The sequence below is a fragment of the Bubalus kerabau genome, chromosome 21, assembly GCF_029407905.1.
Source record: "Bubalus kerabau isolate K-KA32 ecotype Philippines breed swamp buffalo chromosome 21, PCC_UOA_SB_1v2, whole genome shotgun sequence".
NCBI classification, from domain to species: domain Eukaryota; kingdom Metazoa; phylum Chordata; class Mammalia; order Artiodactyla; family Bovidae; genus Bubalus; species Bubalus kerabau.
In genome coordinates this window covers 58,209,087-58,281,175 of record NC_073644.1, presented here as the reverse complement: position 1 = coordinate 58,281,175, position 72,089 = coordinate 58,209,087, and positions in this window count along the sequence as shown.

Below are 72,089 nucleotides of genomic sequence, written 5' to 3'. Positions count from 1 at the left end.
AAATGAGTTTAAAAAGTGATCCAGTAAACAAAGATTAACCAGACTACATCTTCTGCCACTAGATAAAATGGTGATTCAAGGTAAAAATTTTAGTTTAGTAGAGAAATAGATGGTAACCCACTCCAGCATTCTTGCCTGGAGAATCCCATGGACTGTAGCCTGCAAGGTGCCTCTGTCCATGGGGTCACTAGAGTCGGACACGACTTAGCGACTAAAGCACCACCACCAGAGAAATAGACATTTGACCCTTCTTACCATCCTGGTTGTGACAGAGATGCTAGGACAGGCCCTGGGCACGGGCATTTTTGTGGAGTGTAAACCTTCCTGTGTTTCATAGCGTGTCTCTAGGACTAGACTCCTGCCATGCCCTGAGCAGGAAACCTGCTCTTGCCAGAGACTGAACCCTTTCCCAATGCTTATTCCAAAAATAGCATGTCAACTACAGTCACAGAGCAGTCACTTGCCTCTCTCTAATCATCCCCTTGAAAGTCTGAATGCCCCCTTCTCCAGACCAGATTCCTTTGGAGTTAAACGCTGGCCTTGATTCAACTTGAGTGTACCATTCTTCCTTCAACACCGTGGTTCAGGCTTCTAGCTACTTTCACTCTCAAGAGAGAAAGCTGCCAAGAAGGGGGTTAGAACCCTAATGTTAAAAATTGTTTTCAGGCATCCCCAGCAACGGTGGATTTGTGTTGATATACAATATAATCAGCCCCTGGTGCCTTTCTGGATGACTGGGCCCAGTAATTTGTACCAGCTTCCGACCCCTTTTAACCACCTCATGCCTCTTGTGCAAACATACCGTATCATCTCTACAGAATACAGTGTGACGTCTGTAGTCCCACAGACGTAGACTGTGGAAGGACTGCTATTTTGCTCTGTTCCACACAATGTAATATTGCATTTTATCCTTAAGCAGCTTTAGCATCTTGTTGCCTTTGAGCTTGTGGTTCACTATGAACCCCAGGTCTTTCTCACAAGGATAATTGTAAAGTTTTATTTCCTGGACCTTGTACTTCTGTAAACTTTTCAATATTTACTCAATTATTTAAAAAAACTATTATTTTGTTTCTGATCATAAGGCAATATATGCTTACTATAGAAAAACTAGCAACAGAAAAACATAAAGAGACAAATAAAAATAAGTCATTATCCATCTGCCCAGAGATACCTTGTTCACATTTTGATGTACTGTATTTCCTTTCAGCATCTTCACTTGCATAAATCTTTTTAACATTTGCAAATATACTGCATATACTACAGGGTAGTCTACTTCTTTACTTAACAATATATCACATTAGTACATATTCTCCTAAAGAATTACCATATTTGTTTAGAATTTTAGGCCAAAAATTCCCTTTCTAGGAAATTACCTAATAAATTACTATTGTATAGCAAAGATTTAGCAACAAAGAAATTTACCGCAGTGTCATTTATAATAAGGAAAAATTGGAATAATACAAAAATATTAAAAAATACTGAGTAAATATCTATACCACAGAGCTGTTGGTATAAAACAGCTATAAAATTCTATAAAATAGAAGAGTTTTCTTAAGGATTTCTAAGAGGAAAAGCAAACTATATGGCTGTATGTATAGCATGATTTAATTTTTAAACAATATGAAATTCTATTTAAAAAGATTAGATGACACAGCAGATACTACAACAGAAGTTATAATGGTTGCATCTGGCTGATGGAATTATGGGTGATTTTAGTTTTGTTTAATTTTGAGGCTATTTTTCAAATGTCAAATGATGTGTATGTATCATACATATAATATTAAAGATAAATTTAACATAATATTTCACCAGTAAGGTATCATAATTTATTTAATTCCCTCAAGCTTGTTCACATAGGAAGTTTATAATTGCATAATGCCATATTGAATTGTAAATACCACCTTCACCTCTGGAGATGAAGGAGGGCAAAGGCATGAGGAGAAGGATATAGAGAGAGTTTCACCTCTTTTTTTTTTTAACTTCTTATTTTGCACTGGAGTATCGTCACTTCTAAATGAAATCAACCCTGAATAGTCACAGGAAGGACTGATGCTAAAGCTGAAATACTTTGACCACCTGATGCAAAGAGTCGACTCACTGGAAAAGACCCTGATGCTGGGAAAGACTGAGGGCAGGAGGAGAAGGGGGCAATAAGGGATGAGATGACTGGATGGCATCACCGACTCGGTGGACATGACTTTGAGCAAGCTCTGGGAGACAGTGAAGCCTGGGGTGCTGCAGTCCATGGGGTCGCAAACAGTCGGGCACAACTTGGCCACTGAACAACAACATAGCCAGTTAACAATGTTGTGATGGTTTCAGATGAACAGCAAAGGGACTCAGCCATAGAACCCTATTGATAGTGATTTATTTCTTCATCAGCAGATAAAGAATGGATGGTGGGTACATGGGGGTTCGCTGCAGTAATCTTTATGCTTTCTGCATCTTTTAAATGCTCCACAATAAATTTAAAAAATAATACTACAGTAAGCAATTCATACATTCATATATATTTGATTCTTTCTTTGGAATGATTTGCTAAAAATAGAACTCCTAGGTATAAATGAGAAAACATATTTAAGTTTTTTGATATATACTGCTTTACTGTCCTCCAGGAAGTCTGAAACAATTTATTTTCCCACTAGAAGCGTACAAGTAATAGTTTCACCTTGCCCTTGCCAACAATGCCATCAGCATTTTTAAAATCTTTGCAAAATTAGGTAAAAACAGGTTATATCTCCCTATTGTATTAGCTTGAATTCTTTTGACTGGCAGAGAGAAAAGCATTTTCACCTTAATTGGTCATTTGTCTTTCTTTTTCCTATATTGTCTTGCCCATTTTAATTTTGGCTAGGCACCTGATTATTAACCTTAATATAGTAAGAATATTTTTCTGAGCTGGTAATCTGCTTTTTATTTGTGCTTATGGTATTTTGATGTTTGGAATTTTTACTTTTTATAAAATATAAATTATATAAAATTTTATTTTATGATTTTTTTTCCTTTATCTAAATATTTAGACTGGCTCTATCTTCTATGAAGTCAAATACACTTATCTACAATTTTTTCTAGTTTATTGTTTTCTTATGTTTTACTCTTATTTAACTCTCTGTGCTATCCATGAGTGTGGTGCAAAGCTCTAACCAAATTTTTATCAAAATAACTGGATCAAAATATTCCAATCTCTCATCCCGTTTTTAAAATAATGTATATTTTCCTCATTGGTGTGAAATGCCCTTTTATCAGTTACTAACCACTAGAGACTATTTCTTGGCTTTTTGTTCCATACACTTTTCTGTCTCTCTTTGAAGACCTCACCCTGCTACTTTATTTATTCTACCTTTATAATGTATTTTGACATCTTATAGGCCAAGTCTATAATCCTCTATAATCCAAGTCTTCGTAATCCTCCTTTTTCCAATTTTCCTTGGTTAAATTTCACATTTCGGATCTTTCACATGAAATTTCAAATCATTTTGTAAATTTCCAAAATAGTCTATTGACTTTTGTTTGAAGTGCATTAATTATATATATATGGGCTTCCCAGGTCAAGCAGTGGTAAATGCAGGAGACACAGAGATGCAGGTTCAATCCTTGGGCCAGGAAGATCCCTTAGAGAAGAAAATAGCAACCCACTCCCATATTCTTGCCTGGGAAATTGCGTGGACAGAGGAGCCTGGTGGGCTAAACACACGGAGCACACTGGCATGCAATTCTATATATGAACTTGGAAATCAGGGGAATCTATATAGTAATTTACCCTTCCAGTTTAGAGATATAACTCTCCATTTACTCCAGGCTCATGAATTGCTTTTCAGTTGTTTTATAATTTTCTTCATATATGTCCTGTAAGTTTATAATAAAATTTACTTCTGGGTATATGAAACTTTAACATATTATAAAACTCTCATTTCTATAAGTATCAGAAAAATGCCTAAACACTGAGGTAGGGAAAAACATGTATTCATCTCATACTACTCATGAATGCAAAACTCAGATGGATTTAGCAATAAATGAAAAAAAAATGAAGAAGGAAAGGGTACTACAAGAAAATATCTGAAGAGGTATTTTAATCTGATTATAGGGAAGACTTTTTTTATAACATGACACAAAGATTACAAATCACAGAGTAGAAAAACTGGAATAAATTTTAAACCTACAAAGTTTTTAAACTAAGAGAAAATACACTAAAAACAATAGTAACAGGTAAATAGCAAACAGAAAATTATCTTTCATGTGTAAAGTATTTCTCCAAATCAGCAAGATAGGACAAAACAGGACAAGAAAATGCAACAGGGGAAAAAAATAGCCAAAAGGCATTTGAAAGATAATTTTACTTATAAAGAAATACTGTTAAAACTACAATTAAAAACTACTTTTCTTCTATCATCTCATTATTAAAGGCTTTGTTTTTTAAATCATAATCACCAGGATCAGGCAAACTTATGAAAAAAACGGGCATTTCCACACTCTGCCAGGAGTTGTGAATTGACCCTGCCTTCCGGTTGGACAAATGGTCAGATTCAACCAAATGGAATACAGCGTGTGACTGCATGTGGATCTACCAATCCCATTTTCAAGAATTATAAGTAGGAATTGTTCTCAGAGATGTACAAAGATATTTACTGCACTACTCTCTGTAAATTTACTGCAGCACTGCTTTTCATTTTGAAGAATGAAAACCAAGAAAAAAAAAGCCTGAATCAAGAGAGAAGACAAACTGGACTACAATATTAAATCATCTTTGCATTTTTAATAATTCCTATTCTGGTAAATATTCCTTTACTAAACTACTGGGTTAAATGTGTTGGTATTTTATTTAGTAAACTTTCTCACCTGTACTTAAAACTGAGATTGGTTATCGTTTTTAGACTCATTTTAATAAAAAATCAAGATGACTTTCATTTTGGTGATTTCACTTTGCTAGTTTTTGTCCTATTTTGGCCTGTTAAGATGGCAAAGTTTATTGGTTCGGTGGGTGGGTGGGTGGTTGCTTGGTTGGTTTTGGAGGTAAGACAGCACTGAGCTTAGCCAGCTTCTCTTTCAGCTAAGTGACTAAGTTCAAGCCCATGAGTTAAAAGTCAAAGTGTGTAGAAGCTTCTAGAATGACTTTTTCAAGGAAACTAAAGCAGCTGGGAGGTATACACGTTTTCCCTTTATTCGTCTTTCTTCCTCTTGCCTAAAACATAGATGTTGCGGTTGACGCTCCAGCTGTCATCTTGGACCATGAAGCAACCTCGAGCATGGAAAGCAAAATGGTCCGTGCATGCATGCAAAGTTGCTTCAGCCATGTCCAACTCTGTGTGACCGACCCTATGGACACAGAGAAATAGCAGCGAGCCCAAGTCCTTGATGACTGTGGAGACACATGTCTTAGTACTTCTTTCACGGGTGCAAAGCTTCCGCACTTTTGCTTGGCTTTCTATAACGTTAACTCTCTCTCACAGTTTTATGTTGTCTGGAAATTTGATAGGCATATCTTCTGTGGCCCAATTTAATTTTTATTTCTCCAGGTTAATCCATTATATAATATCCTTTGGATATAATTATTTATTAATTCCACTGATTATATCATTACCCATCCAACATTCCTATATATTTTCCACCAAGATGGAAAGATAGTCTGCCAACTGTCTTGCTAAAAAAGTAAAGGTAGCTTCTTGTTGTTTAGTCACTAAGTCAAATCCGACTCTTGACAACTCCATGGACTGTAGGCCACCAGTCTCCTCTCTCCGTGGGATTCCCCAGACGAATACTGGAGTGGGTTGCCATTTCCTTCTCCAGAGGATCTTCCAGACCCAGGGAGTGAACCTGAGTCTCCCTGCTTGGCAGGTGGATTTTTTTACCCTTGAATCTCCTGGGAAGCCCATTAGTTAAATTCTCCCTGTCTACCCACAGTATATAAGGAATTTGTCTGGTCATTGTCCTTGGTGCCTGGCAGAGAGCTTCAAAAGCCCTTGGAATTTTCTGAGCAACAGGAGTGTCCTTGTTATGCTAATGAGGTGAACTCAGCAGACCTCCAGATAGCTTCAGGATGAGGGCGGGTCACCAGAAAGACTGACCACACACTGGCCTTTTTCGAGCTTTCAGGTTTAAGAGGGAGACTCTTCTAACACATGTTATCCTCACTTAATTTAAGAAGATAGCATTATGTTTAAAAGAATAGGGATGATTTTATGGGCAGCAGAGTACGTTGTTAGGTCATACACATATATTTTTAGGAAGGACCAAGATACCACTTAAAGTACAGCCTGTGGAGGAAAGGGTGGAGCACCCCACCTTCGCCCAAGGGTTCCTGGCCGCTGTGCAAGGGGAAGAGCTATTTCAGAACTCGTTGATGGTCTTGTCCTTTTGTTCCCCCAGTCCCACCAAGGACTTCTGTCAGACTGCCAAGGAAGAAAGACAGTAACCACAAATCTAAACGAGCTTTCTAGAAAGCTGGTGTTGGCGGAGGAGGTAACCGTTAGTTCTCAGTGGAAGCGCTGAGACTGACATGGGAAGAGCAGAGAGCATCCCAGAGGTTAAGACCTTGTAGCTGACCCACGTCCCCTGACCACAACCACCAGATCCGTCCACTGCTGAGCAGTCTGCTGAAGACAGAAAACAACCAGGCCAGTCCCTGGGGTCACGGAAAAGGAAAAAGCAAGTCCACATGGAAGCCTGTGTGGCTCAAATGGTCAAGAGTGAGTGAGTGGGTGAAGTCGATCAGTCGTGTCTGACTCCCTGCAACCCCATGGACTGTAGCCCACCAGATGGATTCTCCAGGCAAGAATACTGGAGTGGGTTGCCATTTCCTTCTCCAGGGGATCTTCCCAACCCAGGGATCGAACCCAGGTCTCCCGCACTGCAGGCAGATGCTTTAACCTCTGAGCCACCAAGAAAGCCTGCAGGAGGATCCTGTCAGGAGGATCCCCTGGAGAAGGGCGTGGCAGCCCACTCTAGTCTTCTTGCCTGGAGAATCCCAGACAGAGGAGCCTGGGAGGCTACAGTCCGTCGGGTTGCAGAGAGTCAGACACCACTGAGTGACTAACACTTTTGCTTTCAGGGTTGTATTTGTTAGCACAGTGAACTATCCTAAGAGGGGGGAGTTTGGTATTTTTGAAGGATCTCCGGAATTCCTCCAGTCACGCAGGATGATGAGCTAGGGAAACAGTGAGACCCAGAGAAACAGGCTGCAGTTGTTAAGAGTATCTAAAACAGCTGGGCTTCTCTCCGTCTGAGCTACTGTACAAAAGAATCCAGTCAATTCCATCTCAATCAGTCAATGGTGCCTATCGCAGCTCAAAGGAAATACTCTTTTTTTTGAACATATAAAGGATCACAATTATTCCAAAGTTAATTCAAGGATTCATACACTTACCAATAACTGATTAACTAGATGAATTTCCCCCTTTTTTTTCCTTTGCAAAGTCTGAAATTTTCACACAAGATTGTAAGTTACTAAGTCAAACCTCTGTTGACATCCAGGAATTAATTTCAGGGCCCCCAAGTGAAACATACTACCTAACAATGTGAACTTGAAGTCAAGCTGCAGTTTAACCTACAGACAGGAAATGGTTACAAATCAAAGCATTGATTGCTGGCAGCTATTAAGTAATCTCTCTCTCCTGAGAATTTCCTTAGACTATATCCTCCTAGCCCTGTCTAGGTGGTATTAGAATTATAATTCATTTTTTGTAAATTAGAGGATAATTGTTTTACAATATTGTGTTGGTTTCTGCTATGAAAGTGAAAGTCGCTCAGTCAAGTCCGACTCTTTTGACCCCATAGACTATAAAGTCCATGGAATTCTCCAGGCCAGAATAGTGGAGTGGGTAGCCGTTCCCTTCTCCAGGGAATCTTCCCAACTCAGGGATCAAACCCGGGTCTCTGGCATTACATCAACATGAATCAGCCACAGATATACATGTGTCTCCTCCCTTTAGAACCTCTCTCCCACCTCCAACTCCATCCTACCCCTTGTTCTCATCTCCTCAGTTCAGTTCAGTTCAGTCGCTCAGTCATGTCCGACTCTTTGCGACCCCATGAATTGCAGCACACCAGGCCTCCCTGTCCATCACCAACTCCCAGAGTTCACCCAGACTCACGTCCATCGAGTCAGTGATGCCATCCAGCCATCTCATCCTCTGTCGTCCCCTTCTCCTCTTGCCCTCAGTGAGTCAACTCTTTGCATGAGGTGGCCAAAGTACTGGAGTTTCAGCTTCAGCATCATTCCCTCCAAAGAAATCCCAGGGCTGATCTCCTTCAGAATGGACTGGTTGGATCTCCTTGCAGTCCAAGGGACTCTCAAGAGTCTTCTCCAACACCACAGTTCAAAAGCATCAATTCTTCGGTGCTCAGCTTTCTTCACAGTCCAACTCTCACATACATGACAAAGGAAAAACCATAGCCTTGACTAGACGGACCTTTGTTGGCCAAGTTATGTCTCTGCTTTTCAATATGCTATCTAGGTTGGTCATAACTTTTCTTCCAAGGAGTAAGCGTCTTTTAATTTCATGGCTGCACTCACCATCCGCAGTGATTTTGGAGCCCAAAAAAATAAAGTCTGACACTGTTTCCACATCTATTTCTCATCTCCTCACTCATGCCTTATTAAGGGAGCACATTAAGGGCAGATTCTTAAACTGAATGTCCTTGTATCCCTTTTCAGGTGAGGAGTCCAAATTGTTTACAACCAACAGAATATAGCATATTTTGGTTTACTGGCCATATATCAGTGTTGGCTATGTTTATATGAGATCAATACATCTCTCAACACAGCAAAAAAATTAGTCAAATCATTTTATATGGGCCACATATCCAACTCAAATGATGTCCTTTCTTTCACTTATCCACTATTTCTATTGTGACTAGGCTTTTATTAAATTGGATTTTAAAAAAGGCACATCAGACTTTTTCAGTGATAGTAAATCAGTTTGAGAGCTTTTATTGATAGCAATCAGTATTCTATGCTTTTTTTGATAGTGGTCATTATTCTATTTTCATAGAAGGGGAAAGATCACTGCAGAACAGTGGCTTTATTGGGCTATTCACAAAATCACTTTAATTTTATTTCTATATCATCCATCCAGTTAGACTTAGCCATTCAAGGTCTCCCAAGCTACTTTTGTTTTTTGTTTGTTTTATAAGATATTTTTTTAATGTGGACCATTTTTAAAGTCTTTACTGAATTTGTTACTATATTGGTTCTGTTTTATGTTTTGGTTTTTTGGGGACCACAAGCCATGTGGGGTCTTAATTCCCCAACCAGGGATCAAACCTGCACCCCCTGCACTGGAAGGCAGAGTCTCTACCACCGGACCACCAGGGAAGTCCCTGCCAAGCTCTTTTTGACCTGGGCATTGTGGTCACCGGGATTTCACAGCTTGGTGTGTCTTCCCACCCTCCAAGACCTATTTCAAGTTCAACCTACCTGAAATCCGTCTCCCCTACTCCAGGCTATGCTAAGTTGTCCCTTCCCTGAATTCTTGATCAGTTCTCTAATTGTTCCATGCTATGGCTGATGCTGGAGTAGCAAATGGCAACCCACTCCAGTATTCTAGCCTGGAAAATCCCACGGACAGAGGAGTCTGATGGGCCACAGTCCATAGGGTTGCCAAGAGTCGGACACAACTGAGCAATTGAGCATGAGCATGGCTGATGCTGTCTCCCCAGATGGATCATAAAATGTTCTGGTACCGATCTGCTACACATCCTAGCAAAACACCGGACGTCCTTTGGTGGTGGTGGTGGTTTAGTCGCTAAGCCATGTCCCTCTTGCGACCCCATGGACTTGTAGCCAGACGGGCTTCCCTGTCCGTGGGATTTTCCAGGCAAGAATACTGGAGTGGGTTGCCGGACTTCCTTTAGTGACCCCCAAATATCTGTCCATTGACTGGTTAGTTCACAAGCCACCAGTATACAGGAGAAGCCCCAAAAGCAGCAGGCAGACCTCAGAGACAGTCAAATGCAAATCCGATCTAAACCTTTATGTTTCTTTAAAACTGAGCACCCCAGGGGCTCTTCCTTGGTGGTCCAGTGGTTAAGAGAGGGACTCCAGTTCAATCCCTGATTAGGAAACTAAAGATCCCACATGCCTTGGAGCAACTAAGCCTGCGTACCGTGACTGAGCCTGTGCGCCATGACTAGGCAGTCCGCGAGCCGCAGTGAAGATACCGTGTGCCAACACGAAGACCCAACGCAGCCAAATACATTTTCTCTTTTTTCAAATGAGCACCCCAGTGTCTGGCCCTGGAGCTAGGAGATGGTTCTGCCGAGCCTCAGAATTCAGGATGTGAGTGTTTTTTTGGCTTTCCTGGGATGTAACTGGGAAGATGGATGACAGTGTGCCCTTAATACACTCCACAGCCTATTGATTTTATATGTCATCAATGTATATTGTATGTCTACACCATTACCGGGAGAAGCAGGAGGTGCGTGTAGTTATACCACTGCTGCAGCCCGTCATCCCATGCTGTGCCCTATGGGAAGCCACTGATTCCTACACTTGGAGCTGGGACAATGCAACTTAATCAGACTGACAGGAAACAGGCAGCAATTACAGTGTGCGGCTACATCTGCTGGGTTCCACTTCACTGAAGGAAGAGTTATCTCAATTTTAATGTACATCCCTTTTTCATGTTTCATTTAACCTCTGCTGTATTATTAAACACATCAAAATATAATGACACTCGTTAAAGAAGAAAAAGAGGACGGTTGGGATATTTGGGCCTGGATCTCCTATATTTGTAAGTTAATTGTATCATTTTTGCTTCTCTTCAGCATCTCCCCCTGGTGAATAACTAATTCAGGATATAGGTATTTAAATAGCGAGCTGGGAACTGGCTGTTTAAACACCTACATCAACACGGAGTTGAGCTACAATGAAATGTCCCTCAATCATTTGTCTGTTTTTACTACTGAGTGTTTCTCTTTTCAAAAACATTCTTTCACAATGTGTCAAAATAGCTAGTTTACCCATTACTGCGGCGCACATAAACTGCTTTTAAGGCAGCGCAATGAAATTCCCCAGGAATGTATTTGGAATATGACTCAGGAGACCTTTAGAACTTAAACTAGCAGGTTGCTCGCGAGCTGGCCTACCCTCAAAACAGCCAGAGCCCCATCAACCGGCCAAGCTTGCTGACCTGAGATGTAGGACCCATTAAACCATTCATTTCTGCAAGACAAATGTGATAACATAACAGGCTGAGCTTCTTATCTCCAAGGTTGTTGTTTTTTCCTTTCCACTTTGATTCTTTGATTCTTTCAGCTCCAATTTTATAACTGCATCTGAACTAGTGAATGTTTAGTAAATCTTCCTGAGAATTAAGTGTCCATCAGAGACTAATTGTGACCTCCTAATGGAGGCCTGGCGTGCTGCAATTCATGGGGTCGCAAAGAGTCAGACACGACTGAGCAACTGATCTGATCTGATCTAATGCAGACTTTTCCCTTGCACAAGTTTCCAGAGAAGTAACAGAGACAGGATATTGGACTTTCACTTAAGCTCTTAAAATATTATTTGACCAGGAAGAAATTACAGATGTTTGAAGGTGGAGGTTGTTGGGGAAATGGAGAAAAATGGCAACAGTTAATGATATGTTTCTATATAAACAGATCAGATCAGATCAGTCGCTCAGTCGTGTCCGTTCGTGTATGTTCTGTTATATAAACAGAAGTTTAGCCCAAACCTCTAGTGCCTTTTTTTTTTCTTAGTTCTTTTTTCTTTAAAGAATGAAAGAAACTGAAAGTGTTAGTCGTTCAGAGGTGTCCAGCTCTTTGCGACCCAGTGGACTGTAGAGGCCAGGCTCCTCTTGTCCGTGGAATTCTCCAGATAAGAACACTGGAGTGGGTTGGCATTCCCTTTTCCAGGGAATCTTCCCAACCCAGGTGTCAAACCCAGGTATCCCTCATTGCAGGCAGATTCTTTACCATGTGAGCCATAAAGAATAATCTAATGGAAATGTTACAGGCATGTCCATTCTCAATAACAAACAGGCTGCTGTGAACTAAGATGACCCGTGACATAAAGTGATACAAGAAAGAATCTGTTTTCAATGAGCTAACAATGTGACTGTAGAATTAAAAACAAATACAGAAAAAGATAAGCCAGAGATCCAACAGGTTCCTATCAGTGTTGTTCGTGGAACTAACTGCAGGACAACACTCATAAGGCTTAGGTCCACAGCTGTATGAGAACCAGAGAGGGCTGTGGCCACTGGGATCTGCTTTGAGATAAAAGTAACCTGCTGTCCAACCGGGCACACCTAAATAGGTCTCCTGAGCTTGTATCACCAGTATGCACGCCTGTGTGCTCAGCTGCTTCAGTTGTGTCCATGTCTCTGCAACACCATAGCCTGTAGCCCACCAGGCGACGCTGTCCATGGGAGTTCCCAGGCAAGAATACTGGAGTGGGTTGCCATGCCCTCCTCCAGGGGAATCTTCCTGACCCAGGGATCAAACTCCGAGTCTCTTACGTCTCCTGCCTTGGCAGGTGGGTTCTTTATCACCAGAGCCACCTGGAAAGTTCCTATCACCAGCATCCATTCTAATTATTGTTCATTTTCCTGCCACATGCTTGCAAATAGGTTAACTAATACTCCTGGATAAAGAGTTTAGTAAAAGCAACACTATTTAACTCCTGCTTTACTTCTGTGCTCATTACAGGACCATGGTCATCATTAAAAAGACAGAATTGATCTCATTAAGAGAGAGGAGCACCCAAGCTTGGAGCAATGATTGCAAGCAGCCATGCTGACTGTACTCAGATCTCCAGGCCCAGGTGAACTCTCTCCCGGATGCCCACAGTACTTGCAAGTGTTATTGCGAAGCCAATGTCAAAAGGCTTTGAAAAATAGCCAAGAGGAGGAGGACAGATACCAAATCAATATAAGAAAATATGGTCCTGTCTTTCAGGAAAAAAAGGGGGGCACAGGAGAGGGAGAAGAAAAAGGCAAATTTCAGGAACTGTTAGACTGCTGAGTTTAATGTTTATTGTCATTAATATTTTCTAATGGGCTTGCCTGATGGCTCAGGGGTAAAGAATCTGCCTGGCAACACAAGGGATGTGTGTTCGATCCCTGGCTCGGGAAGATCCGCTGGAGAAGGAAATGGCAACCCAACACTCCAGTATTCTTGCCTGGGAAATCCCATGGACAGAGGAGGCTGGAAGGCTACAGACCATGGGGCCGCAAAAGAGTCAGACAGCACTTAGCAACTAAACAACAACCATACATTTATTAAAAGTTGATTTGAAGAGAATAATTTTAAAGAGCAGTAATTACTTGCGGCTAAGCTGGTTTCACTCGGAGAAGGCAATGGCACCCGACTCCAGTACTCTTGCCTGGAAGAGTACTCTCCTCCCTGGGCAGAGGAGCGTGGTAGGCTGCAGTCCATGGGGTCGCGAAGGGTCGTACACGACTGAGCGACTTCACTTTCACTTTTCACTTTCATGCATTGGAGAAGGAAATGGCAACCCACTCCAGTGTTCTTGCCTGGAGAATCCCAGGGACAGGGGAGCCTGGTGGGCTGCTGTCTATGGGGTCGCACAGAGTCAGACATGACTGAAGTGATACAGCGGCAGCAAGCTGGGTTCACTAAGAACATGTAAATCCAAGGATGAGATACTAACTTCACACCTGTTAGAATGGCCAAAATATGGAACACTAAAAATAGCAAATTCTGGCAAAGGTACAGACTGACAGGAACTCTCACTCAGTTAAGTGGGAGCGCAAAATAGTACAGCCAACCTGGAAGACAGTCTGGCAGTTTCTCATAGAACTCCACATACACATTCTTTATGATCTAGTAACTGTGCTCCTTGGTATTGATCCACAGAAGCTGACAACTTCTGTCCACATAAAAACCTGCCCATGGATGTTGACAGCAGCTTTAGTCATCATTGCCAAAACTAGGAAGCCACCAAGATCTCCCAGAGTAGGTGAATGGGTAAATAATCTCTGGAACATCCAGACAGGGGAATATTATTCAGCACTAAAAAGAAACAAGCTAACAAGCCATGAAAAGCCACAGAGGAACTTTAAGTGTGAAATAAGCCTATCTGAAAACGCCACACACAGTTTGCTTCTAACTCCATGGCATTCTGGAAAAGGCAAAACTATGGAGACGATAAAAAGATGAGTGGTTTCCAGGGATGCAGGAAGGGGAGGGAGAAAAATAAGTAGACGTGAAGTGAAAGTCGCTCAGTCCTGTCCGACTCTTTGAGACCCCCATGGACTGTATAGGCCATGCCAGAATTCTCCAGGCCAGAATACTGGAGTGGGTAGCCTTTTCCTTCTTCAGGGGAATCTTCCCGATCCAGGGATCAAACCCAGGTCTCCCACATTGCAGGCAGATTCTTTACCAGCTAAGCCACAAGGGAAGCCCAAGAATACTGGAGTGGGTAGCCTATCCCTTCTTCAGAGGATCTTCCCAACCCAGGGATGGAACCCAGGTCTCCTGCATTGCAGGTGGAGACTTTACCAGCTGAGCTATCAGGGAAGCCCAAAATAAAGTAGAACACAGGTGATTTTTTCAAACAGTGAATCCACCCTGTATGATACGATAAAGGTGGAGACAGGTCATTACATCTTTTTCCAAACCCATAGGATGTACAACAAGAGTGGATTCTCATGTAAATAGACGATGGACGTGGGGGAATTCTGATGTAACAATGTGGGTTCACTGTCACAGATGTACCACTAGTAGGGGGGTGGATGATGGGGGAGTCTGTCTGTGTAGGTTGGGGGGGCAGGGCAGGAGTTCCCATAACTCTGTACTTTCCTCTCAATTTTGCTGTGAACCTAAAACTGCTCTAAAAAAGAAAGGAAAGTAAAAGAAGGAAGGGGTGTATAATGAACATAGGGAAAGAGGAGAGGAAAAGAGTTAAAGGAGAGAGAGAGAAAGAAGGGCAAGAAGAAGGACTCTTCCCTCGGCCTTTCTTTGCGCTCTGATTTTTTGTTTTCTTCTGCTTAATTCTTATGTTTAATTTGTAGATTTTCTGTGCTGTGTGCATATGACGTGCCTGCACGTTAGACCTCTCTTCTCTGTAAGTTCCCTCCCTCTTTATCCGCATGCACCCTAACACCAGATGCCCTCCTGATGTGACGTTCCAGGTTCGTGCGTTTTCTCTTCTCTTAGCTATGCTGCATAAACACACCCTCGTGTTTATGTAAAGACTTGTCATCTGTGTTCTCCTTACCTCGATCATCCATGGTTGGCAGAAGTCTGGCTTGAGAACCAGAGCTTTCCTGCAACAATATGCATTCTCTCTGACTTGTGCTTATTTCTCTTCCACACGCTCTCTACTCTGTGATTTCTGCCACATCTCTTACGTTTCGGCTTTCTTTTTAAAAAACAATAATTTTTCCTTCCCTCATTTATCCCGACCCTGCCAAAAGTAATCTAAAAAATGTTATTTCCTGGCACATGTTACTTCTTTTTTTCCCCCATGGTATAAAGAGGTTTATTTTTAAATAATTCATAGAGAAAACAATGCCCAGTTAAAATTCAGCTTAAATTTTTTCAGGGGGTAATGCATTCATATTGCTCAGAAATCTAAAGTTAAGAAAAGGTATAGGGACTTCGGGCTTCCCAGGTGGCGCAGTGGTGAAGAGTCTGGCTGCCAATGCAGGAGACAAGAGACACAGGTTCAATTCCTGGGTGGGGAAGATCCACTGCAATAGGAAATGACAACCCATGCCAGTAATCTTACTTGGAAAAATCCCATGGACAGAGGAGCCTGGTAGGCTATAGTCTATGGAGTCACAAGAGTTGGACACAACTTAGCAACTAAACCGCCAATACCACCCCATGTGTTTATTCAGTCCCCAATCAGAGGATATTCAACTGTCTACATATTACTTCTTTGCATTTAACCTTTCTCCCACTTCCTCTTGCTCACATTCCTGATTCTGATCCAAATTTTGGCTTTTTATGTCACAGTTCCAAAACAGGTCATTAAAGGCAAAAAGCCAATACAATTGCTATCCACACCACCAAGCCTGATTTTTCTGTTTTTCCCTCTCTTCTTGGCCCCCTAGCTACCAATCTGTGGGACGAGTAGTCCTGTTCTCATTCCTATCACCCTCTCCTCTTGGACCCTGCAATAACAGGCAATCCACCCCGTGCCCAGATACCCTCCATCCTGTGCTTGTTACAAATGGGAGGCAAAGTTAATTTAGTTTGTCACAACCAGCATCTCTTCAAATTTTAAAAAGGAGCATACAATATAAAGGAACAGAAATGAAAAAGAAAGCATCAGAGCACGTCACAAGAGGCAAACACCGTCCCATGGAAGACTGTTTTAGTTACTTACATGCAGGTTGTGGGCTGTGCCTTAATTGTGCAAAAATATATTTCCTAATATAGATCACAGGCAGAACTGAAAACATTATCCAATGCTATACTCTTATCTTCAGAAAGTGAAGAAGGACTAAAGAGCCTCTTGATGAAAGTGAAAGAGGAGAGTGAAAAAGTTGGCTTAAAACTCAACATTCAGAAAACTAAGATCATGCATTTGATCCCATCACTTCATGGCAATAGATGGGGAAACAGTAGAAACAGTGGCAGACTTTATTTTGAGGGGCTCCAAAATTACAGCAGGTGGTAACTGCAGCCATGAGATTAAAAGACACTTGCTCCTTGGAAGGAAAATTATGACCAACCTAGACAGCATATTAAAAAGCAGAGACGTTACTTTGCCAACAAAGGTCCGTCTAGTCAAGGCTATGGTTTTTCCAGTAGTCATGTATGGATGTGAAAATTGGACTATAAAGAAAGCTGAGTGCCAAAGAATTGATGCTTTTCAACTGTGGTGTTGGAGACTTTTGAGAGTCCCTTGGACTGCAAGGAGATCCAACCAGTCCATCCTAAAGGAGATCAGTCCTGAATATTCATGGGAAGGACTGATGCTGAAGCTGAAACTCCAATACTTTGGCCACCTGATGCAAAGAACTGACTCACTGGGAAAGACCCTGATGCTGGGAAAGATTGAGGGCAGGAGGAGAAGGGGACGACAGAGGATGAGATGGTTGGATGGCATCACTGACTCAATGCACATGAGTTTGGCTAGACTCTGGGAGTTGGTGATGGACAGGGAGGCCTGGTGTGCTGCAGTCCATGGGATCACAAAGAGTGGGACACAACTGAACAACTGAACTGAACCAAACTGATACTTTTATCTGATCTAAGCCCATTCTTGTTGTTTTCCTTTTCCTTCCCCCTTTTAAATCCCAGATGTCTCCATTTTGTTGCAGTCTGCCCACTGAGTTCACTGTCAATGGCCTTGAACCATCTTTCTCATTCCCACATTCCTTACTGCTGAGAAGGCTCAAGGGTTCTGCAGCAACAGCACAGCCAGGCATGGAGTAGATGCCCAGTAAGTGCTTGTGGACAGAGTGAAAGTGAAAAGTGAAAGTGAAGAAGCTCAGTCATGTCCGACTCTTTGCGACCCCGTGGAGAAGCCTACCAGGCTTCTCTGTCTGTGGGATTCTCCAGGCAAGAATACTGGAGTGGGTCAGTGGGTTACCATTTCCTTCTCCAGGGGATCTTCCCGACCCAGGGATCGAACCCAGGTCTCCCATATTGGAGGCAGACACTTAGTGAAGGAAAATACATGAGTGGGTGGAGGTAGCAGTGGACTTACAGCAGAGCAGATAAAGCTTAAAACTTCAAGGTCTCTCATTTGTAGCAATTCCTTCTAAGGTCCTATAATCTACATTATATTAGCATTTTGGGTTATTTTTCTAAAAGAAGGGGCTCCCAACTTTCTGTAAGTTTCAGGTCCCCTAAAACCTGGTCCTGCTGCCAGGTAGATGAACAAAATTTCTGCAGTAAAGCAAAAGATTCTCAAAATCAACCTATTCGAGAATATATGAATCAGTTGGACAAAGCAGCCACATCACCCTCAGAAGGGAGGATTTATAGCAGCAGATAAAACTTAAACTTCAAGGTCTCTCACTTTGTAGCAATTCCTTCTAAAGTCCTATAACCTAAGTAATATTCATACTTTGTGTTATTTTTCTAAAAGAAGGTACTCCCAACTTTCTGGAAGCTTCAGGTCCCCTGAAAACCTGTTTCCACTGCAGAGCAGATAAACAAAGTTCCTGGAATAAAGCAAAAGATTCTCAAATTCAATCTGTACGGGAATATGTGAATCAGCTGGACAAAGGATAGTGGCCGCATCGCTTTCAGGAGGGAAGATTCTGGGCTCTGCATCTTTTCTGTTTTGCAAGCAATGTGCCGGAGGCGGCAGGTGGGGGGAGGTCCCCACCCTGCCTTGGGGGGCACTCCCTTTGGCGTAAAGAAGGGACAGGACAGGACTCGTGAGCAGGGCGAGCTGAGAAGCTGGCAGGTGAGGCCACCAGGGCTCCTGAGTTCTTGTCTCTGTGCTTCCAGGACCCATTCGGTTTGAGGGTTTGAGAAATGTCTCCTCTGAACCAAAAAGGGGTCGCTGTGCCTGAGGATGAAGCAGGGGTCGCTGCCAAGAGGGAAAGCTGACCTCCAGCGAGGCCATGGCTGGTCCCCACTCCCTTCTGGAGAGACACCAGTCATCTGACGTGATCAGCTTAGAATTCGGCTCGAAAGGCATTTGAGCTGGAGGGAAACTTTAGAGACTGTCCAGGCCACCCCCCTGTTTTACAGGTGAGAAGACCCAGGCCAGGACACTTAAGAAACTTGCTCAAGATCTCACATGTTTGGGAGTCCAAGACCAGCGAGACCGTATCTCCCCTGCCGAACTCACTATTATTTCCCCGACCTGAGGTCCTCAAAGTGGCCCCCAGACCAGTACCATCAATGTCCCCTGGGAAAGTGCTAGAAATGTAAATTCTCCTCCCACATCTCAGATTCCCTTCAGCAGAAACTTTAGGGGCGTAGCCCAGGATTCATCCTGATGTTCTCTCCAGTTTAAGAATGACTGCATTGCACAAGCTTCCCACTCTTTAAAGAACCAACTGCCTGATAATGGAATTCTTGATACTGTAACTGAACAAATAGAGGTGATTTTTTTAGGTTAAGCAATTCTTTTAATATCATCCTTATGTTAAAAATTCCCCACAACTCTAATTTCTTTGACACTGGGATTTCTACACTTAGAAAATAATTTCTTTAGTTAAAATATGTTACTGTAAAATTTTCTGTTTAAAGTCATTAGTAAAGCAGTAAACAGTAAAAATTTATAACTTGAGAATCAATAAAATAAAAATAACAACTCTTACTGAATTCTTAGTAAGAACCAGGCCAGGGACTTCCCTGGTGGCCCAGTGGTTGAGATTCCACATTCCCAATGCAGGGGGCCTGGGATTGATCCTTGGTCAGGGAACTAGATCCTGCATTCCCCAACTAAGAGCTCACATGCTGTAAGTAAAGATCCCTCATGCTGTAACTGAGACTCAACAAGGCCAAAAAAAAAAAAAAAGACCCAGGCCACACACAATGGATATTATATATAAGCCTGGTGGGCTGCAGTCCATGGGGTTGCTAAGAGTCTGACACGACTGAGTGACTTCACTTTTCACTTTTCACTTTCATGCATTGGAGAAGAAAATTGCAACCCACTCCAGTGTTCTTGCCTGGAGAATCCCAGGGATGGGGGAGCCTGGTGGGCTGCCATCTATAGGGTCACACAAAGTCGGACACGACTGAAGCAACTTAGCAGCAGCATAACAAATAAAGTGTCAGCAGCAGGAATTTCCCACTTCGGAAAAATTGATTTTTCATGATAGTTCAACCTTTTATAAAGCTAACATCTAAAGGACAGATAAGGGTGTATGAAATGAGACAGGGTTAAGGATCACACAAAGGCTGATTTCAGATCCCAGCCCAGAGGGCTAAGAAGCCATGGGAAGTTCCCTAAGACAGAGTCTGGGCCACCAGGAAGCAAGAGGCAGGCCGAGGAAGTCAGTGGAAGATGCCCAGAGAGCATCTGGGGCACAGAAACTGCAGGCGGAAGACAGCTGCTATGTATGGTTGTGTAGGTTGCACACTGCACAATTCCAGAGAACAGCAACCACGTAGACAAGAGGCACAGTGCTGATGCTGAGGCAAAGTTCCAGGTACTTCAACATTCCCAGCTGCTGGCTCTTCCCTCAGCACTGAGCCCTGCTGCTGGAAGGTCATGAGTGTTGATGGCCCTGCAGGGTTCTGGTCACTGCAGTTTCACTCAGGGTAAGAGATCTGGAGGAAAACTGATGGTGTGAGGTTTGTTGATTTTCTACATTCTTCATAAAGAAAAAGGCTGAAAGCTGATACTCCCAACCTTTCTGTCCCCAAGCTTGGCCACTTGCACTCCTATGGAATGACTGAATGCTTTCCTGCAGTCTCTGAAAAGATATAAGACCTGCTGAATCAACCAGCAATAACCTGGATATCAAAGATCCAGTCTGGCAATTGCCATGAACTCAAGCCAAACACATCAGCTACCTTGGATGAGATGTGGGTACCATCAATTTGAAGCTCAGAATTACAGATTTATTATATTTTAGGTTTTGAAATAACCCACGAAATGCTGTTATTTCTTTATATGAGTGTCATCTTCCTCTAAGTTAGAAGCATAGGGGATTTCATTTGTTCACACAGGCCCTGAAACATTCTGCAGACCCCAAGTCAGATGTTTGTGCTGAGGTCAGAGCTGGAAAAACAGCTAGCTCTAGATTCGGAAGAAAGAACTCAATGCAGAGAAAGGGCCAAAAAGACGTATAAGGAAACAAAAGGTGAAAAGTCAGGAAAGAATCTGGAGAATAGATACCAAAGAAAGATGTGCTAAATTAGGAGATGCATGTGTATGTGCTTAGTCAAGTCTGACTCTTTGTGACCTGTGCAGACTATAGCCCACCAGGCTCCTCTGCCCATGGGATTCTCCAGGCAAGAAGGCTGGAGTGGGTTGCCATGTGCCCTCCTCCAGGAGATCTTCCTGACACAGGAATACAACCCACGTCTCCTGCATCTCCTGAATTGCAGGCGGATCCTTTACTGATTAACCATCCAGGAAGTCCCTATAGTACCATACATTGAGTTATAATTTTCTTCAAAAATGTTTACTACTTTTTTAATAGACTGGGGGCAATTCATAGGCTAGACACCTAATCATTAACTCTTAACTATTTGAAGTATTGAGGCTTCTTATGGCTCAGTGGTAAAGAATCTACCTGCAATGCAGGAGATGCAGGTTCAATAGACCCTCTGGGTCGGGTCTATTCCCTGGAGGAGGGCATGGCAGCCCACTCTAGTCTTCTTGCCTGGAGAATCCAATGGACAGAGGAACCTAGCAGGTTACAGGCCACAGGGCTGCAAACAGCTGAACTTAGCAACTGAAGAACAACAAATTTGAGGTATTCAGGAGTCAAGTTATTTTACAAAGTAATGCGTGGCACATTGCCTTTTGTGCCTTTTAAAATTTACAGTTACATAAATCTGCTTAAGGAAGTGGATATTTTGCATATATTTCAAGCATTTGAGGAATGGCCTCTGTCTAAAATTTGCTAAGGTGTCTGACAAATCTATGGTAAAATCACTTGGTAAAATTATTGCGCTGAACTTAAACTCAATCCAAAATAAGCCAAATTAAACCTAAAGCTTAAAGAACAAAATCCCACCAGGGACTTCCCTGGTGGTCCAGTGGCTAAGAGTCTGGGCTCTCAGTGAAGGGGGCCCGATTCGATCCCCAGTTTGGGAACCAGATCCCGCATGCTGCAACTAAAGATGCTGCCGGCCTCAACTAAGTCCTGGTGCAGCCAAATAAATAAATAAAAAGAAAACGTTTTTAAAAATTCCACCAGATCCTGTGATTTTTTTGAATTTTATAAAATACAAAAAAAAAATTGGTCTGTAATAAGGAATAGTTGGGATACAATGACTTACTAAGAATATATAAGGAAATACAACTTGAAAGAAATTGAATCTGTTCAAAGGAATTGAAGCCCCTTTTACTAAAAAGAGTCATATAATAGTATTTCAAATTTTGATACACATTAATGATTGTAGAATTATTAACAAAAATAAAGATTAAAAGTAAATTGCTTTAAAATCCAAAAAGTGTTAAATAATGTGTAAAACAAACACAAACAAACAAAAAACCCCCAAACTTTAAAAAGTAAAAAATAAACTAAAAAAGGCAATGGAAAAGTTGACAAAAGAAACCTAAAAAAAGGCAAAAGTGTTGGCAAAGTAAAAAATAAACACATTTTTAAAGATCCTAATGGAGTCAATGGATTTTCCAGGTGGTGCAGTGGTAAAGAATCCATCTGCCAACTGCAGGAGACACAGGAGATGCAGGTTCAATGCCTGAGTCAGGAAGATCCCCTGGAGAAGGAAATGACTACCCACTCCAATATTCCTGCCTGGAAAATTCCATGGACAAAGGAGCTTGGTGGGGTGCAGTCCATGGGGTCACAAGGAGTCGGACATGACTGAGTGACTGAGCATGCCTTCACACAAAGGAGTCCACGCTAACTGAATGACAATATATTTGAAATACAGAAATTTGGTTCCTAATAAATATATTTTATGAATAACAAATAATTCATAAGAAAATTAAACCACCCTATGTCTATTAGCAATCTACACTTAGAATATTCCTTGAACTACTGCTATGAAGACGGAATGAAAATCAATCAACTGAAATGTACCAGAATCTGTTAAAACCATCCCATTCAATTTGAACTGCTATAAATGAGTTAAAAGAAATATTTTTGCTAAATATCTTAACTTCAGCAATTTGATCACTAAGCGAACTGATTTGGGGCATTCTGACCTAGAATCAAAAGAGACCCTTTCTAGTTCTAGTTCACTCTAACATTTCTTCAGCATTCTTTCCTGGTCATTGCAACCCTAATCCAAATTCTCTCATTCTTTTCCTCTTGACACAACCCTGTGGCCCCAAGAATTAAAGAGTTTAATACAATTATGTAAAGTTTAAAAATAAAATAAAATTAAAAAAAAAAAAAATAAAGAGTTTGAATTTCATCCCAAAAACAGAAGGACAGAGGTTTGAATTTGGATTTGTGTTGATTAAAAAAATTTATATATAACCACTTCACATTCACTAAGGTGACCGTAATCAAAAAGACACAGGACAACAGCTATAGAGGATGTGGAAAAATTGGAACTCTCATTCATTGTTGGAGGGGAAGATAAAATGGTGCAGCCACTTTGGAAAATAGACTGGGAGAGTCTCAAAATCTTAAACGTTGAGTTACCATTTGATTCAACATCTACACTCCCAACTATATACTAAAGAGAATGGAAAACATATCCACACAAAACATCGTACCTGAATACTCAGCACCATTGTTGAGTATGGTGCTCAAAAGCCTCAAACTGCAAACAACCCAAATGCCCAACTAATGAATGGATAAACCAAATATGGTAAATATATATTATGGAAATGTTACTCGGCCATTAAAAGGAATGAGGTATTGATCCATGATACAGTATAGAGAAAACTTGGAAACATTAAGTGAAAGAAGTTAGTCATGCTGTATGAGTCCCTTCATGGGAAATGTCCAGAAATGTACATCCTAAGAGATAGGAAATAGATTGATGGCTGCCAGAGACTGAGACTGGCAGAGTAAGGAGCAGCTGTTAAGGGGCACAGAGTTTTATTTAGAAAGTGTTCTCAAATTAAATAGTGGTAATTGTTGTACAAGCCTGTGAATATATTAAAAACCATTGAGTCAGACATCTCAAAATGATTAACTTTCTGATATGTGAACTACAACTCAACAATTCTGTGATACATATACACACACATATATACACATATGATTATTTCTTGCATATTTGAAAGGATCTTAGGGATTAAGATATATTTATGCATATAATTTGATGGAAATGAGACTATACTAGTCACCCTTTTTTCTAACATGGCATTTCATTTCGTTTCAAAAATATGTCTTGGATATTTTTCCCTGTTGATGAATATATATAGATGTATATCTAAAGATATATAAAATATTATATATGTGTATAAAACATCAAATATAAACCATCATATATAGAGAACATCATTTAAAATACCTCTGCAGTGTACTGTCATGCGTAATCTTACCACACTTACTGACGCATTTAAATCATTCCCAGGGTTTTAGTGTTGTAACAACACAGTAATGGGTGCACGCGCGTGTGAATAGATACATAAATACATGCCCACATACATATTCTGTGTGCATTTCATTGACTATCTGTTCAGGAAAGAATCTCCTAGATAAATTTCTACCAGTGAGATCTGTCATTATTTTTATTACACAAAAACACACCATATGTGTTGTTTGATTTTTTTCTTTTCACCTTTTGACCCCCTTCACTCATTTCTTCCATCCCTTACCCTCTGCCTGTGGCAATTACCAATCTGTTCTCAGTATCTAGGAGCCTTTTTTAGGTCCCACATGTAAGAGAGATTACCTGGTTTTGTCTTTCTGACTTTTTTCACTTAGCACAATGCCCTTGAGGTCCATCCATGTTGTAAATGTCAAGATTTCAATCTTTTTATGGCTGAGAAATATTCCATTGTATATGTATATGCAACAATCTCTTTACCTACCCATCCATCAGCGGGCACTTAGGTTGCTTCCACATTGTCAATAGTGGAAGTAATGCTGCCATTAAAACCGGCGGTCCATGTGTCTTTTCAAGTTGGTGCTTTCGTCTTCTTTGGATAAATATCAAACAGTGGGTAGTTCATGTGGTAGCTCTATTCTGAAATTTCTGGGGAACCTTCATCCTGTTCTCTGAAGTGACTGTACCAATTTACACTCCCACCAACAGCGCACCAGGGTCTCCTTTTATTCGCGTCCTTGCCAATCCTTGCTGTGTCTTGTCTTTTTGATAATAGCCATCTAACAGACGTAAGGTTATATCTCATTGCGCTTTCAGCTTGCATTTCCCTGATGGTTAGCGATGCTGAGCACCTTCTCATGTGCCTGTTGGCCACTTACGTCTTCTCTGACGGTTTCCTTCGCTGTGCAGAGCTTTTTGGTTTGCTGTAGTCCCGATAACAATGTTATCAACAATGTTAATCAACCACTTGTTGATTTTTGCTTTTGTTGCTTCTGCTTTTTAGTCTTTATTTCATTTATTTTTGCTTTCTCCTATTTCCTTTTATATTAACTTTGGGCTTTGTTCTTCTTTTTCTAGTTTCTTGAGGTGTATAAAGTTAGGTTGTTTACTTGAGACTTTTCTTTCTTCCTTTTTGAGGGAGGCATTCATTGCTGTGAACTTCCCTCTTAGAACTGCCTTTGCTGCATCCCACAAGTTTTGGCATGTCATATTTTCATTTTTGTCTCAAAATATTTTTATTTCTCTTTTAAAGCATTTAGTAGCATGTTGTTGACCTCTGAAATTTGTGTATTTTGCAACTTTGCTCAGGTAATTAACTTCTAGTTTCATACCACTGTGGTCAGAAAAGAAGCTTGATATGATTTTAATCCTCTTAAATTTATTAAGAATTGTCTTGTGGCCTAACATACGATTTATCATGGAAAATGTTCCATGTGCACTTGAGAAGAATGCGTGTCCTGCTGCTTTTGGATGCAATATTCTGTATTTATCTGTTTAGTCCGTCTGGTCTAACATGTCACCTAAAGTTAATGTTTCCTTAATTATTTTCTGTCTGGATGATTGCTCGCCAGTCTTCTATTTTGAAGCTGTTCTTAGTCAATTCTATAGTCAGACATGCTAGGCTTGATTGTTTCTGGCACAACCTCTCCAAGATTCAACTTCTTCATTGGTAAAATGGAATGAGAATTGAATGAAACAATTCATTTGAAGGGTCTAGCACTGTGCCCAGCACACCCAATGGCCTGAAAAATGTCTATTTCCTCTCTTTAGTCATCCTTCTGCCTCCTCCCCCCCAATCTTTTCAACCTGCATATAATAGATATATGATAAATATCTGATGGTTGGCTAAGTTAAGTCTAGTCATATATAAGTGTGCATAGTCCTGTAGGCTCAGTTAAGGAAACTGAGCATTTAATGTATTCACCAAGGTCCCTTCATTACCTACCATTCTGGAGCAATTGGTAACTGATGCATCAGAGGCCGGAGAAGGCAATGGCACCCCACTCCAGTACTCTTGCCTGGAAAATCCCATGGCTGGAGGAGCCTGGTGGGCTGCAGTCCATGGGGTCGCTAAGAGTCGGACACGACTGAGCGACTTCACTTTCACTTTTCACTTTCATGCATTGGAGAAGGAAATGGCAACCCACTCCAGTGTTCTTGCCTGGAGAATCCCAGGGACGGGGGAGCCTGGTGGGCTGCCGTCTATGGGGTCGCACAGAGTCGGACACGACTGAAGCGACTTAGCAGCAGCAGCAGCAGCAGCATCAGAGTCAACATCAAGCTTTGTGTTGACAGACGCACCGTCTGCACAAGCAAGGCAAGACTTGAGCAGCAATGTCAGCACTAGACACCCAAGATGACAATTAGGAACAAGAAGAAACAACTCCAGGGGAAAGGGGTCCTTAAAAGCACTGAGCAGCAGCATAAACAAGCAAGTGGCTATAAAGGATCAATCACTCAGTCACCACTGATAGCTGGCACTGTCTGGGGGGATATTATCTGTTGGATGCAGCTGTGAAGAGGTGAGCTCAAGGCCTGTTTTGAATTCCCAGGTAGGTCTCAGACCCTTTCTCTAGTCTAAAGAAAAATGATTTCACTTCCTTTTTGCTTTCAGCCCCATTAATAACAGCTCACCATTACTAAGCACCTACTATGTGCCAGACATGGTTTGATTTTAATGTTAGCTCTAAAAGGGAGGTAATGTTAAGTGTTCCAATGGTATATATGAGGGAACTGAGTCACAGCGAAGTTAGGACCTTGCTCTAAGCTAGGTTTGAAATCAGGACAGCTTATTTGCAGGTCTTATATGCATAAACCCTCAGGTTTATTGTCTCTCTCTCTCTAGAAGGATGAGTAAAACTGAAGCCAACGTATTACTGAATGTTTGGAATCATGTGCAGATACCTTGCTTTAAAGGCTGAACAATGCTATACTTGTCATGTGTCAGGCGTAGAATAACTTCCTCAAATGCCTCCAACTGAAAGCACATTCTCGATGCATTTCAGTCTGTTAGATGAAGTGACCTAACATTTTCATAATGCTAGCTTGAAAATTATGAGTCGGGGATTCATTATGACCATACACGGCTCATCTTGAGCTGGCAAGTGCCCAGAACAGTTTTCTATATTCTCACCAGGCTAGAAGCTAATGGAGCCAGCCCTCCTTCTACCCAGGAGAACACGGAAGTTTCAGGACTAGGTACAACACCAGTGCACACCTGCATGTCATCAGCGAAGTCATTAAGTGAGCAGACAAGAACAACCTGCCATCACGTCTGCTCATCGTCAGCAATGAAGAGGTATTGACAGTGTTGAGACAGGCTGTCACTGGGGGAAGCTGAGACCGAGTCAACAACCAGCAGAACATCCCCCTGATGGAACCCATTCTTGAGGTGCTACATCAAAACAAAACATACGGAGGGTCTAATGCAGGCGCAGTTCTCCACCCGGCTTGCTCAGACACAAATGATGTGGGATCTATACAAAGCAGGTAGAGTCTTGCATGGCTACACTGGCGAAGAAATGACTTCAAAACTGAGTTTGAGCTTAGAATGGAAGTGACTCACAGACATAGAACACAAAGTTATGCTTACCCAAGGGGAAGGGGGAAGGGAGGGATAAATTAGAGGAGTTTGGGATGAACAGATACACATTATTGCACATAAAACAGATAAAAAACAAAGACCTACTATATAGCACAGGGAACTATACTCAATATCCTGCACTAACCCATAATGGGAAAAGAAGATCCAAAAAAGAATATATATAGAGAGACTTTCCTGGTGGCTCAGTGGTAAAGAATCCCCCTGTAATGCAGGAGACAACGGTTCGATCCCTGGGTCAGGAAGATGCCCTGGAGTAGGAAATGGCAATGCATTCCAGTATTCTTGCCTGCGAAATCCCATGGACAGAAGAATCTGTACATGAATCACTCTGCTGTACATCTGAAACTAACACAACACTGTAAATCAACTGGTCTTCCATTTTACAAAAAATAATGTAAGTATCTATTTTGTAAGGGATAATTGAATCTCAGCCCTCTAAGATAAATAGAAGACACTAAAAAACCATATCATACCCTTGCTGAAAGATCAGCCCATCTCTTTTCATTGAGAACATAAGAATGTGCAGCATTTTGGGAAGACGCCAAGTCTAACTCACAGGAAGATTGCATTAATTATGTGGGCATATATTTAAGGAATTAATCCCAAATGAAACACCAACATTCTTCTTGACATCAGTGACTTGGTAGATCATAGAATGAGAAATATAAGTTCATAGCATCTGAGGATTCAAGTTGTATGAAAGAAGTAAGGAAAAACAGAATTTATTTCAAAATCTGGGCAAAGTATGAGAAGAGAAAATAGACACAAACAGAGAGAAAGAGAGACAGACACAAGAGGAGGGAATGTGCATGTGTGTTTGTGTGTATGTGTGTGCGCACACACGCATGCTCCATCTGTCCCTGAAATTTGTTCCATGTTTACTCAGAGTTCCAATTGCTTGGGAGGATCCATAGTAGATGAGTCTGTTCCAGGTCTCATGGTTCCCTTCTCCATTGTTTGGAGTTAGACTCCACCAGGGATGGAGGAAAACTTTTAAACACAATTAAACTATCAAGATGTATAGTGAATGAGACAAAGGCCTGGACCAGCCTGGCCTGAGACAATAAAATCAGAGGTGGATCAAAAATCTCCAGCTGCCTTAGAGTGGTTGCCACAATGCCAAATGTGGCCCTGTTTTTGACAGCATCCCTGACGGGTGATGGATGAGCCAGACTGATATCAAAACAGGTGGGAATATTCCAAGGAATATCAGCAAGAAGCCTGGTGAGAGAGTCCCAGCAATTAAGTCCATGGGAAAGGCTTCATCCAAGTTATAAAAGACTCTTGTAGACACCTTTCCATTTGACAAGTTAAAAACAGGCAGGCCATACTTGAACTGGTAACCTCAAAGTCTTTTCCATAAGTTCATGAGATACTGTATTCTTATTAGAACTAAAACTTCACCTTTGCTTTTTCTCAAAAAATTGGGTGAATAGGTGTCTATTATCTGAACTCTAGTCAATCACAGATTGCTCTCACTTAACTCCATCACCACGATTCATAAAGCTGTTATTGACCATCATCTTTCAGAGAAGAAGAGGGATGACTTACATTGATATGACCTGTTTGATGTCTGGAGAAAGGTTAGGCCAAAGGATGAAGTTAAACCCCAGAGGCCCTGGGGATGATTTCTGGAACCCTGTCCTGGCTCTCCACCCCCCTCTTCTCTTCCCCTCCTCGCTCTTCCTTGCCCCTACCCACCTCCCTCCCGCCCTTCCTCGGTTACCCTCCTCCCCTCCACTTCCCTCTCTTCTTCCCTCTCTCCTTCCTTTCCTTCTCTTTCCCATCTTTCCCCCACTTTCCTCTCAATCACATTCAGTCATCTAGTCCTCCCCTTCCCAGCTCATTCTCCCTAAATTCTAACTACCTACCACACTCCTGTGGGCACCACTTGGGTCTCTGGTATCACTCAGGGCTCAGGTTATGACTGAGCATTTAACAGCCCCACATTTCCTCATGCAGAGAGATCCACCTGCTCTGGGATCAGAAACTCATGCTTTCTGCAGGGCTGCTCATCTGAGATGGGGCTAAGGAAGGATGGGAGCGACCATCCTAGACTCTGACCTCATCCACATGGAAATGGTAGGAAAATACTGAAAGAGTGACATGCCAAGCTGCTAAAGGTAAGAAGAATGATTAATAAACACAAGCAGGCTATATCCTAGGGTCAATGGTTTGTTTTTTTTTTTCCTCCTGAAATGAGAAATCCATTTCCATCTCAAACTCAGTCTGAAAGCCACTTTTCTTGTCAAAGATAAAAACAATATCAGAATTCCATTTTTATCTCTACTGTAGCTAACAGAACACACTGCAGAGGGCAAAACAGAGGCAGCTGGCCATGCCAACAAGAGAGAGCTCTGAGTAGAGAAACATGGATGTGACGGAGCTGTAGCATCATGCAGTTAGAGGAATAAATAACTGATGTCAAGCTTTTAGCAGAATATGTGTTAGAAGAAGCTGACTCTTAATGCTACTGATAAAGTTCAGTTCAGTCGCCCAGTTTGGTCTGACCCTTTGCGACCCCATGGACTGCAGCATACCAGGTCTCCCTGTCCATCACCAACTCCTGGAGCTTACTCAAACTCATGTCCATTGAGTTGGTGATGCCATCTAACCATCTCATCCTCTGTCACCCCCTTCTCCTCCTGACTTCAATCTTTCCCAGCATCAGGGTCTTTTCAAATGAGTCAGTTCTTTGCATCAGGTGGCCAAAGTATTGGGGTTTCAGCTTCAGCATCAGTCCTTCCAATGAATATTCAGGACTGATTTCCTTTAGGATGGACTGGTTGGATCTCCTTGCAGTCCAAGGGACTCTGAGCAACTAAACAACAGGAACAACAACAACAACAAAAGAATCATCAACAATTTCTAGGGAATCATCACTGTTCTGATCAGGGCTTTGATTTCTCTTCTTTTGCCTAACATTCTTCTACATGCTCCACTTTCCTTTGTCTTGCATTGGTCCATGTTGGGATGCCATTCCCACCTATCCAATTCCTTATTACATCATATGAAATGACCTTGCATCCTCTGCTCATTCCGTTGCCCAGTGTTGATACAATTACATACAGCTTTGCTTTCTCAGTTCAGTTCAGTTGCTCAGTCGTGTCTGACTCTTTGTGACCCCATGGACTGCAGCATGCCAGGTTTCCCTGTCCATCACCAACTCCTGGAGCTTACTCAAACTCATGTCCATTGAATTGGTGATGCCATCCAAACATCTCATCCTCTGTCACCCCCTTCTCCTCCCGCCTTCAATCTTTCCCAGCATCAGGGTCTTTTCCAAGGAGTCAGTTCTTCACATCAGGTGCCAAAGTATTGGAGTTTCAGCTTCAGCATCAGTCCTTCCAATGAATATTCAGGACTGATTTCCTTTACGACTGACTGGTTAGATCTCCTTGCAGTCCAAGGGACTATCAGGAGTCCTCCAAAACCACAGTTCTAAAGCATCAATTCTTCAGCGTTCAGCTTCTTTACAGTCCAACTCTCACATCCATCCATGACTACTGGAGCTTTGACTAGACAGACCTTTGTCATCAAAGTTATGTCTCTGCTTTTTAATATGCTTTCTAGGTTGGTCATAGCTTTTCTTCCAAGGAGCAAGCACCTTTTAATTTCATGGCTGCAGTCACCATCTGCAGTGAGTTTGGAGCCCCCAAAAATAAAGTCTGTCACTGTTTCCACTGTTTCCCCATCTATTTGCCATGAAGTGATGGGATTATATGCCATGATCTTAGTTTTCTGAATGCTGAGTTAAGAAGCCCCAGGTGCTAGAATTAGTCTCGGGCCCAGGCTTTACTGGGTCTGCTCCGACCCCTCTCTAACTGTGCTCTCTGCATCAAGAATTCTCTAACCCACTAGGCCAAAGGAAAGCGCTCACCAAGAAAGCACCCACTCCTTGGAGACAATCCTCCAAGAGCTCTGGAATTCCAACTCAAAAGGCCCTGATGGTACATTTAGGTCTGTATTGGCCTCTTCCATGAGTCTGTCCTCCTGTAGGCAGAATATACAACCGGTATCTGAACACAGGAGGTGGGAAGGCAGGGACGTGGAGGGAGCTTGGATGTGAAGACTGGAACGTCCACATGCGTGTGTTTAGGTCCCCTTTCTCTGGGGGTTGGAGCCGAGGGTAGAAAGAGAGAAAGCAGACCACCTGGACTGACCCCCTTCCATGGCTTGGATCTCTAAAGAAGCCAATTATTTCAAGCCTTCCAGATGTTATGAAGGTTCACTGGTCAAGGGAGCAGTATGGAAGCTATTCTATATAACAGTTTGGTAACTCAGATTATAATTTCAAAATATTTAGACACCTGGTATGTGAACCTCCATGTGCATTTTTGTGCCCATCTCTCCAAATGTTAGAGGCCAGCTTATTGTTCTCACTTCCATTTACAGCTCCTTGACCAATACAATTGCAAGGGAGGTTGGGGAATGTAATTCTCTCTCTCTTCCTCTCTATGCTGGAGGAGGAACAGAATGAATAGTGAATATTGGGTAGACGATGAGCAGTCTAGTTTATAAGGGTGGCTGGAAAGAAAAATGTCTTTGCCTTATCCCCAAAATAATAACCTGTGGTGCACCCCTACCACACATGCGTACATGCTAAGTCGCTTCACTCGTGTCCAACTCTTTGCAATCCTCTGGACCATAGCTAGCCAAGCTCCTCTGTCCATGGGATTCTCCAGGCAAGAATCCTGGATTGGGTTGCCATGCCCTCCTCCAGGGGATCTTCCCGACCCAGGGATCAAACCTGCATCTCTTATGTCTCCTACACTGGCAGTCAAGTTCTTTAACACTAGTGCTACCTGGGAAGGAACCTGAGTCTGCTGCAGTGGCAGGCAGATTCTTAACCACTGGACCACTATCAACCACTGGACCACTAGGGAAGTTCCTTCAGTTTTCATATTTGCAGTTTATCATTATGGCATCCCTACCATGGTGGTGGTGGTAGTTTAGTCAATAAGCCATGTCTGACTCTTGAGACTCCATGGAATCTAGCCTGCCAGGCTCCTCTATTCATGGGATTTTCCAAGCAAGAATATTGGAGTGGTTTGCCATTTCCTTCTCCAGGGGATCTTCCCAATCCAGGGACTGAACCCAGGTCTCCTGCATTGCAGACAGATTCTTTACACTCTGTTCAGTTCAGTTCAGTTCAGTCGCTCAGTGGTGTCCGACTCTTTGTGACCCCATGAACCGTAGTACGCCAGGCCTCCCTGTCCATCACCAACTCCCAGAGTCCACCCAAACCCATGTCCATCGAGTCGATGATGCCATCCAACATCTCATCCTCTGTCGTCCCCTTCTCTTCCTGCCCTCAATCTTTCTCAGCATCAGGGTCTTTTCCAATGAGTCAGCTCTTTGCATCAGGTGGCCAAAGTATTGCAGTCCTCAAAAGTGCCTCAACATCAGTCCTTCCAATGAACACCCAGGACTGATCTCCTTTAGGATGGACTGGTTGGATCTCCTTGCAGTCCAAGGAACTCTCAAGAGTCTTCTCCAACACCACAGTTCAAAAGCATCAGTTCTTCAGTGCTTAGCTTTCTTTATAGTCCATCTCTCACATCCATACATGACCACTGGAAAAACCATAGCCTTGACTACATGGACCTTTGTTGGCCAAGTAATGTCTCTGCTTTTCAATATGCTATTTAGGTTGGTCATAACTTTCCTTCCAAGGAGTAAGCGTCTTTTAATTTCATGGCTGCAATCACCATCTGCAGTGACTTTGGAGCCCAGGAAAATAAAGTCAGCCACTGTTTCCACTGTTTCCCCATCTATCTGCCATGAAGTGATGGGACCGGATGTCATGATCTTCGTTTTCTGAATGTTGAGCTTTAAGGCAACTTTTTCACTCTCCTCTTTGACTTTCATCAAGAGGCTGTTTAGTTCCTCTTCAATTTCTGCCATTAGGGTGGTGTCATCTGCATATCTGAGGTTATTGATATTTCTCTCGGCAATCTTGATTCCAGCTTGTGCTTCTTCCAGTCCAGCGTTTCTCATGATGTACTCTGCATGTAAGTTAAATAAGCAGGGTGACAATATACAGCCTTGACGTACTCCTTTTCCTATTTGGAACCAGTCTGTTGTTCCATGTCCAGTTCTAACTGTTGCTTCCTGACCTGCATACAGGTTTCTCAAGAGGCAGGTCAGGTGGTCTGGTATTCCCATCTCTTTCAGAATTTCCCACAGTTTATTGTGATCCACACAGTCAAAGGCTTTGGCATGGTCAATAAAGCAGAAATAGATGTTTTTCTAGAACTCTCTTGCTTTTTCCATGACCCAGAGGATGTTGGCAATTTGATCTCTGGTTCCTCTGCCCTTTCTGAGCCATAAGGAAATGGCAAATATAAGCACGTAGAGAGAATCCCGCTGGGAGGCGTGTTATGTGGAAATACAGTGCTGGAGCAGTGAAGCGATTGGCAGTGTTGTGGTCCCTGGAGGGGCGACCCAGGACATCCCAGGGGTCAGAGCTCAGGTGCTCTGGTAGCAAGCAACAAGAGGTCAATAAAGGAACTCAGAAATTCAGGATGATAAAAGAAAACTGAAACTTAGGGAGGTGCATCACAGGACGAAAGCGCAATCAAGAAGGCTGAATAATATAATTGGGTAGTTACTTACATGTTAAACATTCTCATTTGCCCTGGTAGGAGTTAGTCATGAGCGGAGTACTTTTAAATAAAGCCTGTAATAGATTCAAAAGGGAATATTTAATGTGGTTTTGGATAGTTAGCATGTAATAATTTTCTTTCTGCCTGGTAATCCCTCGGGTAATGGATGTTAACAAAAACAACCCCCAAAGATATATAATCTGCAAACATCAGTAATTGATGTTTGTGATCTGTGAACACAGTGTTAGGATAGACTGAAAAGAACACATCTTTAAAAAAAATATGCTTCCAATGTTTGCAATTCTTTAATACAAATGTTCTAAGTAAGAAATACAATCCCTTTGTACTTATTTGGTGAGGAAAACTGAAATGCAAAGTGTCAATGAAAGCATGGATATTGGATAAGCAGAAAAGCTGAGTGTCTAGAGTAAAGATGTGTTTCTTGCATGAATAACTTCTGAACAATCTGCTGAAGGAGTGATTTTGTATCAGGCTGAAACCCCAAACCAGCATCATTTTAATTTACCAAGCACCTGTGAAGGAATACAGCTGCAAGGCCATGGGAAAACAATAGGAACTGTGACAGTTCATTAATATAAACCAGCAACTAGATTTATTTGGAAAAGTCATTGATATAGAATTACCCTGGAGGATGCAATGACATTCCTGAAGCAGGCCAGCAAGCAGCTAACTAAGATTATAGATGTGTGCACATCATTTGAAACCGAACAGTAATTTGGTAACTATTACGATTTATTGTGTATGTCAAAGAGAATAACAAATGTGCAAAAAGCCGTGATTGCTTCAGGAAAGTTAGGCTTGCGTTGTATTCAGTTATTTGGCTTTTTCCATGCAAGGTTGTTTTTGTTCTGGAAAATCAAGATAATGGTGTTGCCCCTAGAATGATTACTTGTGTGTACATAGGCATAGAAGGAAAATATCAAACTACGCATTCTCGTCTAACTACTCTTGAGCCTTAATATAATGCTGATAAGAACCTAAAGGAGTTGTTTATTGCAATCAAGTCATCACAGTCTTATGTGGATGGTGACTGCAAATATTTCAGGTATGGTAACTCATAAGCAATCCAGCTTGCATAAAATGAAAGATATCAACAGATCTGGAGGCAGAGAAATGGATCTGCTAACCACTCACTTTTATTGCAAACAGTGAAATGTAACCCTAGAAAAGGGGAGGAAAGCAATATTCTTCTTTCATATCCTGGGAGCATCTGGGAAAATCTCAGTATCTGGCACAAAAGCAGTAAGTCCATCCAATGAACTTGTTCCCAGTCCTGAGACAGGCAACGTTAGCCAATAATGTGGGAGCAAACAAAAAGAATGTCCCCACACCTCTAACGTTTCCTCTTTAAATGCAGAAGAAACTTCATAATCCTCAAGCTAATGTCCTTAGATGGTTTTCTTAATCCTTTCACCACCTGTAGTTGGCGTCCCTGGTACTGTTGTAATCATTGGAAACTGATTGACTTGAACTGCTGGTCGTAAAGAGTTAAAGTTTATGGCAACCACTGAGGACTTAATGAGTGTGTAGTGATGACTAAGGAAATCTCAACAAAACCACCAACCACTGAGTCCCGGGACCACTTTTATGAGCCCCCTGTTAAGGTGGTCATGGTACAGTGGGGTTGGAAAGAGACATGGAACATGTACAGGACACATGTATGTGTATCGTCTGCCACCGACAGGTAAGGAGTTTACAGACCAACAGCATCTTGCTGGCCCTTTAAAGTACTGTCTTCAATCTTAAGATACTAAAGCTTTTAGAAATGATCTCAAATCCAGGAAAGATCTGATTTAAAACAGAAAAATGGGGCTGGGGAGGGGAAAGCCATTCAGAGACGATTTAAATGTATGAGGCTCATTTAAAATTTTAGGAATTGAAAATGGATTAAATTATTTGTTCTATGTGGGTCTTCATTTTAGAATTACTTTCAAATCCTCTGATTCTAAAAAGACTCGTTGAGTGTTTGGAGTTGCAAAGTACATGATGTGATGAGAGAATGTCCAAGGGCTGGTTCTCATTTTGTGAAATTCTCTAATGAAACTGCTCAAAAATACAACCTCCCAAACCAACACCAGCTTTTGTTTGTTGTTGTTCGGTTGGCTTTCACATCATGAATGAAAAACCTTCTGAAAATAGGAGGCAATTACAAAATTCTCCAGGTTCCCCTGTAACAATAGTGCTGAAACACACAAAACCAAGGCAGGTAACTTAAAAAGTAAGTGTAAGATGCTGAATTTCCTAGAAGGCGCGCATGGACTTTGGACCTTCAAAACAAGTCAACAAGGCACCCATGTGGCTTGTAGCAAGTGCTCTAGTTTTCACTAGTTCACTCCCACACCTTCTATGTGGGGCAAACATTGTGTCTGGCTCATGTGAAAACACAAGTCCTAGACAACAGACCCCCCCCCCCCCCCCCCGCCCCAGTCATTGTTCCCAAGTGTTTGGAGGAAAGAAAACACAAGTTGAAATCTAGAAACTTGGAAAACAAATTTGGTATGGACATATTCTATTTAGTTATTACTTGTAGATTTTTTGGCAACATTTAAAAGTTGAAACTTCTGCACTAAAAACTGGATTTCCAGGGACTTCCCTGGTGGTCCAGTGGCTAAGACTCTGAGCTCCCAATGCAGGGGTCCCGGTTCAATCCCTGATCAGGGAACTAAGATCCCACATACTTTATTAAGTAAATAAGTATTTTTTAAAAGTTAGATTTACAGAACCTACTATATAGCACGGGGAACTCTACTCAATGATCTGTAGTGACTTAAATGGGAAGGAAGTCCAAAAAATGGGGGATATACTTATACATAAGGCTGATTCCAGTACTCTTGCCTGGAAAATCCCATGGATGGAGAAGCCTGGTGGGCTACAGTCCATGGGGTCGCTAAGAGTCGGACACAACTGAGCGACTTCATTTTCACTTTTCACTTTCATGCATTGGAGAAGGAAATGGCAACCCACTCCAGTGTTCTTGCCTGGAGGATCCCAGGGACGGGGGAGCCTGGTGGGCTGCCGTCTATGGGGTCACACAGAGTCCAACACGACTGAAGCGACTTAGCAGCAGCAGCAAGGCTGATTCACTTTACTGTACAGTAGAAACTAGCACAACATTGTAAAGCAACTATACACCAATAAAAACTAACAAACAGATTTCCAGCTTTTCTTGAAAAATTAGAAGATTCAATGCATGCCTACTAAGTCGTTTCAGTCATGTCCAACTCTTTGCAACCCTATGGACTATAGTCTGCCAGGCTCCTCTGTCCATGGGATTTTCCAGGCAAGAATACTGGAGTGGGTTGCCATGCCCTTCTCCAGGGGATCTTCCTGACCCAGGGATCAAATCCACATCTCTGTGTCTCCTGCATCAGCAGGCAGATTCTTTACCACTAGACCACCTCAAGATTCAAAACTTGAGCCCAACTGTTTACTCCAACCTTGTCATGTGAGGGGAGGGGCACTCCTGCTCAGGTAGGGTAGCAGCTCTCTACGCTCTCTACTAATCTTTCCAGACTGTGTGACTGCTGATTACAGCTATTCACAAGTGCTCCTGGGTCAGGAATAATCAGTGAAGTTTATCCCAACCCTCAGGTCTCCAAAGATGGCCCAGTGCCCTAAGTAAACCCAGCTACATAATTGCAGGGCCCCAATGCAAAACACTGGAGAAGGCAATGGCATCCCACTCCAGTACTCTTGCCTGGAAAATCCCATAGACAGAGAGGCCTGGTAGGCTGCAGTCCATGGGGTCGCAAAGTCAGATACGACTGAGCAACTTCACTTTCACTTTTCACTTTCATGCATTGGAGAAGGCAATGGCAACCCACTCCAGTACTCTTGCCTGGAGAATCCCAGGGACAGTGGAGCCTGGTGGGCTGCCGTCTGTCGGGTCGCACAGAGTCAGACATGACTGAAGCGACTTAGCAACAGCAGCAGCAGCAATGCAAAATGCAAATGCTTCTCATTCAAAAATTATTAAGAATTTCAAGAGTACAACAGAGCATTAAAGCAAATGGAATTGATGCTTTTGAACTTCTGAACTCTTGAACTCTTGAGAGTCCCTTGGACTGCAAGAAGATCCAACTAGTTAATACTAAAGGAAATCAGTCCTGATTATTCACTGGAAGGACTGATGCTGAAGCTGAAGCTCCAATACTTTGGCCACCTAATGCGAAGAACTGACTCATTGGAAAAGACCCTGATGCTGGGAAAGACTGAAGGCAGGAAGAGAAGGGGACAACAGAGGATGAGATGGCTGGATGGCATCACCGACTTGATGGACATGAATTTGGGCAAGCTCCGGGAGTTGGGGACGGACAGGGAAGCCTGGTGTGCTGCAGTCCATGGGGTGGCAAAAGGTGGGACACGACTGAGCAACTAAACTGACTGATGTGGCTTCCCTGGTGGCTCAGCAGCAAAGAACTCTCCTGCCAATGCAGGAAATGATGGTTCGATCCTTGCATCAAGAAGATGACCTGGAGAAGGAAATGGCAACCCACTCCAATATTCTTGCCTGGAAAATTCCATGGACAGAAGGAACCTGGTGGGCTGTACAGTCCATGGGGTCACAAAACAGTCGGACGCAAGTTAGCAACTAAACAATAACATATTCCCATGCACGTTCCTGTTTCCTCTTGTTCTTGCCAGCATCATTTTTAGAAATATTTTTCAACTTTCAGCAAATTGTATTATCTGCACTTCTTTAAGTAACATATATAGTGGTATGCAGGAGTAGTTTTCTGTTGTATGTAGTTTGGAAGGAGGAAGATAAAGGAGACTAGAAAAATCTGGTAGAATTACAAGCTTCCTTGCTACTGAATGAATTCTCCAGGAAATACTGAAGGGATCCGGGCATTTAATGCCACCACACTTGTGTGATGGCTGTCCCTGGAGCCTAGAGAATTCCTCCTCCTCCTCTCCTATCAACACCCCACCTATTCTTCACTCAAGGATCTGCTCAGAGGACATTTTCCTCCAGAAGGCTTTCCCCATCTCTCTTCCCCAGCCTGCATCTCACCCAGGCAGGATTAACCACTCTTTTCAGCATTCCCACTGCATGTCACCAGTCACCCTATCTGGTCTGATTTACCCTGCGTTGAGGTCCAGCCAGTTGGGAGTATGCCTGACCCTTCCACGTGACTATCTGATCCTTGTCTGTTGGAAGAAGGTCACATCTTGTAAAGCCTCCATATAGGAATGCCGTCAAATGATGACTTGGTTTGGCATTTGAGACCAGAGGGAGCGGAGCTCCCTGCAGAGAGCCTAGCTGACTAACACCCCCTCAAGCTCTCCCTCCAGTCTTTCAAGAGCATCCACCTAAGCGGGCCCTGGAAGGCTCTGCCCATACTCTGAGATAAGTAGAATAAATACAGTAGCAGGTCACCCGCCGCCCCCTCACCCCCCGCCAACCCTCCCAGGCATGAGGAGTCATTTTCAACCCACCTGGGGCTTCTGCCAGCAGTTTATCTCTGTCACCCATATCTCACCCAAGCATGGGCAGACAAAACCACAGTGCTTTATCAGGAGTTGTAATTCCTTACATCTCTCTTATCACCTAAGATTACTCAGTCCTACCAGAGCTTAGGGATCTCTGAGGAGGATAACAGGACCTTCTGGTAGCAAGTGGTCTTATCACCTTCACAGCACTTGAAGGCTTGGGGGAGGTTTCATTTCCACCCTGGTATTTTTCCTGATCGGCTCTCAACTTTTCTAAAAGGCCCAGCTTTATAACACAGCTTAATTGCAGTTAGGAAGCTTCTTGCCTCAAAATTCTATGGCCTTTAAGTCTGAAGCAAGTAAGTACCAATCGCTGTGATTTCACCAGGGTTTCCTACGTTTCAGACTCCAACAAGACCTCATTTCATCTTCATAAGTGCCCTGTGAGAAAGAGAGCCCTGCCGTCTTATAAATGAGGAATCTGTGGCTCAGGGCAGGGAAACGGTTCCCCAAAATCACACAGCCTTTAGGCGCTGACACACAAGTTTGAAGGCAGGTGTTCAAAGCCAGCTTCCCACACTGTGCTTGCTAAGAGGCAGGGGCATGTGGTGGCTGGATGCTGGCTTGTAGAACCTGGCTACCTGAGTTTGAATCTTGACCCTGCTACACACTAGCTGTGTGATTTTGGTTAAGTTATTTAATTTCTCTGTGCCTCATTCTTTATCTGTAAAGTGGGCTTAATTATAGCCTCTATTTCATAGAGTCGGGGAAATAAAATGTTTATGTGTATATATGTATTTGTGTGTACACTTGGGTCAATTTCTATAAACAGTACCTATTAACAATTTTATTTCCATTATAACTGCTGTCTCTCTGAAACTAGACAAAGGAGACCTGAACAATTACCCAATGATTCAAAAATTACAGATAAGGAAGAGGAGAAAGATGTGAGAACAGTGTTCACTTGTTTTACTGTCTTTGTTTTTTCTTCTGTTTTTCCTTTTTCTGGAAGTACATCTATCTCCCTTTTTGCCTTGTTAACAGACTTCTTTTGACTTTCCACCCTAGAATGCTCTTTACGCTGAAAAAAAAGTTAATATATACAGTAATATGTATCAAATAGATAAGTAATGAGAACCTGCTGTATAGCACAGGGAACTCTATTCAATGCTCAACAGTGACCTAAGTGGGAAGGAAATCTAAAAAAGAGGGGATATGTGTATGTTATAACTGATTCACTTCACTGGACAGCAGAAACTCACACAACACTGTAAAGTAATTATACCCCCAGTTTAAAAAATGTTACAACACACTGAAGTGTAATTACTTAGCCATTCACGTACCTTTCTCCTTTATCTCCATTCCTCACATTCACATATATAAAAACACATAAAGGCACGTGCACACACACACACTTGCCTTTTGCTGGCATCTGAGCTTAGGCCATTCCACTCCCACAAGGGTGTTTGTGTGTGTGTGTGTGTGTGTGTGTATGAGACAGAAAATAATTCCTCACTTGTTTTTACCCATGCAGTAGCTTGCCTTTCAAGAAGTTAAACATCTGTCTCACTCACAAACTCCTACACTCTCAGGGTTGGGAGGGATCATAAAAGTCACCTAGTTGAACCACCTTTCTGATGTTTGACTCACTTCTTACAATGTCGTGGCTAAGAGACAAAAATAGCCTATTTGTGAGTATTCCTAATGACAGGAAGCTCACTGCTTCCTAAGGCAGCCAGTACCCTTCATCCCATCTTGTTAAAGCCCATAGTCAAAGATAGCACTGATCCTAAAAAATAACTTTTCTAAAGAATCTGAAAAAGAATAGATATATGTATATGTTTAACTGAAAAAAAAAACTTCTCTAAAAGGCAATTTAGCAATATAGATTAATATTAAAAATGTGCACACTGACTCAGAAATCTCACTTGTGGGAATTTATCCAAAAGATTTTTGTTTGGCAGATAATCTTCTAATTATGAATGGAAGTGATGGGTACATAAGCGGAAGAAATGAGTATCACTTGGGTTCTTGAAAGACAACAAGATACATTTTCATTTGCACTCAACAAGTGTCTTATCCCTTGTCCTTGCTAGAGTTAATCCCTTCACCAGTACCTTGGATCTCATCCTTTCTAGCACCATGAGATCCTTTTTCTTTCAATACTAGGTACTCACCCTGCCCCAATCTCACTCTAGACATTCTATTTCTGTACACTGTTGTTCAAAGGTGTTGCTAGCCCTCTCCAGCCTTGACCCACCCCACTCACTTGTAACCCTGAAGAGCATGGATGAAAGCCAAGGGCAAGCTGCATCAGGAGGAAGAATACACTTGTCATGAGCTCAAGTCATCGACCCAATCTCACAGAGTGAGTATCCAGGTTTTACCATGTACTAGCCTTGCCTTGGTCTCTCCATCTATAAAAAGCTCCACATGCAGGAACTCACAGCTCAAGCAATGGAAACAAGGAATGTTTGTTGAAACCAATTAGTGGCAGTTGTTTAATAGCACATCTGCCTAAGGCAGCATTAACAACTGAGGCAAACAAAACTTGACCAACATTTTTTAATGAAGACCTAGAAAATACTATGTTCATAAGATGCTTTGCAAAGCTCTAACATATCCATGAGGATCAATATGCAATATGTGTATCCAAGACTGTGTATATGTTCAGAGCTGTGCTCTGCCCACGAAAGACTTGACAAAGCCTAAACTCTTACCTCTTGCTAACCTTGAGGCTCTGTGCAAGCAGGAAGTAAAGGCTAAGGCAGAGTTGTAAACAGCCTGAACATTGTAAGGCACGCCCAACACACATGGGGCACTCAATAAAGTCTGAAAAACTTACTAGTACCAGGCATTTAAGGAATCTCTATAGAGACACGGGCTTCCCTGGTGGCTCAGAGGTTAAAGCGTCTGCCCCCAATGCGGGAGACCCGGGTTCGATCCCTGGGTCGGGAAGATCCCCTGGAGAAGGAAATGGCAACCCACTCCAGTATTCTTGTCTGGAAAATCCCATGGACTGAGGAGCCTCATAGGCTACAGTCCATGGGGTCTCAAAGAGCCGGACATGACTGAGCAACTTAGCATTCACGTAGAGACATCAGTTGACCACTAATTTAATCAAGCAGAGACTTCAGTGGCCACAGTGAAAACAGAATACAGACTTACGGAATTAATTCAGGAAACCTACGTAAACAAAGGTAACAAAAACAAACACCAAGAACAAAAAACACTGGAGTGGGTGTTACTATGATTTCCAGAGTTGCCACATTATTTTAAATATCCAAGTTTCAACAAAAAATTATAAGACATGTAAAGAAATAGGAAAGTATGCCCCATATGCAGGAACTTACATTCAAATGAAACAATTAAAGAGCACTGGCAAAGGTAACTGCATATGTAAATATGAAAAACAATATTGAGATACTTTTTGCTTGTAACTATTTTTCTATTATGTGACTTAAAAAACAACTGCATAAAGCAGTAATAATAAATCTACGTTGATAGCATGTAATATATAAAAATACAATTCATATTGTATTTGACAATACTGACAATATTAAGTACCATGCTAAACCACCCCTTGTATGACAATATTAACACGAAGAAGGATGGAGGGAACAGACTCTATACAGCTGCAAAGATTTTGTATACCATTGAAATAAAATAGGTATTTACTAATCCAGTGTAGACTGTTAATAGATGTTAATCTCCAAGGCAACCAAAATAAAAATTTTAATTATAATAAAAGAAACAAGGGAATTAAAATGGTACACTAGAAAATATGCATTTAACATAAAATACGTCAATAATAAAAGAATAAATTAACAAAAATGCATAATAAAGAAAGAAATAGCAAAATGGCAGACATAACCCTAACTTATCAATAATTACATTAAATGTACATGGATTAAACACTCTAGCCAAAAAGCAGAAACTGGCAAAATTGTTTTTTAATGATCAGACTATATGATACCTATAAGAGACACAATTTAGATCTAAGGACACGCACAAATTGAAATATGTGAAGCAAAAACTGACGTTGAGATGAGAAATAGATGATTCAGCAATAATGATTTGAGACTTTAACAGCCCACATTTAACAACAGATAGAAAAATATACAAAAGATAATCAAGGAAATAAAAGACTTGGAAAATACTATATATTTATCACTGAAATGTCCATACAGAAAAGAAAAAAGATCTCAAGTCAATAACCTATGCATCCCCCTTAAAAGACTAGAAAAAGAAGCATAAAACCAATCTGCATCATCCAGAACAATTCACAAAGTCATTCTTTGTGAAATGGGACCCTGTAGCTAAGGAAGATAACTATGCCAGATTTTCCAAATAGAAGGGTTATCTTTGACCTAGAAAATATTTATATTTATTTCCTGGATGAGAATTCACAGGAATCCCCTAATCAAGCAGATTGAGACCAGCTATAAAACCCTGACTATCACCTGTAGGGTAAGGGAATTAGCGAAATCGAGGGTTCGGGTTCGGAGAAAGAAGGAGACCGGCACTTTCCAGGAACAGATCACCTTTAATGAGGCGAGAAGGGGCAGCAGTCAAATTAGTGAGCTGCTGCACTAACCCAAGAAAAGAGTTAAGTACATATAGGCATATATGTGGAAATCTACTCTCTTAAGGGGGCCTGTTCTTCTCCAAGGTTGTTCGGATTAGTTATCTCTTAAACAGCTAGAGCAAGGAATTCTGGAGATCGGCCAGAGGCTGGGACCAGCTGGGAGCTGGTGTAATCAACCTTAATGTCCATTTTTTTCTTCAGGTGAGAGAATTCTTTGTTTTGCATAGAATGGTCGGGAGGACCCAAGGGGAGTTTTAACTCCAGGCTATTTTGAGCCACATGGCATCCAGTCCCACCACTTCATGGGAAATAGATGGGGAAACAGTGGAAACAGTGTCAGACTTTATTTTTCTGGGCTCCAAAATCACTACAGATGGTGACTGCAGCCATGAATTTAAAAGACGCTTACTCCTTGGAAGGAAAGTTATGACCAACCTAGATAGCATATTCAAAAGCAGAGACATTACTTTGCCAACAAAGGTTCGTCTAGTCAAGGCTATGGTTTTTCTTGTGGTCATGTATGGATGTGAGAGTTGGACTGTGAAGAAGGCTGAGCGCTGAAGAATTGATGCTTTTGAACTGTGGTGTTGGAGAAGACTCTTGAGAGTCCCTTGGACTGCAAGGAGATCCAAACCAGTCCATTCTGAAGGAGATCAGCCCTGGAATTTCTTTGGAAGGAATGATGCTAAAGCTGAAACTGCAGTACTTTGGCCACCTCATGCGAAGAGTTGACTCATTGGAAAAGACTCTGATGCTGGGAGGGACTGGGGGCAGGAGGAGAAGGGGACGACAGAGGATGAGATGGCTGGATGGCATCACTGACTCGATGGACGTGAGTCTGAGTGAACTCCGGGAGTTGGTGATGGACAGGGAGGCCTGGCGTGCTGCGATTCATGGGGTTGCAAAGAGTCGGACACGACTGAGCGACTTGATCTGATCTGAACTTTCCTTCATCAGCCACCCCAGGTATGCAGACATTGTCACCTTGCCCTTCATATTAGAGGCCCTGGAGTGGGAAGGCCTAGGTTATCCAAGAGGCCCGGATGTTACTGGGGTTCCTAGGGCTCACCAAGAATGATCATCTTCTACTTCTCAACCACAGCTGATCCAATAACCAGTCTCCTTGGGAAAGGGAAGAAATTTGTCTATTCTTGGCCAGGTTGCATCTTTTCAGCAGTTGAAATTGTCCACTCTCATTCTCTGATCAACTTGTCTAACCAATGCAATCAACTACTCAACCCAAACCTCCTACTAAACCAAGTTTCCTAGTGGGTAATTGCTGAAGTGAGAAGGAACAGGTCATAGGCTAAAATCCCTAGAGAACTGACTTCATAAAGCCACTGATAAAGCCATTGCTTCGTATAGAACTACAACTGCCCTTTCAAAAATCCAATAAATGTGCCTTAGTACTCACATGTCAGAGCATACTGTGGCTGGAATATATGCCTCTGAAATCTGTGGTGAAAGGTTTGTGATTGCTGGAGATGATACACTCACTCCATTGTTCCCCTCCCAAGACTGAGCCATTCATGAAAAAAGGAGAGGGTAATGGACATGGGTCTTTCTAGAGAATACTGCACAGCTCCTCAGAAACTCTGCTCTTGGGACCCTCTCAGAAAGCCCTGAAGGAAAAAATCACAATTGGGAGTGAGGTCATGAGCGCATGGCATTACCCGTGCTATTATTCCATGTTATTGCTTGCAAGCGTGCTGCTGCTGCTGCAGCAAAAAGAAACAGCTTGTTCTCTGAGATGTTGTGTTATCTTTGAGCTGACCCAAGTCATCAAACACCCACAGTCCTAGGGGAGTGCAGGTAAGAGTTTGTGGTCCTGGCTGCTGTTTATTTGAGGTGGAGGGGAGCACAGAGAGGGCAGGTAATACGTTTTGAAAAGTTTGGGGCTGGATGAAAAAAACCAACTCCTCTATCTCTGGGTGCAACACTTTCCCCTTTTATTCTGGAAGATTTTCAGCAACAAACCAATCCTTAGCAATTCTGACTAAATTTCTTATCATTAAAATAGCATGTGAATGAAACAAAAGCAGCACGCATATTCTCATCACATGTACTTTTTTTAGTTCCAAGAGCAACAAAACGCATCTGCGTGTTTTCCCATAGAAAAATACCTGGAAATGGTGGGAAAATTCGGGTGATTTCTTAAAATTCTCCAGACAAGGGTTTTCATACACGGGTATGACTGACTGGACGTGTATCATCTCTGTCATCTGGCTGCAAGTGTATCTACCCAGGTCTTAACTTAAAAACCTGTCAAATTGCCTTGGATTCAAAACTGAGGTCTCGATTTGTATTTACAACATGCACTACTTGTACCTATGTACTTGTCCTGATCAGGTCATGCATGGAAACGCAGCTAGTCGTGGGTGGCTTGCCTACCACTGATGGGTGTGTTTGGAATCAGTCACTCTTACCATATGGCAATCTTCCATGACATCTGCCTTACTCCACTGGAAAATAATCTGGGAGGGGCAGGGGGGAGAAGGAAAACTGTGGATAAGGTTGCCTTTCATAAAGAAAGGCCAGACCAAGAGCCAGCACTGCTTAAACCTATTGCTTGATTCAAATGAAGCACAGAAATGCGAAAGAAATTTTAGAATCTTCTAACACAAATTTCAGATAGAAGACTGAATTTTTATGGTAGAAAGGTGTGTAGTAGGCACATTTACCCAAATCCTTTTTTCCTCAAAGGGAAAAATTCCATATGTTTACATTTTATATTTATTACAAAGAGAACATTTGAAATTACACATAGATCTTATTTTAAGGAAAACAGTTTATGAAAAAGAAATTTCTAAACAAGACAAATTTGATGGATACAACTCTACTTAACAAAATAGATTTTCATATTTTGAATTTACCATGGGATTTCTTCTGCTGAGAAAAATAAATATAAGGCTTGATCTAACACAAATGGGATTTGTGAAACACTGAATAGCATGGCAGAGAATAGATAATGGTGCCTGACTGCTTGAGTTCAAATCCTACCCTTGGTTATTCCTCAGTTTCCTCAATTAAAATAGAGTTTATGATAACAATGCCTAACTCTTATAACTGTTGAAAGGATTAAATAAGCAAATAATTGTAAAGCCCTTAAACAGTACCTGACACAGGAAGTTCCATATAAGGGCTTGCGAAGTGAAGTTCAATTAACACATTATTTCAGAAATTAGGAGAAACTTGTAAATTACATGATTGTGTGTTAAGATGTCAACGTGGGAATATATTTTTTATATTCTTAAACCTGCCCCCATATTTCAGTTTTTCAAAAGGTGTATCACTGACAGTAATAAGTCTTGGGCAAATATTCCTTCTGTACTCCAAGTGATTTCTACTATAATCATAAGCAACGACAGGTAACACTCCTACAAATATTTATATTTAAGGACTGCAGCATGTTTTCCCATGGCTCCCTACACAATGGTGCTTGCTATAATGACAACACAGAGTTGGATTCGTTTATTTTGTTTGCAAGCCCTGCTTCCTTGTCTCTCCAACCACTTCCTCAACCTTTCCCATCATTACTTGAAAAATAAAGATGGAAGGGAGGGGCAGAGAAAGAAAAGAAGGGAAACCAAACAAATAGTTTCCAATAAATTGGTATTAGCACTGGATTAAATATCACCATGACCAGAAAAATAAAATTTAAGCAAATACGTTTTATTTATCTAAATAATAAATCTCCGGAACTCATTTTTTTTTTTCAGGCGAGGCTTTACTGGGTCCCCTGCTACATCCTGTGTGTGTGGTGGGGGGAGCTGGAGAACAAACAACAGTTTCCCTAGCTTGCTCGCTCCCTGAGGAGTGGGGGGCAGGGGACCGGGGGGAGTGCTTGTTCCTTATATAGGGTGAAGGTAGGGGGGTTCAAGGCATGGGCCAGAGGGTTGGCTTAGGGGTTGCCCACCCCTTCGGTGAGTTGCATGCCTGGGCACAAGCAGTACCCGGCCTTTGCTCCAGGCTCTTCAAAACTGGGGTTTTGGTCTCTTTGCATCTTTTGCCCAGAATGTGCTCTAACTGCTGCAAGCATGCAGTTATTTTTAGTCCCAAATAGTTTCTTTGTATTTTGTTGCTGGAGGAGAGCTGGGTCCACCTGGAATTCATATTCTAAGGAGACACCAAAGGAATCCAATTCTCAGTCTGACCCTGGGACACCCTTCAGGACTTGGGTGGAGCATGGGGCAAGTGTGAAGCATTTGCTTGAGGGGTTCAACTTGTCTTTTCTCCTTGTAAGAAGACTTTGTGGTCCTGTTCAGATTTCCTTTTTCTTGGGGAGACAGACCAAAAAATATGCCTTTCTATCTTTATGTGTTCATTCATGAGAGGGTTAAGACTTGTCCTACAAAAACTGACCTGTTTCCAAAGTGAACAAGTGACCAAAATTTAGGAACTTATCTTGAACAACAAATTAGAAATTTAGTTTCTATACTATACTCAGCATGTAGAAATTATAATATAAAAATTCCCTTTCTAAACATAGGGTTGCTGGAATTGGACAGGGAAGGTTTCATTTGTGTACTCATCTAAATAACATCTTTCATGTCCAACTTCTATTTATCTTCATCTAGACTTTTCTCATCCCTTTGGGCTTAACAAACTCATTCTTGTTACCTCTCACATAATCATTTTGCATTTTGGTCCTGTTGTTGTTTGACTGCTTTTTTTAACCATATTTCCAAGCCAATGTTTTATTTTCTACATAAGCCAAGGAAAGAAAGGAGAAAAATAAATTAGTACAAAGAGGAACATGGGAAGCCAAGGAAGTTTCAGGGACGCTGGACTTCTACAGAAAAAAAGAAAGAGTGTATGTAATTTCTGCTTTATAAAATCTATATTTTTGCATTACTGTATTAGTTTCCTAGGGCTGTTGTACCAAAGAAGTACAAACTAGAATTCTTAAAATAACAGAAATTTATTCTATCATAGTTTTGGAGGCTAGAGATCCAAAATCAAGTTGTCAGCAGGGCCATTCACCCTCTAAAACTCTGGGTAGAATCGTTCCTTGCCTCTTCCAGCTTCTGGTGGGGGCCACCAATCCTTGGCTTCCCTTGCCTCGAGCTCCACCACTCCGAGCTCCATCTCTCTGATCACACTTCTCCCTGTGTTTCCGCCTCCACATCCTCTTTCTTCTTTTTTTACTTTTTTTTAATTGGAGGATAGTTGCTTTATGATGTTGTGCTGATTTCTGCTGTACAACAATGTGAATCAACTCTCACGTATACATATACCCCCTCCCCACTAAGCCTCCCCCCTACCCCGCCCAGGTCATCACAGAGCACTGAGCAGAGCTCCCTGTGCTGTGCAGCTGCTTTCTGATTGCTGCTGCTGCTGCTAAGTAGCTTCAGTCGTGTCCGACTCTGTGCAACCCCATAGACGGCAGCCCACCAGGCTCCCCCGTCCCTGGGATTACCCAGGCAAGAACACTGGAGTGGGCTGCCATTTTCTTCTCCAATGCATGAAAGTGAAAAGTGAAAGTGAAGTCACTCAGTCGCGTCCGACTCCCAGCGACCCCATGGACTGCAGCCCACCAGGCTCCTCTGTCCGTGGGATTTTCCAGGCAAGAGTACTGGAGTGGGGTGTCATTGCCTTCTCTGGCTTTCTGATTAGCGGTCTATTTTACACAGTCGTGGTATACGTCAATGCTACTCTCTCAATTCGTCCCACTCTCTCCTTCACCAGCTTAATTCACAAGTCCATTCTCCAATCTGTGCCTCTCTTCCTGCTCTGCAGATGGGTGCATCAGTGCCATTTTTCTAGATTCCATTTATATGTGTTAATATATGATATTTGTTTTTCTCTTTTTGACTTACTTCACTCTGTATAACAGGCTCTAAGTTCCAACCTACTTCACTATGACCTCATCTTAATTATCTCTACAATGACTCTATTTCCAAATAAATCATATTCTGAGGTCCTGGAAGTTAGGACTTCAATATATCCTTTGGGAAGGAGGGGAGGACACAATTCAACCCATCATGATTACTAATAGTGATAGTAACCACAACTGCATGTGATCTACATACTGATCTCACTTAACCTAATAACTATTATTCTCCCTTATTTGAAGAGTGAGAATTTTTCACTACAAGTCCCTTGCCCCAGGTTACAGAGCTGATAAAGGTGGAGTCAAGATTTAAATAAAAACTCTAGAGACTGACCCTTTACTATCAAATTTTATCAAAGGATGTGGTTTATACCATCAATAACCCTATTAGCTGGGTTTAACTATTAATAGGCTTAACTGTAAGAATGATACATTAGATGGGAACATAGGGTGATCTTTAAATACCAATATCTGTTTTGTTGGAGAACAGTCAACACCCTTTAGTCCTCAGACTCTAGGGTTTGAGATATCACAGTTGAAACAGCTCTTGTGCCCATGATATAACCTGAAACAAAAGATTTTGAAGATGCCAGATTACTTGAATAGTGCATAGGTATCCTTGAGCTTTAAAATGTTCACCTACACTTTTTACAAGCCAAGAAAAAAAAAGTTGCTAAAAGTTAAAATACTACACTGAATAGCTAATGAGAACCTCCTATATAGCACAGGAGGAGAAAGGTACAATCTGTTTGCAGGATGTATATTAAGTTAAATTAAAAATGCATCCCAATATATAGCGGGTGCCGACAAACACTGTTTGATTCCACTTACATGAGGTACCTGTGTGTGTGTGAGTCGCTCAGTCGTGTCCAACTCTGCGACCCCATGGACTGTAGCTCTCCAGACTACTCTGTCCGAGGGATTCTCCAGGCAAGAATACTGGAGAGGGTTGCCATGCCCTTCTCCAGGGCATCTTCCCCACCCAGGAATCAAACCCCGGTCTCCTGCATCGCAGGCAGATTCTTTACCATGTAACCCACCAGGGAAGCCCATTATGCACTAGGCATGGATCCAAAGACTGAGTGTACAGCAATGACATTATATATTATATTTAAACTTATACATGAGTTGTATTTGACCCCACTTTCCCTTTTTGTCCATCTTAGCTTCTAGTCAGGAAGTGAGGACAAGTATTGAACAAATAACCAATTATTGGGAAGAACAGGATACTTTGGTCACTTAGAGCAGAAGACTAACTTAATTTTATAAAATTTTTACTGGAGTATAGTTGCTTTTCAATGTTGTATTAGTTTCTGCTGTACAACAAAGTGAATCCAAAATATGTATACATATACCCTCTCTTTCTTTGAATTTCCTTTCCATTTAGGTCACCACAAAGCATTGATTAGGGTTCCCTGTAAATTCTCATTTATAAGAAACACTAACTTAATCCTGAGATTGGAAGAGATCTCCTTTCAGGAGTGACCTCCAGGTGGTAACTGAGAATGAGTAGGAATTTTCCGGATAGAAAGGAAAGAACAACTTTTGAAACAAAGCAGAGTGAAAGAGATGATTAAAGGTTTTTTTAAAGAAGGGTCTGATCCTAAAGGCAAGGGGAAACCAGGCACTAAGCCAGGACCCTGTATAACACATTCTATTTGTGCTATTAGATTTAATCCCGATGACCACAAGGAAAATATTATTACCACAATTTTCTTAAATGGAGATTAAGTTTTTTTAGGTGGAATTAGCAAATGCCCAAAGCATCATAAACTAAAATTCTGGCTCCATATTTTCTAAATAACTTAATCACAAAAATCCATTTTTAAAAAACATCTAGAAATGTTCCATTAGAATGTGATAACAGCTTTTCATTTCAGAAAGAGTTTGTAATTTTTTTAATGAGAAAGAGAAGAAAACTGAGATCCCCGGTAGAATAGAAATTCTCTTTCTATAATTTCAAAATATTCCAAGTCGACATGAAAAGAGTAGGGCAATCTGTGCTTGAAGTTCTTCATAGATTTTGAATGATCATTGTAACGGACTGCTGGAAATTCTTTTTTCGTGTGTCTGATGCATACAACAGGAGATACAGCTGAATCGGTCAGATGCACAGTCTTCAAAACTTTACGTGACACTCAGCCCTGCCGTAAAGGCTGCTTCAGTGCAAACAGAAACAAGTAAGTGCTCCTCGCTCTCCAGTAGGATTTACTTCCAAAGCACTTTCCCACATCTGTTACCACCACTTAGTCACCACTGAAAGCTTTTCAGTCATTTCACAGTTTCAGGATACCGTTAGTGCCATTCTATGGATGAGAAACCAGAGACACAAGACTGTACAGGATAGTGAGCACCTACAGTTGAGCACAGGGAACTCTACTGTGTGGTGGCCTAAACGGGAAGGAAATCCCAAACAGAGGGGACATATGTATATATACAGCTGATTCACTTTCCTGTCCAGTAGAAATTAACACCGGAGAAGGCAATGGCACCCCACTCCAGTACTCTTGCCTGGAAAATCCCATGGACAGAGGAGCCTGGTGGGCTGCAGTCCATGGGGTCGCGAAGAGTCGGACACGACTGAGCGACTTCACTTTCACTTTTCACTTTCCTGAATTGGAGAAGGAAATAGCAACCCACTCCAGTGATCTTGCCTGGAGAATCCCAGGGACAGGGGATCCTGGTGGGCTGCCGTCTCTGGGGTTGCACAGAGTCAGACACGACTGAAGCGACTTAGCAGCAGCAGCAGCAGCAGAAATTAACACAGCATTGTAAAGTAACCAAACTCCAATAAAAATTTTTTAAAAACCAACTTATACTTCAAGAAAAAAGAAAAAAATCAAAAAATAAAAATACTGTACAGGATTTTCCCAAGATCAAGAAGCTATAATGGATTTAACAGAGATACAGATCTCAGAACCCTGACCTCTGACCTTTCCACTGGGGTTTCTCAGTCTCAACATTACTGAAATACCAGGCTGATGAATGTTTATCCTGGGTATTACAGAATGTTCAGCAGCATCCCTGATTTCTACCCACTAAACACGCCAGTAGCAACCCCTCGTGCTGTGCTGTTCTGTGGCTTACTCACTCAATCATGTCCGACTCTGTGCAACCCCATGGGCCCCACCGGGCTCCTCTGTCCAAAGGATTCTCCAGGCAAGAATACTGGAGTGGGTTGCCATGCCCTCCTCCCAGGGATCTTCCCAACCCAGGGATCGAACCCAGGAAAACTGGAGTGGGTAGCCTATCCCTTTTCTGGGCATCTTACCGACCCAGGAATTAAACCAGGGCCTCCTGCACTGCAGGCGGATTCTTTACCAGCTTTGCTACCAGGGAAGCCCAGCAACCCCCTACCTCCAACCAAAAATATCTCCAGACGTAGAAAGATGTCCCTCAGAGGACAAAAACCACACCTTAGTTCAGAATCTACACTCGATGAGTCTGCCTGCACTGAATGCCTCCAGGAATGTATATTATATCCTGACCGTTATGGTGAGACAAGTATTTTTTTATGGTCTCCTTATTTGTATCATAGATACATATTTTTATCAGGCAACTTTTCTTTCTGCATAAAAATTAATATTGCAAAATTAATATATGTCTTTGAAGGAAATTTGGAAAAGGAAATTCATAAACACTCCTTAGAGATAGCCACAGTTAAAAGCTTGATGCATTTCTTAGGAGTTAATGCATATTAATTTTTATATTTTTAATAAAATTAGCAGTATTTAATTACAAAACTTTATAATTAGTATTTTCTAATCTTTTAAATATTTTCAAATAACTTTAAAGACTATCTAGCATTCCATTAGATAAATACATTGCATATTAAATATATCACATCTTACTTTAAAATTCTCCAAGTTCCTTTATTACAAATAACTGTTGTGAACACATTTGTATTGAAATCTTCAAAGATATCTCTCTGATTATTTCTTTAATGTAAATTCTCAAAGCTGAGTTACCAAATAAAAGGGAATAGCTGGTTTATTGTCATATTATCAAATTAAATTACACTTCCAACAGAGAGAAAAAAAGTTCTCCTTGCCCCAAACTTCTGCCAACATTCAGTTATTTGTTCTCATTTTCAGCAACATTAACATTGGACATTTTTAATTACATTATTATTTGCCTATTTTGAATTTTGAGAGCAAAGATTTTTTAAATTCCTTTTTCCCTCATTTTGTAAAGTGCCTGTAGTACATGTTCTTTGTCATTTTCTTCTATTGAATTATTAGTCTTTTTCCTTCAAGATTTGCAAAGACTCTTCAGAATTAAAAAACTGCAGTTGTTTATCAACAATAATGTAATTCTTTTCTTCAAATTTCATTTCTTTTAATTGTTGATGATGTCTTTTGATTTTAATTCAGGACATATATATTTTTTTAAATTCCATTTTGAGTTGCATTACACCTGAAAATTGATTGTGAGGGAACTGGCAATGGTATAATAATGAGCTTTCTCATCTATAAGTACTTGTTCTTTTCTTTTTTTTTTAACTGTCCTTCAGTAAAGCTGTCTTCTTCATAAAGGATTGTGTGTGTTAGTTGCTCAGTCGTGTCCAACTCTTTCAAACCCCATGGATCCATCAGACTCCTCTGTCCATGGACTTCTCCGGGCAAGAATACTGGAGTGGGTTGCCATTACATTCTCCAGGGGATCTTCCCAGTGCAGAGATCAAACATAGGTCTCCTGAATTGCAAGGAAATTTTTTACTATCTGAGCCACCAGGGAATCCCAATTCCTAGCTTTATAATATTTTTAAGAATAGGATTTATTTTTCATTGATCTTGGTAACTGTTTTTTTTTTTTTTTTTTTTTTTTTTTTACTGTTCTCTCTCCTTTATAAGATTCTTTAATTCTAAAAAATACCGAGTCCTCTGCACATGGTGGGTATTTTTTAAATGATAACTGATGTGCAGTTGTTCTTTAAATCTCAAGGCTTTTGAAATTACATTAGATGCTGATCTGTGGGTGGCATTTTAAGAAATTGTTCCAATTCACATTCTTTCCTTTTTGCATTATGCCACCTGGGTGGCTCAGCAGTAAAGAATCAGGGTACAATCCCTGGTTGGGGAAGATCCCCTGGAGGAGGGCATGGCAACCCACTCCAGTATTCTTGCTTGGAAAATCCCCACCAACAGAGGAACCTGGCGAACTACAGTCCATGGAGTTGCAAAGAGTTGGACATGACTGAAACGACTGAGCACACGTGCATTGGGCACTTAAATGACATTCTAATAAAAGCATAGTTAATAATAGGGCATATTGAAACATTAAGAAATCTTCTCTAACACAGTTTAACAAAGAAAAACAACAAAACAGGAATCAGAAAACAGTTTAAACATATATAGTAGTCTAGAAATTAAACTTTATCATCTCCTTATTGTGCTTATTTAGATACTGATGGAAAACACTGCAATATTAATTTATATAATGATACAGATTTTTATGTCAAATTCAAATGAAGTTGTCAAAATAACAGTATTTACTCCTTCTTAGGGGAAGAGAATGAAAAAAAGCAAGTTTTTGAGGAACTTTATTACTTGTTATTTTCCCAAGTAGAGATCTTTTGATTAGTAAATCTAAATCTTTTTTAATTAGCACATTTGACACTGTAAAAGAGTGTGACCTAAAGGGATTTTTAAAACTTGAAAGCAGTTAGCCAGGCTACGTGTTCTTTTGCAATCTTTATACTTTGAAAATGCTTACTGTTGGACTCCTTTTCTTTTTCGTATATAGTGCAAAGATAAGGTAGCTTCCACTCATTACCATGGTACACTTTTCATGGTATTTATTGCCTCCATGAGCAGGGACATCCAAACAGACGGACACAGCTGAGGCGGCTTAGCATACAGTAACTAGAATGTAAAGACAGGAGATCAATGGGCCCAGTGAGCGGTTCAGAAGGTCTGCCTTTCCCTAAAAGTCCTTGGTCAAGGGCACAGGGTGAAACTACTTAAGGCCCACCAGACAGCAGCTGCTGCAGGGCTAAGAGAAAAACAGACACACTTGAAGTTGAGTAATGCTAAGGAAGCTGAATTTCCTTTCCCATCAGAGTCAAGAGATATGTTTAACATTACACAATGACCCAGTTCGATCCCTGGGTGGGGAATGACTACTCACTCCAGTACTTTTTCCTGGAGAATCCCATGTAGAGCCTGGTGAGCTACAGTCCATGGACTCACAAAGAGTTGGACATGACTGAGCAACTAAACACACACATACACACAGAGGATTCTTTGGTATACATTTGAAACATCAGCAAATGAGTAAAAACCATGCCTTTGAGTAAGTCCCACTTCAGTCTTGCCACCACAAGATAACAGAAAATCCTGGCAGGAGCTGCAGAGGAGAGAGTGCCATCAGTTCAAAAAGGCTTAGGAAATGTCTTGGACTTTTTCACAGATCAGGCCTGACAAAGTATAAAACCAAGTTGATCAGCCAATGATTGAAGTTGCTCGTAGAACAAAGATCATTACTTTTCAGAGGAAGACAACAAAATCCAGTTCCATGTGCAATGTCCACAATGGAATCAAAATTCCTATGATATGTAAAGACAGAGGAAAATGTAACCCACAGTCAAGAAAACAGAGTCAACAGAAATCAAACCTAACATGGCTCAGATGTTTGACTTAGCAGATAAATGTATTAAAGTAGCTGTTATAAACACATACAAAGACCTAAAAGAAAATACATTCAAACAAGTAAAGACAAATATGATCTTATGATCATCCCAGAAAGAACAATTTTATAAATGAAACATCTCTTCATGATAAAAACTCATCAAACTAGGAGCAAAAGAGAACTTCTTCACCCTGATAAAAGAACTCTAGAAAAAAACAAAACAAAACAAACAAACAATAAAATCCTACTGCTAACATAATTAACTACTAATACATAGATTAGTTCTTGCTAACATCAAGAAAAGGCAGGCAAAGATACCCACTGTTACTACTTCAATTCAGCTTTGTACACGCATCTAAGACATTGCAATAAGGCAAGAGAAAGAAATAAAAGATATACAGAATGGAAAATAATAAGCAAAATTGTATTTATTTAAAGATGACAATGATGTCTGAAGAAAACCAGCAAATCTATCAAAAAACAAAAAACTAGAACTAGTAAATGAATGCAAGGCCAATGTACAAAAATCAATTATATCTCTATGTGTTGACTACCATTAATTTGAAAGCAAAATTATCTTTCTAAAACCATATACCATGCATCAAAAACATGAAACACTTAGAAATAAGTGTTTCCACAAAAGACCAATAAGAGTTCTCCACTGAAAGCTGGAATCAAGGTTGCCAGGAGAAATATCAACAACCTTAGATACGTGGGTGACACCACTCTCACGGCAGAAAGCAAAGAGGAACTAAAGAGCCTCTTGATGACGTGAATGAGGAGAGTGAAAAAGCTGGCTTAAAACTCAATATTAAAGAAACTAAGATCATGGCATCTGGTCCTATCACTTCATGGCAAATAGAAGGGGAAAAGCTGGAAGCAGTGACAGATTTCCTTTTCTTGGGCTCTAAAATCACTGTGGATGGTGAATGCAGTCAGAAAATTAGAAGACAATTGCTTCTTTGGCAGGAAAGCTATGACGAACCTAAACAGTGTGTTAAAAATCAAAGACATCACTTTGATGACAAAGTCTGTACAGTTAAGTCTTGGTCTTTCCAGTAGTCACATATGGCTATGAAAGCTGGACCATAAAGAAAGCAGAGGCACCAAAGAATCGATGCTTTTGGACTGTGGTGCTGGAGGAGACTCTTGAGAGTTCCTTGGAAAGCAAAGAGATCAAACCGGTCAAACTTAAAGGAAATCAACCCTGAATACTCTTCAGAAGGACAGATGCTGAAGCTGAAACTCCAATACTTTTTTGGCCACCTGATACGAAAAGCTGAGTCATTGGAAAAGGCCCTGATGCTGGGAAAGACTGAAGGCAGAAGGAGAAGAGGGCAACAGAGGATGAGATGGTTGTATGATATCACTGATTCAATGGACATGGACTTGGGCAAACTCCTGGAGATGGTGAGAGACAAGAAAGCCCTGGCATCCTGCAGTCCACGGGGTGGTAAAGAGTCGGACACAACTTGGCGACTGAACAACACCAACCAAATTTAAACCCACCTAAGTAAATGAAGAGATATGCCTGATTAATGGATAGGAAGACTGATATCAAGATATGAGATTTCCTCATAGTGATCTAATAGTCAAAGCAATCTAAATCACAGTCTCATCAGTCTATTTTGTAGACATTAACAAGTTGATTCTAAAATTCGTACAAAAATGGTAAGGACCCAGAAATAGAAAACATTCTTTAAAATATAGTTGGAGGACTTGTACTACTCAACTTTACAACTTATAAATTAACAGTGATCAAAAGAGTGTAGTACAGGCATAATAACAGATAAATAGATTAATCAAACAGAATATAGATACCCAAATGGACCCACAATTATACAGCCTTATTGCACTGGATTGGTGCCAGTATAAAACTTAACTGAAATATATATATTCCATATATATATTTATGGAAAAAGTACTGAAATTCTACATGTGTGCTTGCTAAGTTGCTTCAGTCATGTCCAACTCTTTGAACTGCACCCCACTAGGCTCCTCTATCCATGGGATTCTCCAGGCAAGAATACCGGAGTGGGTTGCCATGCCCTCCACCAGGAGATCTTCCTGACCCAGGGATTGAACCTGCGTCTTTTGCGTCTCCTACAGGCAGGTCTACTACTAGCGCCACCTGCAAAGCCGAATTAAATTCTAACCTTACCTCAAACTGTACACCAAAATGTTTTAGACATCACGGATCCAAATAAAAATCTAAATATAAGCTTCCAGAAGGACACATAGGAGAATATTGTGACTTGGGATCTGGCAAGGGTTTAGACTGAACACAAAGCCCAGTATCTATAAAAGAACAAAAATTGATAAACCAGACATCAAAAAATTTTAAATCAGCTCATCAAATAATACCATAAAGGAAATAACAGATAAGTCCAAAACTAGGAGAAAATATTTATAAAATATATCTCCAACAATGTACTGGGACCCAGAGAATATAATGAATTTATACAATCAATAACAAAATGACAACCAAAATTTTTTTCAAATAGCAAAACCTTGAATAGATACTTCACAAAGAAGGGCATATGAAAAGGAGCTCAACACCATTAGTCACCAAGAAAAAGTAAGTTAAAACCTCAGTTACATACCACTAGAGTCACTGAAACGGCTAAAATTAGAGATGGAAAATACCAAATGTTGGCAAGGATGCAGTGCAATCTCAAATTCTACACATTGTTGGTAGGCGTGTACAGTGTTAAAACTGTTTCGGAAAATAGGCCTGGTTGTTTCTCACATAACCAAGAATACACCTATTCCAATAATTTTACTCACAGGTATTCACTTATGAGATATGAAAGCATATTTCACAAAAAGATTTGCACAGAAATGCTTATGGTTTTACTCACAGTACCAAGAATTGAAAACAGCACAATATCCATCAATTGGAAAAGAGATTAACAAACTAATATGTTCATACAATGAAATACCACCAACAATTTAGAAATACATATGTCTATAACAACATGGATAAAACTCTAAAACATCATGCTGATTGAAAGAAATCTTCCCCCAAAGGAGTACATACTGCACCCTTGAATTTGTATAAAGTTCTAAAATAAGCTAAACTAATCTATCACTTAAAAAAAAATCAGAATAGCAGTTGCCTCTAAGGTTATGGGAGCAAGGATTGGCTTGGAAGGAACGTAAGACAACACAGGTGTTACACATTTGTCCAAAGGTACCCAACTATACAGCGAAGATTTGTATATTTCACTGAAAGTAGATTTTACTTACAGAAAATATAGACAGTAATTGAGTTCCAGTTAATGATATACAGGCTGAAACGTTTAGGGTGAAGTATACTAATGTCCGCAACTTAGAAATACATCAAAAAGTAAGATAAAATAGAAGAATAGATGGATATAAATATGATAAAGCAAATATAGCAAAATGTTAACTATAGCAACTATGTGGTGAGTACATGGGAGTAATGTAGCTTTATTTCAATTTTTCCTTCTAAAATTTTTCATATTAAAATATGAATTTAGCAAAGTTGTAGGACATTAGATCAATGTAAAAATCAATTGTATCTCTGTATATAAGCAGAAAAACAACTGTAAAATATTTTTATAATGGCATAAAAACTTAAAATACTTAATAAATTTAATGAGAGGTATGTAAATTTATACACTGTGGAGTAGAAAAATATTGATGAGAGAATTTTTAAAGATGTGAATGAATGGAGAAATATACCACAATCATGAATTAGAATACTTAATATTATTAAGATATCAGTTCTCCCCATATTGATTTATAGGTTCAATGAATTCCCAATCCAAAGTCCAGCAGGCTTTTTTTTTTTTTTTAATTAACAAGATGATCCTAAGACTTAAACGGAACTGCACAGAGCCTAAAATAGTCAAAACAAAATTGGAAGAATTGAACCACCTGATTTCAATATTTATTATAAATATTCTAATCAAGGCAGAGTGGTGATGGCATAAGCATAGACTAATAGATTAATGGAACAGAGTAGAAAATCCAGAAATAGATCTACATACTTATGCTCAGTTTATTTTTGACAAAGGTGCCAACATAATTCAATGGGTAAATGATGACCCTGTCGACAAAGGGTAATGAAACAATTGGATATTTCTATTTAAAAAAATAAACCTTAACAACATCACATATATAAAGTTTACTGCAATATGGATAACAGACTTAAAGATAAAAGCTAACCTATAAAACTTCTAAAAGAAAACTGATAGGAAAAAAAATCTTCATGACTGTAGTAGGCAAAGACATGTTCTTAGAACGCAAAAGGTGTCCATTTTTGTTTTTTCAATTTACAAGTTAGACTTCATATAAATTTAGACCTTATGATCTTCAAAAGACATCAGTGAGAAAATAGATTAAAAAATAAGCCACAGGCTGGAAGAAATATTTGCAACACATATATTAAAAAAAGAACTTCTAACATAAAGCATTGCTACAACTCAGTGTCAGAAGAAAGTCAATTTTAAAAAGGCGAAAGAGTTTAACAAAGACTGCAAAAATGATACATGAATGGGTAATAAAAACATGAAAGATGTGCACCATTCCATAAAATGCAAGTTAAAACAATGAGATAGCATACCACACTCATTAGAACAGCTTAAAGTTAAAAAGTTGACCACACCAAATGTTGGTCAGAACTCTCATACACCACGGAGAATATGAAATGAGAGGATCACATTGGAAAACGGTGTGGCAGTTTCTTACAAAGTTAGACACAGACTCAGTATATGATCCAGGAAAAAAATGCCCATAAAATTTTTACATTAATGCACAGGACTTTTTCCATAATAACCAAATACTGGGATCAACTCACAGTGTTTTTCAAAGGTGAATGAATAAGTAAACTCAGGCGTATTCATACAATAGACTACTAACCAGCAATTAAAAGGAACAAACTAACAATACACTCAACAATATGGAAGAATCTCAGCAAAGCTATGCTAAGAGAAACAAGTGAAAGTCACTCAGTCTTGTCCAACTCTTTGTGACCCCAAGGACTATACAGTCCATGGAATTCTCCAGGCCAGAATACTGGAGTGGGGAGCCTTTCCCTTCTCCAGGGAATCTCCCAACCCAGGGATCTGCAGGGGATCTACCCAACCCAGGGATTGAACCCAGGTTTCCTGCATTGCAGGCAGATTCCTTACTAGCTGAGCCACAAGGGAAACCCAGACATAAACCAGACATAAAATAGTGCTTTCTGATTACATGAAGTCATGGAACCACCTAAATTAACCTATAGTCATAGATTACACTGTTTATTTGCTGTGTGGGGAGCGGAGCAGAGAGACCTGCCTCAAAGAAGCAAAAGTGAATTTTCTGAGATGATTTGATTGGGTTGGTGGTTATATGAATATATACTTAAAACAAAATTTATCAAACTATATACATCATGCTTACAATGCTTCATTGTATAAAAACACCTCAAAAAGATTCAAAAATTATTTTGCTGAAGATAAAATGGCTATCATTGGAAAAAGTATTTACTGATGCATAAATAAGAAAAAAAACTTAAATAAATACCAACAGCAACTAAAACTAATTTGGCGGGCCATTTTTCTTGGTGATATTTAGGGAGCATTTACTGGTTTTGCAATCACTTTTCTTTCTAAATGTGTGTTTGGCTGAACTATGTAAAGCTTAAAAGCTTATTAATGCTAAAGTCACATCTTAACCTCTTCCACACATTAAAACTGTCAATCAACTTTTATAACATGAATGAGGTACTTTACCTTAAATCTGTCAAGATAATTGCTAAGATTAAGCTAAATGGAAAGGAAAATAAAAGTAAAATGTGAGAAGTTATTTTTAAATTAAGAGCAGTTTCTATAAGGAGTTATAAAGCAGAGTGGCGATATGATATATTGGTTTTCCTGTATCTTTCCATCTTGGCAAATGCTAGGGAAGGCTTAATTTTCACGCATATGCTCAAGGACCTAATGCATCAGTTCTCGTGCCTTCAACTGCAAGGAACAGGAAACCCTGGTTCTGCTGACTTAAACAAGAAGGTGCTTATATTATCTCATGTAACAAGAAGTTCTCCAGACATTGTTCATTCCCTGGCTCAATGTCATCTTTCCACTGGGCATCTGTCCTCAGAACAGCACCCAACAAAGATCCGAGATCATGAGTGTGGCACTGTGACCCCATCCAGGGAAGAAGCTCCCATTTCTTTCTGACTGTATCCTTTACGTCAAGTATTCTTTCCCATCACACTTCTCACGTTTCTCAAGCCAGACTCTCCTCGTTTGCCCCCATCTATATAATTCATTCACAGGAGAAATGAGACCAACACGGTGGACCTAAATCAGCTCTTGTTAGCAGGTGGCCTAAGCGGAGAGCAGAGATCTGAAGTAAGCTGGTTCTCTTGGGAAGGAGGAAGGACCAGGAGGGAAGGGAAGTTCAGCAGAAAGTCAAAAGCGAGTGCAACACCGGGCAAAAAAGAAACTCTCTTCCTAAGTTCTATTAAGTTTTTGTGTTAGCTTCACATGAATACCTGTCTCTAGGGGCTTTTTCTACCAGTAAAGGCAAATCAAACTGAAAAACTCCAGCCGCCAAAGCCAGTCTTTGAAATCCTCTGCCCCCTTTAAGGGGCTCAAGAACATTTGCTGACTTTTCAGCACAGAGGAAATTAAAGCAATTCTCACTCCTTATGTGGCTATTTACTGCTCTCTACATCACTAACCCGTATTTATTTCTTGGTTTGCAGCACAGTGATTGTAGAGTAAGTGCCAGGCAGCAAATAGCTTCCTCATCGCTGAAATTGGTCGTGATTTTACTCTCCGCGGAGCATATTACATGACCGTTCAGTGCTGGTAAATGGCCATGGGCTTTTCCTCCGCTTCTAATTGCCATGATGTGTAGGATGGGGGATGGGCGGCTGTTTCCATCTCACAGTCAACTTTACATGATAGCTTAAGATACTAAACTTCATAGCATTTTCTCTACCTAATACACAGTGCTAAGCCAATGTCCAAATAGTCTTCGTCTAGCAGGATGTGTTGTTCTTTAACTTATTACTTTTCCATTAGCCAACATGCCTTCCACCAATATGACATCACTGTTGCACACACAGAAAGCAAACTTGTAAAATTCCCACACTCAGGTGAAGTTGGGTCACACACTGCGAATGAACGTTGGCGGCAGATTGCAGTTTGAATTAATATGCAAGTTAGTTCACTCCATCTCATTTTTACCCTTGCAAGAAGCAATATTAGCTACTCCATTACTATCAATATCCCAGCCTAAATATTTCTTAACCCAACTTAGCACAACTCTTAGCTTCAGACCATTAAAATACCCTTATCCCTGTGGTTGAGCAATTACAATGGTAAAATCATATGTTTCCTCAGCTATAAAATGTGAATGTAGCTAAGGGGGAGAGGGCATCCCCAGCGGTTCAATGGAAAAGAACCCGCCTGCCAATGCAGCAGCCGGAGGAGACACAAGCTCAATCCCTGGGTCAGGAAGATTCCCTGGAAAAGGACATAGCAACCCATTCCAGTGTTCATGTCTGGAGAATCCCATGGACAGAGGAGCCTGGTGGGCTACAGTCCATATGATCAAAAAGAGTCGGATGTGACGGAAGTGACTTCGTATACACACACTCACACACGCGTGCACGCATGTAGCTAAGGGAAGACAATATAATCCGTTCCCAGTAACTCAGGACATGGACTGAGAAAGCTTGCAAAGAGCTTGTTCTCAAACATGGCTGCATTGGAACGATCTGGGCAACTTCAAAGAGTTCTGACGTCAGGGCACCAGCCTCTAGTAATTTAGGTTTAGTTGGTCTGGAATGCACCCTGGGCATGGAGCTGTTTGTTTGTTTTTTGACTTCCCAGATAACTCTAATGTGCCTCTAGGGTTGAAAAATCATGTGTTTAAACAGTGTGTTTAAACACTGTTTAAAGTGTGTTCCCTGGACCAGGAGCATCAGTGTTACTTAGGAACATGTCAGAGATTCAGACTCTCGGGCTTTGCTCCAGACCTACTGAATCAGAAACTCTTTACAGAGATCACTAACTTGAATGGGACCCCTGGAATGGACCCTAATCCTGTATGAACAGTGTGCTTATAAGAAGAGGAGGTTAGGACACAGACACACACAAAGGGAAGATCATGTGAGGACAAAGGGAGAAGACAGCCATCTACAGACCAAGGAGAGAGGCCTCACTAGAAACCGACCCTGCTGATACCGTGATCGTCCAGCCTCCTGAACCATGAGGAAGTGAGTCTTTGTGGTTTCGGCCACCTCGTCTGCGGTCCTTTGTTACGGCAGCCCTAGAAGACTCATACATATTAGTGCCTAACGCTAGTTTCCTGGTCTATGATCCAGTTCCTGGCCCTGTTCACAGCATTCCCTTTAAGTCCATGACAAACTCCTTAGGGAGGAGGAGGAAGCAGTGGCTTCCATCTTCACTGCCTTGAAATGAAAGACTTGAAAGTCACTGATTCCTACAAAATTCCTGAGAGGAAGGCTGATGGTGAGCATACACGGGGAATATTTTCACGTGTGTTACGCTGCTCTCTTCCACATTTGTACTTTCTAAATACAGTGCCAACCTCAGGGTTCTCCAAAGCGGCATGCAACTTTCTGCACAAACTGGGACTTGGGCTTTATTGTAGCCGACAGATTCTGTTTGAACATCGTCTACTATACGCAAATCCCTGTGCTGGAACTGGTGGGTCAGAGAGAGCTGTTTGCCAATATGTATGTTGTTGTTGTTGTTTAGTTGCTAGGTTGTGTCTGACTCTTTTGTGACCTTATGGACTGTAGCCCGCCAGGCTCCTCTGTCCATGGAATTTCCCAAGCAAGAACACTGGAGTGGGTTGCCATTTCCTTTTCTAGGGGATCTTCCCAACCTGGGATCAAACCCGCATCTCCTAAATTGGCACATGGTTTCTTACCACTGAGCCACCTGCCCTTATGCATATGAATGTGTAAATCTACATATAATCTCCTCTCTTGGAGAGATAAATGGATATATACCTGAAAACACAACTTTAAGGCTAGGGAAAATAGGAAAACTTCCTAATGAATGAAACAGTCATAGTTATCAAACAGTATCGTTAAGAAAGCAGCTCCAGTTTGAAAGTGACATTTTCAACGGGTTAACTTTGGACAAGTGGATACAACATGAGATTTTAAGAAAACTCTGGGGGATATTTCTTTTCTGTACTATGTTAAACATGTTGAAGAAATTAAGGAGAATGCATTTCGTCCCCCCATTTGTAATTACAGTCACATGATGGTGTCATTTGTACCTCATAAGGTAAAGAACATGGAATATATATATTTTGGGGCTGCACCAGGTCTTAACTGCAGCACATGGGATCTTGAATTACAGCATGCAAACTCTTAGTTACAGCATGTGAACTCTCGGCTGTGGCATGTGGAATCTAGTTCCCTGACCAGGCACCAAACCCAGGGTCGCTGCATTGGGAGGGTGAAGCTTGAGCCACTGGACCACCAGGGAAGTTCCAAAAAAATGGATATTTTAAGTGTCAAACATGCGAGCAATGAACAAGGTTTCCTTTGATTCATGTTCTCTGCGCTAACTCCGCTGCCTAGTGAAATCCTTCTAGTTCTTAAAGCCTCACACCACTATTCTCTCCTCTTTAAGTCATCTCCTCCTCCTCTAAGAAAAATTCCTTGCTCCTTTTCTATATTTTCAAAGTCTTTTGCACACAAGTATATAGCTTTTTGGATTTCCCTGGTGGCTGGTAAAGAACCTGTCTACAATGCAGGAGACTCAGGTTTGATTCCTGGGTCAGGGAGATGCCCTGGAGAAGGGAACGGCTACCCACTCCAGTATTCCTGCTTGGAGAATTCCATTGACAGAGGAGCCTGGTGGTGTACAGTCCATGGAGTTGCAAAGAGTCAGACACGGAGCAACTAACACAACACACATATAACTGTTTATGTTATGTTTTGGTGACTATCTGTGTCTATCTCCTTGTCCTAGTTTATTAGATTTTTGAGGACAAGCACTGTTTTCTTGACCTATATGCTTACTTAGTATCTCTGCATCTGGCTCAAACCAGGTATCAAAAAAAAATCACTAACCAAGATGTGGAAGCAACTGAAATGTACCCCCACAAGTGAATGAGCAAAGAAGATGTCTGATATTTATACAATGCAATATTACTCAATCCTTAAAAAGAATGAAATAATACCTTTTACAACAACATGGATGGACCTAGAGATTATCACACTAAATCAGTGTGAAGTAAATCAGAAAAAGAAAGACAAATATCTTATGATATCACCTATATGTGGAATAAAAAACAATGATACAAATGAACTTATTTTCAGAATAGAAATTGACCCACAGACATAGAGAACAAATGAAGGGAAAAAGGGAGGGGGATAAACTAGGAGATTGAGATTAACATATACAGACTACTACATATAAAATATCCAAAAAGGATCTACCATATAGCACCATACCATATAGGGACCTCTACTTAATATTTTGTAATAACCTATAAGGGAAACGAATCTCATACACACACACATATATATATATACATACATATACATATATATAACTGAATCACTTTGCTGTACACCTGAAACTAACACAACACTATAAATCAACTATTCTTCAATAAAAAGTAAATAAATAAAACTTTAAAAGTGTTGAATTTGATCAAACTGAAATGGACCCCATTGAAATGGGTGTGGTTTAGAGTTGGAGGATTAAAAAAAAATGAGACTGCAGCAGCTTTTCAAGTAATGCAAAATACAATATCCTAACACAAAGTATTGGGCTTCCCTGGTGGCTCAGCTGGTAAAGAATCCACCTGCAATGCAGGAGACCTGGGTTCGATCCCTGGGTTGGGAGGATACCCTGCAGAAGGAAACAGCTACCCACTCCAGTATTCTGACCTGGAGAATTCCATGGGATGTATAGTCCATGGGTTCACAAAGACTTGGACATGACTGAGCGACTTTTACAATAACAATCTATTGGGATAATCTTTGCAGAGTATATGGTTTTCAAATAATGTGTCTCTTCCTTAGTTTTTATGTAAATTCTACTGTCTTGGAGAATTACCATTTGTCCTTTGAAGGAGTGTGTGTGTGTGTGTGTGTGTGTTGCAGCCATGAGTTCTCTACTGGACACCAAAATGACACAGGAAGAAGGGCAGGCACAAATTTTTGCTTCCTACTCATGGAAGGATGCTGAAAGAATCAGAATTAGAATATAAATCCCACCCTGAACTGTTGTATTCAAGTCCTTATTCTTGATGGAGTAACTGAAGTCTGTGGACATCTGTGAATTATTGTATACATGGGTTATTCTGATGGTGGGAAGATATGAGACCATGCCAGCGAGCAGATGAAAATGTTTTCCAAAGGGGGAATGGAAGGGATTCGTGAAGGAGTCAAGAAAGGATTCATGAAGGATTCCTCGCTCTGGAGGAAGAGGAAAGGGGGAAATGGAGAGGAGGCTGGAAATGGTGAGATTTGTAAGACAAGGAGGCAAAACGTGTCCTTTTCTCTTCGTTTCTGGAGAGAGACTCAGAATCCAGGGTTTTTCTACACTATCACCCCCTCTCGTTAGTCTTCTCCTCCGTCACCAACCTTTAACAAAAACTGTTCTACAAAAAGCAACTTTGTGCTGGTTGCATGGAGATAACTAGAGCCCAGGGCAATAAAAGGCACCACGGCCTTCTCTGCCTCAGCCCGAACCCTCATGGCGCTCACTGTGTCCTGTGTGATTCTCTGAGTTCCATGAAGCGGACATCAGCAGGAAGCCCAGCAGAGACTCACGGTGAGCTGAGAACAGGTGGCAGGAACAGGCAGCATTGACCAACTGGCTAAAGGCATCTAGGAATGATGATGACGAGAGAAACTGTCCAAGGGAGGGTCTGAGGGTGGGGCTTGAGTTACAGTAACGATTAGACCAGGGACTTCCTTGTGGTCCAGAGGCTAAGGCTCCATGTTCCCAGTGTAGCAGGCCAGGGTTTGATCACTGGTCAGGGAACTAGACCTCACATGCTGCAACTGAGTTCATGTGCCACAACTAAAGATCTCACAACCCACAACGAAAACTGAAGCTCCCAAGCACCACAACTAACACTCTGCAGAGCCTCTCTCTCTCTCTCTCTCTCTCTCTCTCTCTCTATATATATATATATATATTTTTTTTTTTTTTTTAAGTATGACTTCCGTGGTGGTCGAGCCGCTGAGAACCTGCCTGACAGTGCAGGGCACACAGATTTGATCCCTGGTCCGAGAAGACTGCTCCACATGCTGTGTGCCACAACTGCTGAGCCCAAGCTCTAGAGCCTGTTCTCCACAATAAGAGAAGCCAATGCAACGAGAAGTCCAAGCGTTGGAATTAGAGAACGCCTGAGCACAGCAGGGAAGATCCAGCACAGCCACAAATAAATAAGTAAATAAATTATTTTTTAAATTAAAAAATATAAAGCATCATATCTTAAAAAAAAAAAAAAAAAAGCCTGTATGTCACAAGGACATGTTTCTATGCAAGGAAAGAGTTAATAATTTCAAGTTGTTACCAATAGATAACAAAGAAAAATTTCCACCAGGACAGACAAAAGTGATGGCCTAGGGGGTGGTAAGTAGTTACTTACTGTATTTATTATCCAGAGAAGAATACAGATTATATATTTCATGGGCCAGATGGGACTAGTTATTTAATCCACAGTAATGACGACTCTAAATGGTTCTATTGAATTTCTACTTGAAAGTATACTTCAGAAGAGTTGCAGGCTATGAGGGAATAAAGCAAGAAACAAATGTAATAGTTAAAGGATATTTTTGCTAAGGCTTAATTAAACTTGAGATTTTGTATCATTCTGTGTATAATCTTCAAACGATTTTTTTTCCTGAAAAAAGAACCAGAAAAAGTGGTAAGAAATTAGCCTTAGAGCTATGAATATTTTGAAGGGCCCTTAAGGAAGAAAAAAAAAAATGCAAGGAAATATACAGATTTCAGTCTGAAGCAAAGAACTGAAATTGCTTTCTTCCTCCTACACTTCCAGCAACATTGGTACCTACTTGAAATGAACAACTGCTAAAGGAAACAGCTGGCAGAAAGCTGTTACTGCAAAGCAAAGTGCAATATGCATGCTGTAATTAGTCTGCAATCATTACTCAGTCCACTGTTGGAGAAAAACCTTAATTTGATCACACCAAAAGCATTCCTATCACTGAGCAAAATTCAGGACAAGTCTTCCCCCCGCCCCAACCAAATAAAACTCTCGATTTCACCATTGATAATGGTAACACAATGAGTTTGTTTTTTTTTTAATGTGGTCAAAGTGACAACTGGACCATAAAGAAGCATGTCAAACCAATATTTTTTTTGTTTACAGTGAGAAATGCCTAAGAATAATAGCTGAACATTTTTGAGCGTTTACTGTGTGCTACCTTGGCACTGTCCAAAAGAAATATAATGCAAGCCACAAATGTGAGCCACACAAGCAAAGTAAAATTTACTAGCAGCCACATATTTCAAAAAAAAATAAATAAACAGTATCCTAACTTAGGCTGCCATAACAAAATACCACAGATGGGATGGTTTCAATAGCAGACATTTATTTCTCACAATTCTGGAGTTTTGGTGTCTGTTGAGAAGCCTCTTCCTGGTTTGCAGACAGCAGTGTTCTTCCTGCAGCCTTACGTGGTGAAGAAGAGAAGGCTCTGGTCTCTTCTTCTTCTTATAAGTGTACTAATCCCATCATTAGGGCTCCACCCTCATGACCTCATCAAATTACCTCCCAAGGCCCCACTTCCAAGTACCATCACATTGGAGGTTAGGGCTTCAGTATGTGAGTTTGGGGAGACACAAACGTTTAGTCCATAGCTACAAGTAAAATTAATTTGAATACCATATTTTATTTAACACAGTCTATCCAAAACATTTTCTCTTCAATATGAAATAAATAAAAACCATTAATGAGATATGTTACACACTTTTTTCCTACTAATCTTCTAAGCCTCGTGTGTAATTGTGTTACCTGGTAAAGGTGCTGGTTTCCTTCTCGGTCTATGATCTGTCCTTTAGGACGATCCATGAGAATATTAAAGTCAAAAGCAGAAGGCTATGACTTGGCGACAAGCAAATAAAAGTCAACAGCCAGGAAGGAGAGGTAAAAGAAATGTCCCACAGGACTTCCCAGTGGTCCAGTGGTTAAGAGTCCAAGTTTGCCTGCTAATGCAGGGAACATGGGTTTGATCCCAGGTCTGGGAAGTTTCCACATGCCACAGGGCAGGTAAGCCCGTGCCCCACGACTACTGAGCCTGAACTCTGGAGCCCGAGAGCGGCAACCACTGGGCCCCACGTGCCTACAGCCTCTGCTCCATGACAAGAGGGGCCACCACAGTGAGACGCCTGTGCCCCGTAACTAGAGAGAAGCTCCCGACTGCCGCGGCCAGAGAAAGCCCGCATGCAGAGACCAAGACCCAGCACAGCCAAAAAATAAATAAGTAATTTTAAAAAAAGAAAGAAAGAAATATCCTACATCCCTCAAGCCAAGTCTTGAACTACTGAGACAGCTATAGAAACATGAAGGTGGGTATCAAGAAGCCTGAAAACATCAGGGTTGGTGGAAACTACAGGCTCCTGGAAATGCTTTCGGCTGGACACTTTGTTCAGTGTGGCAATGATGGTGGGAAGAGGCACAGATAAATGTCCCTGAGACAGAGCAGATGGAAAAACAGACATTCTCCATGCTGCTGTCAAGGGTCCCCGAGGTGCAGAGTTCTTAAGGACACGCCTTCATGCTCGGGATGAGAGCAATGTGTGCAGAGACCAGATGCAAATGGCAGAGGCCACCTTCTCCAGCATCAGGGCCCCAACTCAATCCCCAGGGAGCCAGCCCCAACCAGCCAAGTGGTCCAAGTCCAGCCTCTCCAAAATGAGGAAATGCGAGGGTCAGCCCCTCCATCACCCCCAAGCAGAGAGTGAAACCCACACACTGTGTGCCATCTTGCAGAAGAAAACAGTGAATGGGGCGGATTTCTGGAGGTCTGGCCGTCTTCCCGGAGAGATCAAGTACAGGGACTGCTTAAACACAGGGCATTGAACTTTGAACTGAAAGGAAGCTGTTAAAACCAGAAGACACTGAGCTATTTAATGAACAAGTATAAGTTTCCTGAGACCCCACAGATGTCTGGGTTCTTAAGGGGAAAGAAACAGCTTACTTAGGAGAAAATTCAGAAGCCATATTTTCTTTGTACATACAAATGCAGTATGAGCACATTGGGGACTCTCTGTACCTGAGACAGGAACACCCCCAAGTACTTCAAGCTTTGTTAAATATTCCAAAGAGGGAACTCTTTTC